Genomic DNA, 72,089 nt, shown 5'->3' with positions numbered 1-72,089 from the left:
TAGCAAGACTGATTTTGACTTCTTGGTTTCTGGTTCTTAGGTTGGTTATTCAAACCAAGATTCTGCTGTGGGCTCCTCTTGGTTCACACCAGAGTTCTGCATCTAAATGGCTTCAGGGAACGTGATCAGAGTTTGAGTGATGGAACGCGTCTCATGGAGTGATAATTGAGAAGAGAATTTATCAACTTCCCTGTTCATTATTTAGCTTCCCTCTGTGCTCAGTAAATCTTACTGAGATGTCTGTGAACAGTGAGTGTTTAGTTCATTTCAAAATTATGTTAGTTTCAAGTCCTGGAAGGTCTGGGGCTACACAGACTTAAGAATAAATGCAGCCAGGTGAGCCAAATGAGGCTCAGGTCCGCTTGCTCCTGGGGCTCCTCTCGAGAACAGCTGTCTTCCTCAACAAATTATCTTGCCTCAGCTGATTTGTGGTACCTGATGATTGCATATTCTTACCTGCTGTTTGTAATTCAGGACTTTGCACTCAATCTTCCTTGGAGTGCTACAACACTGGCTACTGACCTTGGCGTACATTTGATTGGTACAAGAAGCTCAGGGAGCTGCTCTGTCAGATACAAATTCTACCTGAACACTAGAAAAAGTGATTAAACACTGAACTCTTTGTTGCCTGTAGATAATGTGTTTCACACTCGATACTCTTTTAATTTCATCCTGATTAATTAGGAGTTTTGTCCTTATTATTTATTTGTTCCTGAAGATGGTGTGGGTTTTTTGTGTCTGGTGGAAAATGAGGACATAACATTCATTTAACTTCACTGTAAAATTCTAATTGGAGGAAAAACTTGATCTTTTTTAATACATACTATTTCTCCTCTTTGAATAGTGGTGTGAATTGTTTAATTTTCCATGTTATTGGTCTATCAATAAAGGGTTGTGGTTTTGTCCAGTAAAGAGAATCTCTGTCAACAGAGGATGTAGGGGTTTAGTATAAGCAATGGCTTCTGATTTTTGCCTTTTAAGTCTTAAAACTCACTTTTGGTCAGGATGACAACCACTCAGTCCTAAGCTGTACAGAAAGTACTAGTTTTATTTTCTTTTACTTCTCAGCCCCTAGTGGCTTCTACCTATTTTTGTTTTTCTTCAACTTTTACAAGAAGTTATCAAGATTCCCTTCCTAAGTCCTTGCAGGAAGGACACGCTGATGGAGAATTTGATAAATTACTTCTTGTGACATGATTTAACTTTCCGAGTATTCTTCATTCCTCCAGTGTTTTTCTCCTCACTTGCTCCATATGTTCACTTTCTGTCACCAACAGCTGTAAGAAATGTTTTTGGCTCTTGACTCCAAGATATGTCCAGTTAGTGCCACTGTCTTCTAGGTTGAACACTTTTTAAAATACAGCCTTGATTTTTGCTTTTCCTTTGCCAGTCATGCTGTTCATTTACCTGTGTGACTTGGAAGTTGAATGTTGCTGAAATAAATTCTGTGTATAGAGGAATATTTTTCTCTGGGAAAATTATAAGGAAATGGAATAATGGCACACAATAGAAAGAGGCTGCCTGTGAGAATGAGCAAAAAGGGACTGAAAATTTTAAGGAAAAAATAAAACAAAGCTATTTGAGAAGTGATGGACTAAATAAAAACGGTGGTCATAATGAGAAGAAAAATTGTTTTTAATTTTTAGATGTCCATGGGAAAAAAAGTCAACTCTCCAGTGAAACTTTTTGATTTCTGAAGACTTACAGCAGTTACTTGCTGTTCCACCTTGGTTTTGTTGTTATTGGGTTCTTAGTTAATCTTGAAACCAAATGTCTCTATGTTTGTTTCTTTTTTTCCCCTGATACTCTGTAAATCCTCCCTCTGAAGTGCTTATGAGAGAATTTTTTGGGTTTTTGCTCCAGTGAAACGTTTTGATTTCTGAAGACATACAGCAGTTACTTGGTGTTCCACCTTGGTTTTGTTGTATTGGATTCTTAGTTAATCTTAAAACCAAATGTCTCTATGTTTGTTTCTTTTTTTCCCCTGATACTCTGTAAATCCTCCCTCTGAAGTGCTTATGGGAGAATTTTTTGTTTGTTTTTTTTTTTTTTTTGCCAAATTAAAAAAAGCTAAATAAGAGAATTTTTTGGGTTTTTGTTTTGGTATTTTTTTTTTGGTGGGTTTTGGTTTTTTTTTTTTTTTTTTTTTTTTTGCCAAATTAAAAAAAGCTAAATATTTGGTTTGTCATAGTACTGCCAGGGGTGAGTGATTAGGCACTGACTCTCCAGCCTTTCTTGCCTAAAGTGAATTTATGGGGATTTTCTAAATCCTAGTCTAAAGATTCTTAGCTCTCTTACTGCTGAAAAAAGCTAAATGTTTGGTTTGTTATAGTACTGCCAGGAGTGAGTGATTAGGCACTGGCTCTTCAGTCTCTCTTGTCTAAGGTGAATTATGGGGATTTTCTAAATCCTAGTCTAAAGATTCTTAGCTCTCTTACTGCTGTATAGTTCCCATCAGTTTAAATGCTATTAGCTGGTGTATGCTCTGGTTGTGAGCACAATTCTGAGCAAGAAAATTGGAGTGTATGATTGTATGATTTAATTATTATACCTGTGTTTTTATACATGCTGTCCAGCTGATTTGGTTCATACAAACACGACACAAAAAACCATATCACATCTTTGGAAATCAAATAAATTTGTAAATCAGCAGTACTGTGTTGGAGTAATTGTATGATTCAAGTGTTTTACCTGTGTTTTATATATGCTGTCCAGCTAATTTGATTCATACAAACAAGACACAAAAAAAAAAAACAACCATATCACATCTTTGGAAATCAAATAAATTTGTAAATCAGCAGTACTGTGTCTTCAAAGTGCAGAGGAAGTGTTCTCTACTCGACAGCTATTCTGTAGTGGCTGCCACACACTTGGCTATGGACACTGATCTGTAGGTGTTTATGTGTCTACATTAAAAAGTTGAAAATCTTCCAGTCAATTGCATTTTTTTTCAAAAAGCTGGGGAGCTGGAATAGACTTAAGATGAAGGAAAAGAGAGATATTAAGTATTGGAATAAAGAGCTGGTTTGAAATGCAGATATTTGCTCAGACTGAAGAGTCTTCTGCAGCTGATTTGGACCAGAGACTATATATTCAATTCTGAAAATTCAATGAGCATCCTTATCACTAAGCTGCTGAGTGCTCTGAAATATAGGCCATAAAAAGAGCAAGTGTAAATGCTCTTCAGACAGCACCAGATAAATAGCCAAATAGGATGCCTTTCTTCTTGTTTGGACAAGAAATCTCACTCTCAAATACTCCCCATCTCTGCTATTAAGGGTTTTCTGTGCATGCCATGAAAGATTTGCTGGTGTTCCAGTGGTTACAGGGCTGTCTGGCTCAAGCCTCTGCACTCTATGAGGCTGAAATTGGGCATTCATCTCAGCCCAAAGTTGGTCCCCCACTTTGTGGTAAACGCTTTAAGTGCCTGCTCTGAAATAGGCATTTATTTCAACCTTAGAAGACCTTAAATTTCTCTCTCTGCAGTCTATGAAAATGTTCACAGCCCAGGAAAATAATTTATCACCCTACTAGGCAGCTGAACAATCTGCCTCTGCATTCTGACCCAAAAAACTTGATCTGAAGAGATGCTGTGGGTTGGAGTTTCCAAGGAGAGTGAGCAAGGTTAATCCAAATGCCTTAACCTTTCAGTTTAGGAATTTACTGCTCTTCATCTGGCAGGAGTCCAGTTAATCCTGCCCCATTAGAAAATACAATGTTAATAGAATTAATTCAGCTGTGCACCATCAGTGCCACAGGTGCTGCCATGTTTACCCTAACTGAACCTAGAACAGAAAGATTCAAAGGAGTGAGCTCTTGTGCCAGAAAGGGCAATTCATTTACTCTTGAATTCATATCTTTTATAAGAGAAGTTTTCCTGAAGTGGGGTTGAAACAGGAAGATTGTAAGGTTGGCAAGAAGCAGACAATAAAACAGCAAGTCAATTCTTTTAGTCACTACTGCAGAGTTTAATTTTCTTCTGCAGTACTGAAAATGTCAAGTGGCAGGCTTTCTCCAGCTTCCATTAGCTGGTTTTAAATGGTGTTATTAGCTGAAGAGGAGGTCAGGGGGAAAAAAACACAAGTGGAAGCTATCTTAGCTCAAAACTCCAGGTAAAAGCATGTTACAGGTGAGAAACTATATATAGTGTCCCAGATTTCTGAGCAAAGAAGTGAGCCAGGACAGAAGGAAGGATCCTCACTGTTCCATTCAGTCAATTTCTGTTTCAGTAACCAAATCTTTCTCCATCTCTGTGTAGGATGGCTGAGTTTACTCTCACCGTAAAATGTCAAAAGGTTGATAACCCAGTTTTTTTTGAGGACAAGTGAATCTCTTAATTCTGTATAGAATTCTGACACTCCTTTAATTAAAGCAAAATGGCAAAGACTAGGGGAAGAAAAAATTGTTGTTTTTCAAGGAACTTTTAAAGCTGTGTAGCATTTTCTGCCCATGACTCATGTTGTTAAACAGCCCGTGGTAGCAGATAGCTGGAACTCTCCAAAGAGGTGTGGCAGGTCTGATGGAAGCTTCCCTAGATGACCTCATCATACTGGAACAACCCATTTTGCAGTTGTGGTGGTGGCACTCACAGATTCAGCTGCAAATTTGTCAAGAGTTAAGTGCAGGGATGGATAAATTCCAAACTAAATGAATGAATCAGAGGGACATGGAGCCCACAACATTTATGTAAATACAGCCCTATATGAAAATATTTTAAGGTATAGGAATATTTTAAGAACCTGATTAAGTCTTCAGACCATTAGATGATGTATGTTTAAATAAATATTTAAAGAAATTTATTTCTTCAAGCACATACTCAAATATTGTGTAATAGCCAAATTCAAATTGTTAAAGGCATAATGAAACTTCCTTGTGCCAAAAGTAATAGTAACTAAGTTGAAAAAGTAAGTTTTGCTAAAAAATTTCTTTCAATTTTACACATGGGAAATGAGTCAGAGATTAAATCCCAAAAATTATGCAAGAATAGCATTGGTGTTTGTTGAACTGAAATGTGAAAGCACCAACTCTGAAGGAGGATCATCCTTAGCTCAGTATTTTCCTAAATTAGAATGTGGTAAGAGACAGTGCTCCCATTCCATGCTTCTGTGTTCACTCTATTTTGTAGAGAGGAAAAAATCCACGTTTCACACATCTGCATGGAAGCAGATTGAAAAAAATTTTTCACGTGAATGTTTCCTATAAAGTTTTGAAAAGCATTCAGTGTTGATCTCAATTTCTTATATTTATTTCAAAACAAAACATAGAACAAACTGAAGATACTTTCTTTGCATCCCTCTTTGAAAATAACCAAAATGGAAAAGATTCTGAATATTTGAATCTTCTCAGTCTGTTTTTTAAATTAAATACACAACACTGACACCAAATAATTTCAATTCTGTTGAGAAATATTTTTGGGAATGGCCAGGGAAAGAAGAATAATTTATCAAGCTGCTGGCATGGATGTCCTAATCAAACAATTTGTAATAATAAACCTTAGTTTGAGAGAACTTCAGGTTTTACCCATCATGTGTAGTCAACCTACGTGTTGTATCTTTCTCAGTTTTATATACAATGAGGAAAATCAAATACCTTCTATTTCAGGAGTAAGGGTGAAAGATGCTCAGCATGATGCTTTTAATGTGTTGATAGGTCTTGAGATACAAAATTCAAGAATTTCTTAAGCACTAAAAATCAGAAACAATTGTGTAGTAAATATATATTTAAGAAACCTGAAATACTTATTTCTTCTTCAGGGCTACTGGAATTCTTTCCAGTGAGAGGCATCCAGGTGGCAACCTAAAGAAAAACCAATTTAGATTGCAGAACTTTACTTCAAGATGCCAGAATTTAATATATAAAATGTAGAGTAGGAGCTCAAAGGGTTAATTTATGAATGCACTTTGTAAACATCTCCATCAAAATGGTTGTCAGGAATTCTGGGAAGGAAGTAAGAGCTAGCCATATTCCAGTTAAAGTAATTCAGTGAGTGAGTTATTTTCTTACAAAAGCAGAAAGAATGAGAGAAAAGAAAAAAAAAAGTTTGGAAACTGCCTTATTGATGGGATGGATTAGAATCTGAAAGTACCAGTCTTCATAGGATAGAACAAATATAGCCTAAAGCCAACAGGGACCTACATTAAAAGTGCTTTCAAACTTGTCATGTTATTCAGTTGAAATCCAGCAAAATCAGGCTCTTAATGATAGGATAAGAAATAAATATTATTGTATGTTTTCCAGATCAAAACATTTTAAAGCAGAAGATCAGTAGACAAGTAAGTCAAAGCTGCTTTTTAAATCGATCTAAGTCCAATTAAGTTTGCCTGGATTAGTCAGGGAAAAGGGAGGGAAAAAAGAAATCCCTATTGATGTACTGCTAAGTAAATGCAAATATGGTACTTTCTAGATCAGTGTTTTTAAATCCTTAAAGGTTTTCTCAGATAATCACTTAATGTTCTTGTGTGTTCCAGAGCTGTTGGTTTGCATTCTCCATTAGATTATTAGTGGTGGTTTGTCAGTTGTGTGTATGGATGTGCTGCATGTGTGCCCAGATTCCTTCTCCTTGACCATCATTCCTGAATTGATTTGCTTATTTCTGCCTGTGGTGGGAGAGTGGGAATAAAAAAATAATTTAAAAAATAGTTTACTTGGATTTTTTTGTTTTTTCGTAAATGAGTAAATAGTGGGGATCACTCAAGATCTCTATTACAGTACCTGAGCCTTTTTCCCTGTGTATTAGTACAGATCCTGCACTGGGGAGGGAAGGCGAGTGAGGAAGATTTGGGTAGAGATGTGGTGATTATCAACAGCAAACAGAATTTCTGTCAGCTCTTTCACAAGGATAATTCACTAGGGACTCATTCACAGACAAAGGAAGAAAGCTTTACCATGGTCACAGCTTGTGAAACTTTCTTCTGTGGTGACATGAGGTGGAAGTGCTGTACCCTCAGTATGTGGGGGTTTGGTTCAAGGGGTACTAGGGGGCTACAATACACCTTAAAATATTTTCCTGTTGCTAATTTGAGACTCACCTTCCACCTTAAATCATGCTGGGCAGTGATTAATCATGTATTTTCCCAATGATGTTCATGTGTGTCATTGCAGCATAGTTGTACATATGGCATAAATTCTAATTCTTAATGAGCAATAATAGGGCGATGACCTAGAAAGGAAGGAGGAAGAGAAGGATTTTCTCTTTTTAGAGAAAATGTTCAGTTTATCCTTACTATTTTAATTCCTGCTTATGTAAATATGAAATTATTAAGATATTTAGTCTATTAAGATTGGAAAAACAAGAATTTGAGGTTGTGATAAATAATACAACTAGAAGGTCTGCTGATATAGGTCGGCCTGTGGCTTTCTTGCTGTGCATGCAAAGCTGTGCCATCTGATGTTTATTTTGAAGTCCTATCTATAATAATCTGTTCCACTACAGTTATCACAAAAAAAGGCAAAAAATTTTCCCCAATTCCACAGAAAATCAAGTAAATGTCTCTTTATCTATTGCTTTGCACTGGAGAAAATTTATGGAAGGGTTTGTCGTTGGAAATTTATGGAAGATTTTGTTGGAGGAGTGATTAAAAGAGCAAGAATTTCTTTTTTGGGTGTGAGGAGACACAAAAAAGCAAATAGGATATTTTAATTATTCTCATCATAAACATCTTCCTGTAAAAGCAAGAGGCTATTGGATAGAAAATTTGTCTTTGCAATGGATTTTATCAGTGCTGGGAATTTTCTCATTGTGTTGGTCCAACTTGAGATGTAAAGCTTTTGAAAATGTTCAAGGCATGAAAATAAAACTGTATTTATTAGTTCTGGGTGTTTCAGTTTTATTGGGACAAGAACAGGCAATTTGTAGCAAGATGAAGTTATGCAGAAACTATTTTCTCATTGACACAAACATCTATATAATACAGTAATGAAAAAAAAACCTATTAAATAATAAATTTAAAAAAACATTCCCTAGCGAAATTTTCACTCTAGCACACTGAATGTAGTACTAGGTATTTTTATGAAAGAAGCATAAAGTCTCTCTGTTTCACTTTTGGCCAGTTACCCAGCATTGAAAATAAAACTTGCTTTGTACTGCAGCTAATTAATGTGGAGTGTGGGTTGCTTTTATATACCTATGAGCTTCCTTTGCATTAATCACTTCTAGATTCTCCTTATTTCAACCAAATTTAGTAAAGGAGTTCAAGAAAAGATGTTCCTTATGGGCTTTAAGTAACTAGGCAACTATGTGGCAGAGATCTCAGACCATATTCATGGCATTCATTTCACTGCAAGAACTGGTATAAAGTTATTTAAAAACTTTCTCAGAAATTAGAAAATACAGTAGTGAGAAAGAAACTACTGTCCTAATAATGAGAAAAGTTTAAATTAGAGTTTACAGACTACTAATCATATGAAAATCTAATGCTGGAATACAAAATCAGGAAAACAAGCTTCACAAATGCACCTGGATATGAATATGTTTGGAAGAATGGGAAAAATAGCACCAACTTTAGTGGCTTAAAAAGGAGGTTGTCACATGCAGCCAAGAAGTGAAATGAAGGAGATTAAATGTTATAAAGTAGGTGCTGAAGAAGACTGTGTGTTTAGAGGAAAAAATATCTTGAAATTCATGTGAGATTTGGATACCTACCTCAGCATCACGTTTCGGCCAAAAATTGGTATTTTAGATGAAGCAGAGGAATTAAGCTGTCATATTTAGTGCTCTCTGCTTGCAGCCATATTTTAAGTCTAATTCTTCCAGAGAACACAATGGTTTCTCTGTTGCAATCCTCACCAAACTTTTTGTTCAAAACCTTGTACAATCCCTGCTGGAGTCTTTGTAAGCTTCCAGCATCTACATTCTTCTTTGGAAGGGATTCCCCAGCTCAGGTGAAAGCACAAAAAGCAGCTTTCTGTCTTGTTTTTCCTGCTTTGCCATTTACCTGGATTGGTCTATCTATGGTCAGTAGCTCTTCTGTGGAAAGAGCCAAAATCAGTTTTTCCCTACTCATCTTCTCCTTCACTCATGTTTTTCTGCTTTTTTATCATTTCATGCCTCATTTATCTTGTTCCAGTATGAGATGGTATAAGAATGCCACCACACCTCTGACACATCCTCACTGTGATTCTTTGTCCTTATTTTGAAACTCTGTGGGGCAGGAAGGGACAGGAGACATTTTTGTCCTCCAAGGATACATTTACTACCAATGTGGTAATTATGGCTTAAAAACACCTAAAAAAACCCCCAAAACTAATTGGTCTGATGCTGTCAAAATACTTTGCTTAAGCATCTAATATTACATTAAATGGCTAAGTTGTATCTCATTCTGTAGCAGAAAGCTGGGAATAGAATACAAATGTATTTAAACAGTAAGATCTGAAAATTAGTTCTTCCAGCCTGAGGAATCAAAGGAAAAATACAATTAACTTCTCTTTTTAATCTGAAAGAGCCTAAACTTGGGTTTATTGTGTTGTTTAGGGGATTTTGTTTTTAAATTGGCAAATCAGCTTCTGTCCAGCTAAACAATTTTACTCTGTGGAAGTGGGCATGAAGAAATCTAACAAATACACCAGTGTATTGCATGTGTACATGCACAGTCACTTTGAGAAGTGACAGGAGAAAGCATAAAAATAACCAGTGAGAAAAGGCAAAGCACAAAAGGAGACATAGTCACTGAGGGACACTGAGAATTACAAGTAGTAGAATTACAAATTACAAATACTGAAAATTAGTAGTAATAAAAATGTTGGTAATGTATCCAGCTGATATTCAGAAGACAGCCACAAATAGGATGTGCTGGTGTGGCTAAAGCATTTTCACCTTTTTTCCTAAATTTAGTGGCAAAAAACCACAAACCATAATTGGGCTGTTATACAGAGGGAGCCACTGAAAAACACACAAGCCTTCAGCACAGAATACATTAACATTTTCTAATTATAATTTAGAGGCTTTTAAACATCTGTACCCAGTAAACTTCATTCTGGGTAGTTAAGAGGTGCCAATGATCTCTAAAAGCAGTTTGGGGAATAAATGAGTAACCAGAGGATTGCCAAAGGGAGAATTTGCTTTTGATCTTTGAAAAGAGCTGGGGAGGGGGGAAATCTTGGGAGTTGTGGGTTGATTTGCCTCATGTTATTTCTAAAAAAAAAAAAAAAAAAGGTTGAAAAATAAGTTATCATTACCAGAAAACAAGGAGGTTAATAATTGTTATGGATTTAGGTCAATTGATCCAGTTTCCCTCTACAACACACTCACAAGTGCTGTAGACAATGGAGAGTGTCAAAACTGCAATTCTGTTTGCATGAATTTTTGCCCTTTAGTAAGTAATGATAACAATTTTAGTAAATCTTCTTACCTGACATTCTCATAAAGCACCCAGGGATCCATAGTCTAAATATAATTTGAAATATGCCAAGATGGATACAAAACTGTCTTGAAAAACATATGGAGAGTAGTTCCCGGAGATTTATTATCAAAACAGAAGAATGTATTAAGAGAAGTTTCTTGGAGTTCCTGGATTTCAGACCAATCAATACTGCAGTCAGTTTTTAGCTGATAGATCATAGCTTGTGGTCATTTGATTTCAGGGCTGCAGGTACACTGGGAGAGACAGCAAAAGTTCAAATTAACTTTGCCAATTTAAAAAAAAAAGTCTGAAAGCATTTAAAGGAGGTTAATAAGTACAGAAAAATGCAAGGTTTTACATTACTGAAACACAAATAATGTATCAAAAATGAGCCAGCAGCCCTGCACCACTTAATCCTGTGTGCCAGCATTATGGTTTGGGATGTAGCATCTCAAGAAGGACAGAAAACACTTGAGACTGGGGAAGAATAATGGTCTAGATACCACTAATTATGACGAGTGACAGAATGACCTCAGGCTGTTGTAATTAAAATGTGATAGAGAATATGAAATCTTCAGTGGTACAAAAAAGGTGATTATGGGATGTTTATTCAACTTTTTTTTTTTTTTTTTTTTTTTTTTTTGAGACTGGGGAAGAATAATGGTCTAGAAACCACTAATTATGAGGAGTGACAGAATGACCTCAGGCTGCTGTAATTAAAATGTGATAAAGAATATGAAATCTTCAGTGGTACAGAAAAGTTGATTATGGGATGTTTATTTAACTTTTTTTTTTTTTTTTTTTTTTTTTTTTTGTGCCATGAGTAACTGAGCTGCAGACCTTCCAAAGGATGTTTTGCAAACCAAAAACATTATCAGATTGGAAAAATGTAAAAATCTTGAAATTAATGTCAGGAATCTCTGGGCTGCCATTGCTGAAATTTTGAAGACTTCTGCAAGGGAGGTCTCTCTTCCCATACAAGTTTTTCCATGATTTTTCTAACACATTTGTCACTGCCTGCTATTGGAAAGAGAAATAGTGTGGTAGTTGGCTGTTTGGTCTGACAGTGTGGTCTTTGGGTGTTTCTCTGCTCTGAAAACAGAGTTAGTGGGGTGGGGTGCAGTAAGTACAGCACCTTCTGTATGTGGACATGTAAAAGAAGAATGTTTTCTCTACTCATCAGGTGTTGCTTGCAAAGCAGTGACTTCAGTTGGTGGCTAGGAAAACTCATATTAGGCAATTGCAAGGGGATGAACCACTAAAATGAAAGGCTTGTATAATGACCTGCTAGAAAATATGTAGCCTGGCTGACAACTTTTGAGAACAGGTTAGAAAAATACCTGTCCTGAAGAATTGCAAGTATAGCTGGTGCTGCTTTGGAGGGGGATAAACAGCAAGATCTTGAGTGCCTTCAGTCCTCTGTCTGTGATGAATTTCTGCCTCAGTCTCAGTGAGAGTAGCTCACTGACAGTGTAATCAAAACCTCAAAATTTTGGGGATTTTCAGTGAGCTGGTAGCTGAATGATGACTTGTCAAACCTGTCTCTGACCAGTCCCAGTTGGCAGCAGTACTGGCAAAGAGCTCAGTTCCCCTTCTAACACCAAAGTGGATATCTGCATTATTCCAAAGTGTGGAGTTGTTTGAGGCAAAGCTGTGTTCAGTGATCTTAGTCTGAGGATGAGAAGTGTTTGGGGCTGAGCAGTTCTACACTCATATGTGAAGCCGATGTACACATTTTTGTATTCTCCTTGAACTGCAAAAAGAATCAGGAGTTCTGCACTATCCATATAATGAAGTGGTAAAGTTAGTAAGACTCTGCTCATAAACTCCCATTTTCTCCCAAAATGTGTATCACACATAGATTAAATATGTAAAAAGGATTCCAATTATATTTCCTTCCCTTTTTCTGAGGATTTCTTTTCTACCTATACTTACTTTTCATGGGAGCCAAAGACAGATAATAACTAAGGTTGAAGATGGATGTCAATGGCTCACGCCTATGTTAACAATTAGAGTACAAAAATACACTTTAGTTCATTATGGAATCTCATGGCATAGGAGTGTCAGCAGGAGAATACTTCAGATTAGTTCTGTAGATTCTTAACTGTGCAAATGTGAATTTGTTGTTTGCTTTGAATTTTAATACTCTCAAAAGATTAAATAATATGTCTTCCTTTTGGAAAGCAGAGAATTTATTATAAAACCTGAAGAGGAAATAATCATAGAAATACTCACCTAGGGCCTGCTTTAATTCACATGAAAGCTGAGACAAAAGCTTGTGTTGTCTCTGCTAGAAGTTGGCTCATTGCACACAGTTTAGTAATTTTCTAAGTCAGTTAATGTGGGACTACTGTGATCCTTTGTGGAGCTTACCATAAAGATGCAGTTCAGGAGAATGTCTTGTTCTTGGATTTCCACTTGCTCTGCTGAGTTTGGCTGTGTGGAACAGCTACTGATGTAGCTTCATGTCAGGTTTTACATCTGCCCTAAGTCATGTTTTATCATTTTTTTGGGTTTATTTCAATTTTTGTGAATACGAATCTTGCTTACTGCTGGTAACACCATCATAGACTGGAAGGGTATCAGGATTGCTCAGTTTATTGCAAGATATCTACAGCTAGGTCTGTGATCTTAAAAAAAATAAAAAATAAACAAAACCAAAACAAACAACAACAAAACTACCTAGTACCAACCAAAAAACCCCCCAAGCAAGCAAACTACAAAACTCCACAAAGCCAAACACCTCTACACATACACACATAAAACAGTAAAACCCCATTGTTGTGTGCATCATTCTGTAACATTTTCAAATATTTAGATTTCTCACACTCAATCCATTTATATATATAAAATTTTGGACTAAATGTGCTCACGTAACAAATCCAGCACATCTTTCTCTTTTTACCACTACATATCAGGGGAGTCTTGAGTAAAAAATTGAAATTTTTGAGGAAAATTTTGCAGTGGGACAAATTCTGTATGTACTAGATAATTCATTTGATATTTGAAGGCTGTGGTCAATTCATTATTATAATGTATTACCAGAAATTCGTATTTATTTATTATTTATACATATTTATCACACAGGTTGCTCGACAGCAGCTCATAGTAACAGCTCAGCTAATAATTGCACACATGGTCACTGTGTGATCAGCTTTATGTTCCATCAGACTGTGCTTCATAGCCTGTTTCATTTAGGATTCAGCCTGTCAATCACATCTCAGCTGCACAGGAATGATCACCAGATACAGTTCTTATTGATGGCCAAAATAATTAGGAGTGACCACTTCAGTGTGAACACTGCAAAAAAGTAATGTCTCCAAGGAAGTACATCAGAGCACAGAAAACTCAGGGGAAGGTACCCTGATGCTGAATTTAAAATACAGATGTAATCTGTAAAATTATATGACAGGAAAAATATTGGAGTACAAAATGTTGTAACACTTGAGAGAGCAAATGTCTGGCCTATCTCTGGGTAGAATATTTCATCAGTTCCTGAATTTCTCATGCCTTCAAACAGCTAGGCTAAGCTATTCCTCTGCTAAAATGAGCTTTCTGTACAATACTGAAAATACTTGGGAAAAGTTTAGCAAAAGCAGAGACTGGCTTTAAAAAACACCAGCAGTTCCTATATTTCCTCAAAGATTTGAATTCTGCAGACTCCAAATTTTCTTGTCTCATCTGAGAGGGACAAACATGTTTGGGCCACTAATGTGAGCATTTGAAGGTATAGATAGTTTTCCTCTAGTAAATTAACCTGGATTAATACAATGAATGCACACAGGTGCTCTGGTCCTTTATCTGACCCTTGAAAAAGTCAGTTCTTAATCAGCTAAGGAAAGAGGCCAGGTAGTTTTACATTTAAACAAAACTAATGACAAATTAGTGTTTTACCTAATGTTCATCTAGCTGACTGCACCTGACCATGCATTTGTATTATGGAGTTCCTGTGGCTTGTGCTGGAGGTTTATATGTCATCATCATATTTTCTGGAAAAATCTCTTTGCCCAGGATTCTTCTCCTAGGAAACTAAGAAACCTCAGAAAAAAATGAAAACAATATTTTTCTTCTCCTGTGTTTTGCTGCTTTGGAATGTGTTTGGACATTGTTTACCAACAGGTGATTGTTTCATTGGTTTCATGTGAATTGTTTGTACTCATTGACCACTGATGGCCAAGCTGTGTCAAGGCTCTAGAAAGAGTCACGAGTTTTCATTATTATCTTTCTAGCTTTCTGTCTGTATCCTTTCTGTATTCTTTAGTATAGTTTAGTATAGTATTCTTAATATATTCTAGTATCATAAAATAATAAATTAGCCTTCTAAGAACATGGAATCAGATTAATCTTTCCTTTCTTCATCTGAGAACCCTGCAAATACAAGAGTTTATAAACTAAATGAGAAAGGATACTCTATTAAAAATCAGTCACCAATGCTCTTTGTGAATAGGTTCTCATAAGAATAAAAGGTATATAGTCTATGTTTGCTTATGTTCCCACTATTCTTTGTTGAACACCTTGGAGTTCTTTTTTTATTTGTCCCTGCAATATCCTTCACCTAAGGGAAAAAAAAATCATTTTACAAACTAGTATGTCAGACACAGAGCATGTCCACATGAGTAGGATATACCTGAGCCTGTTGACATGTTACAAGCAGAAGAATTCATCAGCAAGGAGCTCTAATCTGTCACTTCTCAGCTGTGATACAGGGTTTGAACCATCCATGTAAGGCAATGGGCTCATATTTGAGCCAGTTCACAGTTTTGCAAACTGCTGCAGAGGGTCATGGTGGCATTCACCATGTGACTTGCCAGAACCTTTAGTAAAGGAGAAATTCAAATGCAGATCCCTCCTGCTCACCTTTTTTCACTAGACATTAATAAGCAGTCATTTGGGGTGCAAGCACTTTTTCTTCTCTGAAGATTTCTGTGAAAGAACAAGCTTTCTGAAGGGAATGACTAATGATGGCAATTTGGAGACAGTTATGTAATTGCTTTTTTTGAAATATTTTTCACATTGGTTTTTTGTGAGCATGGAATTACTATTGGCATATTTTCTGCTTAATAAGTAATTTTTCAAGACATTGCCTAAGCAATTAGACAATCAATTATGCATCTCTTGAGGACAATAGTAGTATAACTAATGGAAACCTCCAGGTATGATGCTGAAAATGGACTGCTAACTATTCCTTAATGCTCCTTCAAAATTGCTCGGGGTGGTGGATGCCTTTTTGCTTGCTAACAGAAGGACAAAATTATTTGATTTTTCATTTTTTTTCCCCCTACCCATTGCTAGTAAACATTCTTCTGCAGGAACCTAATGGTTTAAAGTCATTATTGTAGTATGTAACTGTGTGCTTGTCTGCCTGTTTCATGCAGCACTAACAAATTCTTCCCTGTTTTCATACAAAATTTTAATATTTTTAAGTTTCCATATAAAGCAAAAAGGAAATTGGATATAGCATTTCCTTCCACAATATAAATTAAAGACAGAAAGTTTGCCTAGTGATGTTAGAATTTTAACATTAAATATTCATGAAAATATATACCTGCTTGCCTAGTTTCAGGCCATGCTCCTATATGTGGGGATGAAAGGTCATAGAATTTATCATTGTCTAGGGCAGTTAAAAGGAACATTTCCTACAATACCCCAGAATCTGGAGAAGATTAATCTGTGCAAAGGCTAAATCAGTGGTTTACACCCACTGGCAGTAATTACTGCAGATGCTAAAACACCACTTTGCCAGAAGAATTACTGCTGGCTGGAGGGGCTGGGAACCCCAAATTCATGGTGTTATAAAGGGGTTCTGCTAGTCTCTTGGAACTGTTTGTTGTGAATTCTCACCTCCTCAACCCTCTCTAACTCCTCACTGCCTCATTTGAATGAGGAGTTGGACCAGATGCCCTCCAGAGATCTCTTCCAGCCCACACTTCTTTAAGCTTTTATGATTTGTAAGTGCATGCCTATGCTTAAAGTACTTGGAGACTTTACAAGTGTAAATGGATTTCTGGGCTGAGTGAGTTTACAGGAGGAAATGACATCTCCAGTATCTTATGTGAGATGCTGCAGAGGGGTTTACTGGTGAGGAACAAGTTCAGCAGTGGTTTCTGTCAGAAAGGCACTTGAGAAGATAATTATGGGTGAGGAGCAGGAAAATGCTTGGAGGAGAGGAGGATATGATTTGACAATGCACAAGGCAACTTTCTATTCTAAGGACAGAAGAAATCTCACCACGTGTTACAGTAGCTATCTAAAGGTGAAATTAATTATGATAGTTTTCTAGACTCCCTCTTTAATGAATAGATAGATAATATTTTAGAGCACAACTTGTGCTGTGTTAAAACAGGGGTAAGTAGGGATTGTCACTAATTTTAAGATCTGTTAGCATCCCAGTAATATTTTCAATTACAATTTTTTTTTCCTTAACGGTGATATTCATGCCAAGTGTTGCATTTAATTTAAAATATTTTATAAAATTAACCCGATTTCAATTTAATTGCATTTAAATATCCCACTAATCTAAGTTGTAGAAACAAATTACTCAATAACAGATTTGAAGTTGGAAATCATTGGAAGAATTCTACTCAATGAACAAATCTCACATTTCTTTTTCTGTTGCTCAGGTAGTATTTGGAAGAGATGCTAAATTCATTTCTAGTAGTATATCATCCCTTTTCAGCCTCCCCTCAGCTATTTAGAGATAGGGATAAGATCACCCTGAGCCTTTTGGCCTGATCCTGAGTGCACAGAGTTTCCAGTGCCTTCATAATGTATTTGTGGGGTGCCCCGATGAAAGAAGGAGTGATGAATCTGACTCCATGTTCTCAGAAGGCTTATTTATTATTTTATTATACTATATTATATTAAAAGAATACTATACTAAACTATACTAAAGAATACAGAAAGGATACTTACAGAATGTTAAAAAGATAATAATGAGAACTCGTGACTCTCTCCAGAGTCCCAGCACAGCTTGGCCCTGATTGGCCAAAGAGTGAAAACAACTCACAGCAGAATCCAATGAAACAATCACCTGTGGGTAAACAATCTCCAAACACATTCCACATGAGCACAACACAGGAGAAGCAAATGAGGTAAGCATTGTTTTCCTTTTCTCTGAGGCTTCTCAGCTTCCCAGGAGAAAAATCCTGGGCAAAGGGATTTTTCAGAAAAAAATGAATGTGACACCTTCATCCTCTTTGTCACTCCTCACTGGACTCTCTCCAGTGTGTCCATGTCTCTGTTCTACTGGGGAGCCCAGAACTAAACACCATCCTTTCCTCATGGCATCACCAGTGTTGAGAAGAAGGAGAGGGATGATGTCCCTCAACCTACTGATGAATGTGTTAAAGAAAATGGTACTATTGTAATATTTTAGTATTTTAGATAATATTTTCAGATTTTATTTATTGGTTACTTCAAATATGTAATTTGGTTTTATTCAAGGTTGGATCATTTTGACTTGCGCATCTTTTACTGAAACACATCTGATGATTATCTTGCAGCTAAAAAGACTAATAATGGACAAATGATTAAATCCACAAAGTAATGAGTGCTGAGAGTTAAAACAGGTGTATTATGGATACTACCATATGTTTTGGACAGCATTTCTGTCAGAATTCCTATAAATTTCTTCTGGTATTGAAAAAGTAAACTGTCTCTCATCTGTAACAATATGACATGCTCAGATAACAGATGGCTTAGAAGCCCTTACAGGGTCTTCTCCCCTCTATAAAGAAGAGCTAAAAATGAAGTGTATCATCTATTATTTTTCTGTGCCCTTTTTTATCACTTTCTGACTAAACAGAAAAGTGATGTATTACAGGGCAGTTGCCCACACTGTGGCATTTCAGATGTGATTATCAAACATGCAACACACTGAGGGTTGAGGTTTCTCAAAGGAATGTGACAGGAGTCAGCATTTCACAAGTGCACGCTCCATAATCTCAGCACTCAGTAACTCCTGGGTCCTTTGTGTGACACAGTGGAGTTCCTGTAACTCCATGGCACAAGTTTTTAATTTCTTAATCTGTATAAACCTACAGATTTATAAACCTGCTCTGGGGGACTTTCTCAAATTATTCTTAGGAAGTGTATTTTAAAGGCAGCAAAGTTGGCAGACTGAAGCTTTTGTCTAAGCTGAAGTTCACTCAGCTCCTTGTATGCTGCCCCTCAGCTGCTGCTCTCATCCTTAAGCACAGCATCTTTAAACTCTGCAAACTTTTATCCAAATTTGGATGACTTTTGGAAGCCTTTATTTGCATATTGGTCAGGCAACAAGGCAGAAGGAATTGTGTTGTCTATCAAGAGATGCTAACTATCAAGGGAAGAGCCTTGGGAGACCAGAAAGCAATAGGATCACCAAAAATCACTCAGGCTGGTACACCAGAAAGTAGAAAAAGCCACTCACTTGGAGTGCTGTTCAGAAGAAACTTCTGTTACTGTTACCTCCCATCTCTTCTTGAGGGAAGTTAAACTATGGGGGGAGAAAATTCCTTGCTTTTTGGATTATTCCTCTGCCTGAGGAAAAGTTTGCATGACCTCCAGGTTATACAGATCTAATGCATCATCAGGTGAAAATAAAAGGAGTATTTTGTGTGCTTATTCAAGTGAGCTCCTTACAGGCTGGCTGTGCACATTGCTGCACAGCAGCAGTGGGGATCCTGTGCTGACCTCCTTGCAGAGACCTGGGTCTCCTACTGATGTAACTCTCCCTGAGTTTCTTTGCTTATTCTTGTTTCTCAAACTGTCTGCTGCTTGGCATTCCCAAATAATTTCCAGCTGTTTAATGGAGTGTAGGAGGTAGAGCGCACAGGGGATGAAAGTACAAAAAACTCACCAAGATCAGCTGTGACTTTATGTTAAAGTCACCTGTGGGCTACTTTAATCTTTCATTTGTCTCCATTTGTTTCTTACAGGATGAAGGTTTTTGCACTGAACTAACAGTGATATTATTTTAATTGTTTTTGTCAGCAGGGTAGGTCATTCTAAGAAGAGTCAGACACAAGTTGGTGCCAATTTCTTATGTCAAACTGAGTAGCTTTTATCTTTCAAGCTTTGATTAAAATATAAAAGCACAAAAGTAATTTCCCCATTTTAAGCTAGGACTGAGTCAAGTTATATTTAAAGATTATCTATCGCTTCCAAGTGTCCAGTATTATTCCATGGTAAAAGATGATTTCACAGATCTTCTGCTGTCTGGGCTGTTTGCTTCTAGGAATAAAACAAACTCTGGCAGCCAAAGAAGTCAGGAAAACACATTTTGTTATTATTAAATAAACTTTAGCATCCATAATGCTATAGATTTATATTCAAATGGCAATATCTTTAATGCATTAAAAGACCACGATAAAACTGTTTGAGTAACATGAAAATGTGTTGTAAAACCCAGAGGAGGAGAAAGCAGTGAGGGGAACTCTGTGAATAATCAGCTGTATCATAAGTAACAGACAGGTTTCTGTTAGGGCTACAACCCAACACCAGTTTTATGGGGACACTGAGATTTCTGATAATGGTTTGGACAAACTGATCTGTGGCATTGAGGAAATCCTGACTACAACAAAAAAAAAAGAAGCTTTTGAGGATGATGTTGACCTACTAAAAGCATAAAATAGAAGTAAGAGTAGAAAAATGGTTCATGTGTCCTCTCTTACCTCAGGAATAACTGGGCACTTAATTAATTTTCTGTATTTTAACAGCCTGAGGAAACACAGTCTTTAACCTTCTGTTTTATTCCTCACGCTCCGTGTACTCTACAGCTACTTTGACAATAAAATTATAGTTCTGCTTAGATGATGAAATCTTACAGAAAGAGCAATTTTTTCAACTCTTAAACATAAAGGTTACCTCTGGAAGTAGAATTATGGAGGGTGTATATACTGTTGAAAGACTTTAAAGGAACTGAGATTTTCACTGGGAGAGAGAGAAAGAGACAGGTATTAAAGGATCTTTCCTGCCCCTTTTCACCTATCATAATTCTTTCAATTAAGTATATCCCCAACTGCTATGAATTGCCTTTTCCTAAACCAGTGCTTTGAAATGAACGTGTGAGGTTGGGTATTTCCTGACATTTTTTGTTTGTTTTCAGAGGGATTTTTTTGGCAAGATTTTTGGGTTTTTGGTTTTGTGGGTTTTTTGGGGAGGGGAACTTGAAGAAAAAGTGTTGTGTTTAAGAATTCAAAATTTTGCAGCAATAGGAGAATTCTTTAACAACCCTAGTTTTTAGATATAATGGAACAATATATTGTCTACTAAAACCTTTTAAGGTGCTGCAGTGCATACATAAAAATCCAAATTTTGATATCTCTGATTTTTCACATGGACGCATCATAATCTGTTTGATTTTACAGTTCAGCAAACTGAGAGCATCCATTCTACCCCACTGTGAGAAAGGCATTAGCAGCTGGGGAACCCAGATTCCAAACATCAGTGTTGTAAATTATTAAAGGAGGGTTGTGTGTGCATTGTGATGGGCTGGCACGGTGTGCTTGAACCCATAAATCAATAAATTCTGTCAGAATGGCAGAATTATTCATGAACACAAGGCCAATTTCTGCCTGGAATCCTTATTTCATCTGGAATCCTATGGCAAGCAAAATGATTTCCGCTATTAGGACATCATTAAACTGGGGATTTTAGGCTGCATCATGTTTTCTCTGTGCGTGTACGGCTGAAAAAAAAAAAAAAAGAAAAAATCTTCGCACGTTATAACAGTTTTGCTTCAAAGTGGAGAATGGATAATCACGAATTTCATGTTTGCTCATGAGGATTTTCGTACCTCCTGTGTTGATTCCCATTTTGGTTTGGATGCTGGCTATGTGCATGCCAGCTGAGAACTGAGCTCCTGTTCTTATGTTATTATTCAGGTGGGTGTTTTGCTATTTCCACCATCAGGCTCTGCATTTGTCGTGTCTCCCTGTAGGCACCAGTAGTATCTCAGTAACTGAACACACTGATAGGTGTTTTGGCCACTTTATTTTTTAAAATGTACTATATTTCAGCAATGAAAGAGGCATGGTTTTATTGCAGTTTTTAATTTTTTTTGTCCTTTTATTAAACCTCTATTTCAGAAGCATCTTTTTGCAAAATCTTTACTGTTGCATAAAAGGGAAAAAAAAAAGCCTGAAAGTGCACAGATTTCTCGTTTCTAGTACACTTCAGAAGCAAATACAATGACCACAATCACAACTGGTCTTGTTGGTGTTCACTGCATTGCAACAAGGTAAAGGCACCAGGTGATGTTCATACATGTGCAGTAGATGAATGGGAACTGAGACAGGGATCAGAATTCCCTTTGCAGGTTGGCATTATAGCCAGCAAAATCCCAGTCAGTGATGCCAATAAATACAGTTCAGAGAGGACAAACCCTGGAGATAAATCAGCTCCCAGGTGATTGAGTAGCCCACTGTGGGAGCCCTGCTTCTCCCAGGGTCTGATGATAATGGCAGCTTTGGCACTGCAGTGTAGATTACTGAATTTCAGGGAATTTTTTCCATGGTCTACAACAAGGAGAATAAGGCCTTGCTCTGCATTCACCTGAGAGCTGGTGCCTCCAGTTATGCCACCTTTTTTTCTCGGATTTTGGCAGATGGGAAAGGGTGAGGAGTTAAAAGGGAATACCTGTGCCAAAGGGGGGAGCCAGGCTGAAGTACCATGTGGCAAAGTGAATAAACAAAACCCTTTAAAAGGTTAAAATTATCCAGTAACCTCATGGCATTTTACTTCATCTGGTCCAAAATTTAAATCCTAGGGGGCAAGCTGCAGTGCAGAATTTAGAAAAATTACACTAAATGTTTGGGAGGTGAGGCAGAATTTGCACTAGTATAAATGGTAGTGTTCTTTATAAAAGTTTTGTTTATCTGTCCTTATTCTCTTGTGATGTGACATTCCCTCCCTGTAATTCTTACCCATCATCCACTGAAATGATCCTTTACAGTGGGAACTGAAAAATGCACATTAGCGAGGTGAACGTGCAGCAGGTTACTTTATGAAATTAATTATTCAAGGGAATGTGAGGCACAAAGCCAGCCTAGTAGAACAATCAGGTAGATGAGCAATTTATTTGGGAGAAGGTTTAAAGTTTGGCTCTAAGAAAGTGAGCTCTTCTCACAACATCAAAAAGTAAGAAATTTTATGCTTTCTGCTACTAACTCTGAATATAAGAGCAGAAGTTAATGCATGGGAGCTAGTGTACATCACAGAGTGGTTTATTATATGCTTCTTTATTGCTGTAAATGAAAATATAAATGGGACAGGAACTGAAGTGTAGATGTAGACCTGTCATTTTCATCTCTGGAAGAAGAGGAATTTCTTCTGTAATGCTTTCACCCTCATTAGGAAATAGTTTTAAGTGCATATGTTAATGTATATGTGTATGATTTTCTGTTGTGGAAGTGTTTGTAAATTACTGACTCCATGCTCTGTGGGAGGAGAACCACAAACATTGGCAACAGAGAATACAAATTCCCTCTGATGGAATTGCTCCCTCCACACCGAGGGCCTGCTCCCTGCAGAGGAGCTGTCAGGGCTTTGCTGTCAATGCTCTTGATTCCTCTCAACATGCAGACACTCAGGCCCATTGTCAGCACAGCTTCTGCAGAGGATCAGCGGCCAAAATTACCCCCTTCCTTTTGTTTTTGATAGACAGCTGAACATAGGTTGAGCTTCCTCTGTACTTGTGGAGTTCAGCATTTTCCTATGAATGTTATCCTTCCCTGGCAAAGGCTATGAAAAATCCTTTAAGTGGGGGATTACAGGGTTTGCCTGCCTTTGCTGCAAAAAGAGCTGGCAGGATTCAGGCCCAATGGACAGGCAGTGTATAAATGTCATGCATTAAGACGAAAGAAGGAAAAAAGCTCTGGATGACACTGAGAGGGAAACTGGTCTCTTCACATTAATGCTGGCCTGGATCAGGAGGTTTGATGTTCTGAAGCACTTGTCTCAGGTTAACAGTACACTGTTTGGAAGGATTGACACTTAGTCCTGCTGCTCACAAACCTAAGCTCTGCTGCTGCTGAGACTCTTGTTTCAGAGCTGTCACTTTGGAGGCAACAAGCAGCACAAAAGTCCCACTAATCCAAACCCTAAGCAGGTAAAATGTTTTTCCTCTACTTTTCCAGTTGTGTAAGTGTTTGGGATCACTAAACTGGCCCTGATCAGCAGTGTGAAGTCCAGCTTAATATTAAGTGACCCTTTCTGTTCACTATCAGTGTGGTATCAGGGAATCAGCCTTGTGATCACAGCCACCTAGCCCAGATCCCTACACAGGGCAGTGACAGTCTCAGGTCTGGTAGGACACCAGAATGAAAAGTGCTGGAGCAAATCCTGTCAGATCCTGTTAGGTCACATTGTGACAGAGGTTTTGTAGGGCTGTGTCATGTTCTGTTTGACAAAATGCCATTAGCAGGACTGTTAACTCCATTATTTTGTGAGCTGTCCTGTTCAGCCTGTGTGCTGAGCAGTACAAACAGCAGTGGCACAGGTTGTTACTCCCAGTTAGGTTGTTGGTTACCTGGATGAACTCAGAAAAAAAGTTGCATTTTTAATTTTGTTCTGAAGGAACCTGGATTCTTTTTATACATTTGTATCTTATGTGAGGTTTAGCAATCATTTTCTAACTGGAAGGCTGGACTTGCTGAGATTCCAATATCATATCCTCTTCCCATCTTAGAAGAGTGCCAAATGTGTGAATACATAGACTGTCTTTTATTCCTTGCTATTTTTTTTGACAAAATAAATTTTAAAGGACAAAATTCAACGAAATTCCTAACCTTGTCTTCAATTGTATTTACTAGCACCACTTTCTGTCTTCCAAACTTAAAATAATAGTTTCAAACTGATGTCTTGTTGTCCAGACCCATCTAACACATGACATTGGGAACAAGAAAAAATAAACAGCTTTGGTAACCAGAGGCTGCCCTTGGGCGTGTGAAAAATACTCTCTTGCACATGGGATGATTTAAAATAAAAAGTGTGTTCTGGGGCAGCATTTTCTGGGAGGTTCACACTCTGAACCAGCACTAGGATGGTTCAGCTGCAGAAGGGATCCTCCTCAAAGGGGGAACCTTTAAACGTCAGTATCTGATCACATTACTTTACAAAGGTCTTTCAACCATGATGTAATAGAATATGAAGATTTTCATGTAAAAAAGTAGAAAAATTGTGACATCATAGTTGGAGCGTTCCAAAGTTGCATGAAAGGACAGACAAATAGGGGTAAGCTCCTGGGAGCAGTCTCTGCTCGAAAAATACGAGTAGTTTTGTATTTCAAAGGAACTGAAAAAATGGGGAGGGAGATGAAAGTTAAATTTGTTCCTTCTCACTGGGATCACGTAAGTGGAAATTTGTAGCAATAGTGCCTTTATATTGCTTCCACCTTTTTAGTTGTAATGCTGGAGCAGCACTGATTAGCTCCTCACTGTTTAAGAGCTGACCTGACACCTAGCCAGCAGTTGCCACGGAATATTTTGTCACTTCCCCTGTTGAGAACATTTTAATAAAAGTCAGTTGAATCCCACATAAAAGCCACAATTTGAAGAAGAAAATGATAAAATAGTGTTTGAAGACTTGTTCTCCTGTGTCATATTAGTTTCCATGAGCCTTAATGGTGTAATCTCATGACTCTCCCCTGACACAACTTCAGGCCATTCCCTTGGGTCCTGTCACTGTCACCACAGAGAAGAGATCAGTGCCTGCCCCTCCTCTTCCATCAGGAGGCAGCTGTAAATGCAGACAGAGCTTCCCTCAGTCTCCTCCAGGCTGAACAGGCCCAGTGACCTCAGCTGCTCCTCACACAACTTCCCCTCAAGGCCTTATATAGACATGTATCCTTATAGAAATATATACCCTTAGATATAGACTCAGTGTATTTATTTCCCAGCTACAGGAATTCCTCCTTTGACTTGATAGGTGGGCACCTGCCAGAGAGTTTGGATTTGGTGTTCATTGGCACTGTCTGAAGTGCCTGGAAATCTGATAATAATACTACCTTTGTCTAAGCTTTTGTTTGTAAGGTGACGATTCTTTCTTGCATGCAAACCCTCTTTTTTTGCCTTCCCCCTCTGCCTTCCACCCCCAACTAAAAAATAAAACTTGACCATCCATGGCTAACATAAAATTAAGAGAGTGACTGCCAATTAATGATTCTATGAATACCTGTCTACGAGTGTAATAAATAATTATCACTGTTGTTTTTTAGTGAAATTCATTACATATGTCAGTTTAAACCAGTGCACTTCCATAGCTACAGGCTGAGAAGCAGTGATGGTTAAAAGGGCAGGGATACCACATCATTTTCCTATGACTTACTGATGGAATTAGTACAATTTAAATTGTACTCACCTCTTCTTTCCTGGAATAGCTCTCCACTTAAAAACATGCTTCACAACATTTAGAGGCACTGAATATGAAAAACTCAATGCTGAAAATGTTGGCACCTAACTTTCTAGTGGAGAAAACCCATAAAATTTGACCAAGTGCTCTGGGAATAATGGGTGATTTAGATTCCTTCAAGCTTGTGACATAATCACACCGAAAGATGTGGCACTGCCAGTGTTTCAGGCATTTAATATCAAATACTCATAAACCTGTTAAAACTGAAATTACATCCCTAATTACCAAATACATCTCATCAGTTTCTGTCACTCCCAGCACAAATGTGGGAAGTTGGCAGAGTTACTGCTCTGTTTGCTGATAGGCAGTCTTTATGAATTTACCTCTGGAGAGTAAAAGACTTCTGACATTCCCAGTGCTTCATCAGCTTCTACCTTCTACTGCATACAAATACCTTTCCTGATGCCTTATTGTGAGGTGAAATGCTTTAGAAGTCAACATCACTTTCATATGGGTAACAGTGCTGAATGATTAAATCCTATTGTCTGCACTTTCTATAAAAAAATAACTAAAGTGGAAAAGAGCTACCTCCAAGTTGAAATTCTGTCTTCAAGGTCAATGCCATTTTATCTCTTCTGCCTTGTTGGACACATGCTGGTGGATACTCTAATGGTAGAAAAATATATCCAATTTTCAATTAAAAAAACAAAGCAATACAATCTCTGTCAAGTCAGAAAATGGGAAAATATCCATCAGCACTTTGCTTTCACAGCCTTTAACTTTTGTGTCAATGACCCATAAAACTATTCTCGAAGATCAGTCTGATTCTGTATCCTTCACCTGAATAATCCCAAAACCAGAATGTGAGATGCAGGGAGGCATAGGTTACTTTAAGCTCTAGTTGTTCACCTGTTGCTTATTCTCATTACTGATCCTGAGTGCTGATTATAGTGATACCAGCGAGATTTTAATAGTTTTTGATGGATAATACCTGATTCAGCACTTAAATGGAAATGATCCTGTGTATTAACTGGCATGCACCAGCAACTGATTTTGTCCAGTATTAAATATGGATTTATTAATGTAAAGAAAAATAAAAAAATAAAAGGAGCTCACCAGCTCCGTTTGTGCAGAAAAATTGCTGGTGCATGTTCAGTGGAACTGGTCTGTCTAAGGTGAGAAATACCCTTTGTCAGTCTGGCAGTGTAATCAGTCAAGACTTGAAGTGTCCTGTGCAGATGCTCCACACCACAGCCCCGGCTGAATGTAATTAGAGAAACCATATACCCAGTTTGTTTGTACCTAAAGGAACAGCCTGAGGGAACTCACTCTCACAAGGCCCTTATAATCTTTTTCTATGTCTTAAAATCTAAGAATTAGCAGAAGGAGAAGCTGAACTATCCAAATGATAATACTAAATGAATTTAAAAAAACAACCAAGGCCATCTTTAAATTTATCCCAAGGCTTAGCTTGTATATATGCACACATTCAAATGAAGTAAAATTCTATATGCTTGCTATAGTCACTGTTTTCTGCAAAGGAAAATTCTGACCTCTGGTATCTCAACAGGTATAAAAGAAAGCATAACCCTTGGAGTGAATTACAGCTGTTGCAAAAGCTAAGTAATTGATGAATAGCAAATGGTTACAGAGCACATTGAAGATGTACTTCAGATCTCTAAAAACTTGAGAAAATAAAACACAGAATTATTGCTGATGTGACTCTCCTGCCCTAGCATGACTCTTGATTTTTCAAATAACTGTCTCCAGGTGTTTAGACTCTTCCTGTAAACAACAAAATGTTCTTACCTGCATGATTACATGCTTAAAAAATAATCCACAAAATGGTGCAAAGCTTGCTAAAACATTAGTGGTAGGAGTCCTTTCAAACATGCAGTTTGATCTACCTTTTCTCCATCCAAGTTCTTGGGAATTTTGCCATGATTTCAACAGCAAATGCCTTGTACTTTCTGTCAAAAGGAGGGAGAATCAGACCAGGACTGGTAGCTCAGAAATACTCCAGTTGTGAATGCATACACATTCCTCACAACTGAGTTTCTAATCAACAAAAGGAATTCATGGCTCATATTGGCCAGTGAATGGAGCTCATGGCCAAAGAGAGATTGGTGCATCCTTTGCCAAATTCCACTTCACCTTTCTGAGCAGCCTTGGGCATGATCAGGTCATGAACTCGGGAACAGGTGAGTTTGTCCTTTAATCCAGTCCTTTCTGCCTCACATATCATGGCTACAGTAAGGAAATATATGTTTTCTCATACTCAAAAAGTCTCTAAGATCTACTTCAATCAATATAGGTTATCTCTCACTATCAGTTGTGAGTTTAATCATCTGGAATGGACTTAGTGTTGTGAGGAATGTTTGAATTTAAATCACTCCACAGACATCTCTACAAGTAGTATGACAGCAGCAAAGATAATTTCACCTCCGGCTGTGTTGGTTCCCCTAATCTGACCAAAAACCCAATAATGCTGATGTGCCCCACAGAGATACTCTTTGGCTTGCAAGAATAAATTTTTAGAATATTTACTGTGTACAGATGAGAAAGTAACTGGACTGGTAGTTGAGTGGTATATTATTTCTTCTTGTTGAATTTCAATCCCACATAGCACAAGTATGTGAGAAAATGGAACCTGGCTTTATAATAACACAATTATAATACGGTTTCTTAAGCTTCAGCATTTGATTCAGACTAAAGTGATCATTTCCAATGGGCTACATTTCTATGTGGGTTTGTCTGGGTGTTTTTTTTTGTAGTTGTTTGTTGGTGTTTTTTTGGTTTTTTTTTGTTTGGGTTTTTTTTTTTTCTGAGTAATTTTTTAATTTCTCTTGTAAGTGGGATTCAACATTTGTTTGTTGGAATGGGGAGATTGTTGGGTTGATTTTCATACTTGGATTTCTTCTGTAAGGCATGTTACTTTTGATATTGTATGAAAAAATGGTGAACAACAAATCTGCTGCAATGACTTTCAAGTATTCAAAATGCAGCAAGGACTTTAAAAAACAATTTTAACCACCTGGTTATTTAAAATGCCATTTCACATTCAGCTACCACAGTTAAAACAGAGATGAACAGGGTTATTTCTGGAGTGGTTGAGAGCAGCTGAGATCACACCTGGCCCAATCTGCAGAGGAGTCTAAATATTCCCAGACATCAACCAGCTGTGTCTTCTTTCTGGCATTATGGCTTTTTACAGATCTGCTGCTCATAGCAGGACCTGTTTCTGCTTAAATCAAGGCCTGACTGACCTGTTGGCAGTATTGAATTGGAACCATTGTGATCTTCATAAAATGTTTGAGTTCTTTGAACTCTGTGCACATGGAAGGATTTTCTCCTTCCTTTTTTTTTTTTTTTCCCAGACGAGTATATTGGTACTTGTTTATTGTCAGATTTATCTTTGGATTTTTACAGTCTCCCTTCCCAACTGCATACTTTTATCACCTCTTTATGCTAATGCTCTCCCTGGCTGCCTGTACTATCACCTCTCCATTTATCTTCTTAGCCTGTGTGATCTACGGTGCTCATTAGCTTCCTGTTCTCAGATCCCTTTTTGCCTCCTCAGCATGCCAGATGACCCTTTTATCACCCAGCTATGTTTCACTATCAGCCCAGACAACGTTTCCACACTTTTTCTTAGTTTTTTTTTTTTTTTTTTTTTTTTTTTTTTTTTGTTGCTGCTTACTACCTCTTGCCATTCGTTTCTCCCCAACAAGGTTTGTATTAATGCACAGCCAATTACACCAGGTTTTCTGCTTAGTACTGTACCAGTTCTCTTCATTGCCTGGGTAGTACTTCATTGATTTCTGTGGTTCAATATATCAGAGTATATAATTCCTAGCAAATTTCTTTCTCCATCAAGTTTATTTAATCCACCCTCTTCCCAGTCTCCCCTTCAGACCAGACTTCATATTCATGAGGCCAACAGTACATGAATTCCTTCACTCATTGATTCTTGCACCTTACAAAGTGCTTCATCCATAACCTTACACATTCTGCCTGAATTCAACCAACTTGTAATCCTACTCTGGATATGGCTACTTAGAGCATTTCTTTAATGTATATTTTAGACAATTTATATGCCTCAAATGACACCTTTGCAGCCACCACATAAAATGTTCTCAGCTTATTTGCTCCAAGGTACTTAAATTTGTATTTCCCAAAGCTCCCAAAGCAGGTTTTATGATTGCTCATGTTAAATAATGAATTTTAAGACAAGAGGAGGGTTGTTGTTGGTTCTGTTGTTTTATCCCAAAGATCTTTTCATTAAAAACATGACTTTGAGGAGGTGGGACACTTGTAGACTTTCATACATTAATCATTTTCAAGAAGAAGCCTTCCTTGGTCCTATGTAAAAACCCCCTTCAGTCTCATGGGAGTTTTGATAAGGTAACAGATATCTGTAAATTTAATCTTTCATATAAAGTTCCAAATGTCAAGTGCAAAAAATTGTATATTGCACAAAAAAAATGTAATCTATATAATACAATGACAGAATAAATGGAAAAGAAGGTAAATTAAATACATTTTTGGATAAGCAGATCAATTATTGTCTGTGAAGTTTACATACTTCATGGGGTATAGAACTACAAAGAACAATCCCAGGAGCAGATAGTGTGGCTTTAGTTTTTTTATTGTTTTAAAATATTTCCAAAGCCGTTGAAGTTTTCCCTGTTCTGGACAATGTAGAAATGTGGTAATGGCCACAGACTCTTGTTAGGGGCTTATAATTTTATAGTTACCCTAAAATATACTTGAAATCCTTTTGTTTTAAGAATTTTTCTATGTTTGAGCAACCTCCTGGGTTTGGCAACTACTGTGATGATAGAAAAGACATGGTTGAGCCAATTCATAATTGTAGTGAAGAAATAAATAAGTTCTGCGTCAAAAGAGATTCCAGCAGTGGGAAAAAGTGCTGACTAAATGCCTCCAAATTGAAGATAATTCTTTTCAATTTCAAACTTTTGACTCTGTGCACACACAAAACAGTCCAGTCACAAATCAATTTCAGTGTGTCTCATTCCTCTCACAAAGCACAATCAGAATAGATGGAAAATTTTTGCTACAAACTATATATGAGGATAAATCCTGCACAGTTAGGGCTGGACTATGTGTTTGTAGATATTTTTATGGTGTTCTATATTCTCTATTGTACTTTATCCAGAGGCAGACTAACAGGGGTCAAGAGGGTGTAAAAGAGGTTTAATAGTCATTTGTTCATCTTCCCTTCCTGTCAGACAGGCGACACATGAAGTTTTCTGGCAATCTTTATCATTAGTCACCCAGAATACATTGCAGACTTTCTAATACAGAAGCATTTGATTCTGTGATTGTGATGATTAGGAGGAGAGGTTTAAAAATCTTAGTTTATCAAAGGGGATAAATATTTTGAGGCCCTTGTTTTGATGTCAGCAATGAAGCACATCTATGATGACTGCAGAGAGCTGTTGTAATCCAGAGGTGTTTCACCACTGGGGAAGAAAGAATCAGAATATTTCAAAATTCTATAAATATTGTACTGACTCTATGCTTAGAAACAGTCTTGGCACTCTTACAGGATGTGTTTACAGGTTGCCCTCCATGGTAAAAACCAGCCTAACCTTGAGGCTATTTTAGTTCCAAGTTAGACTCTTATCCTGGAGACTTCTGTTTAAGGGTAACATGGAGGTAAATTAAACCTGGTTTAGAAACTGGCAGTATTTTTATAATCCAGGGAGGCAACTCTCTACATCTGAAGGAAACAGCTAAATCATCTTTTATCATTACACTTATTACTTCCATGAGATGATCTTCTAGCCATTGTAGATGACCTCATGAGCACTGCTGTCCAAAGGAAGGATGAAAGCAAACCTCATGTTTTTAAAAGTAAACCTCATTTTTTGCAGAGAAAATAGAAGAGAGGACATCTGCTGTTGTAAACCTGTGTTTCTCCCATCAGCTACAGTCTTTCTGAAATTAAAGGTGAAAGTTGCAGAAGGGAGGTGCTTTGCATAAATTGTTGGGGTTTTTTTGCCCTTGAAATAAATGCAGGTCATGGTTAATGAAGTGCATATTTGTATATGGCTGAAAATCACTGCAAATTCCCATTTCACTCATATGTATTATTTGATTTCTCACATTAGCTATGGATTAGTAAGTACTTGTGGGACTGCTCTTGTAGACAAAGGTTCATAAATCAAAACAGAAATTCAAATGTGTTTTGATTTCTTTAGTTTCTCCCAGTTCATACATATATTTCCTTCAGAAGTGTCACATGTACAACAGCATTAAAAAATTTCAGTTAATGTTACATATTTGAGCATCAAATGTGTGTATAACAGGTCTAGTTCTTATCACGATGTAAAATATATAAAGGATCAAATGTAAATAAATGGATTTTTATCTTGACAGAAACTTTTTTAATACAGCCACTTGTAATAAAGACTGGAAGGGATCTGTAGGATAATTCACAGGCTAATATACAGGTCATGCAGTATTAGAATCTGCTCCAAAGCTTTGCTCTCATACTCTTATTGAATATTCAATATTGTTGAATATTGTTATTCATAGATGCTGAGATTCACAGCTCAGTTAGAGGACATGCAGCTGTATTATAGACCTATGGAGCTCTGACAACATAGGTCAAGAGAGTGAGGGAAAACCCAGCTTATTCATGTGCCATTCAGCCTTTAACTTAATTTGAACTTTCCAACTTAGAGATCAGCATTTTGTACCTGTTGCCATGCTGGTCTTACTGATAGGAATCAATCCTCTGGGTGTGGAGGGATGCTGGAGCTCACTGTCTCACCTGTAGGCAGTGTTCTCAGACCTGGGGGTAAATGAACACCAGTGTTGTGCACCAACACCACTGTCAAAAGCAGAGAAAATAAAGTTGTTTGTTTCCAAGCACACTGGCATGCAGATGAATTGCCACTCTGCCAAAGGTGTCTCAAAATGTTGTGACTCCATTTGAACCTTTTCTCTGTCTTTTTGTTCTGCTGACTTTTCTAAACCTCTTCTTTCCCCCAAGTTATATCACTGGTGACCCCATTGTACATGGAGGTTGTATAATTCATGTTGTACACAAGATAAATCCATTTGGTATGTGACAAAGATATTGTAGAACAACACCCAAATGGAGTGGGATTTTTCCAGTGTGCTCTTCTGCATTTTAACTCTGCTCCCATGGAAGCACAGGGAACATTTGCCTTCAGCATTAAGAGAGGTTATAATAGATAAAACAAGTGAGTTGCTTTAATAATTATGCAGCTGATTTTTCCCAGTCTTCTAAATTCAGTTTAGACTGCTATGTGGAGGAAAAGAAAATATATGAATAACCATAAACCTTAAGGAAGGGTACCCATTAAAAAAATCAAATGCTAAGCATGGATGAATACATCCTACAAGCCAAGATTTTAGAGTAACATTGTGTAATGGTGCAACACATGTGCATAAAATTATACTACTTCATCATGCCCACAATTTTTAAATTAAATAAATCAGTGCTGTATTTGAAAAGTCTATAGCACAACTAAACACATGTAAATTATGTTCCTGTATTCCAAATAGTACCTCTTATAGGGACCTGTGCACAAGAGGTGAAAACATCCCAGGGGTGTACAGAAATATTTTCATCCCTTTTCTACAGAAAACTGCCTGAGTTGGAAAAACTCCTGGTTGGAAAAACTAGGAGCCAGCTCTGGAGCACTGTAACAAAAAGTCCAAACATGCAGACTGGGTATGTTTAACTTCAAACATGTTTTCTATTTCCTAGACCTGAAAATTCAGTTAACTGATAAAGGTTTTGTGTTTGTTTCCAAAACTGCCTGTCCTGAGAAGTTAGTTGTTAAATCTCACTAGATTTCTAGGTGAGATGGCACCTCAGCTCTATGAGGTATTGGCACAGCTTCACACAGCATCACAGCAAACTCTTTATAAAAAAGAAAACTGTTCTGGCAGCCATCTCTGAAACAGAAAACCAAAAAAGGCTCCCATTGTGCTTAATATTTCTTGTTGGTTATTTCTAGATGATTTTTGTAACTGCTAGAATATTTTTTTATTCTTATTTCTAAGAGGACTGATTTTGATTTTTCTCATACAATATTTAGAGAGTCAAGGCCCTGCAACCTGCTTTTTTAATTACCTCTTTCACCTGAAACCAAACTACTGAAATGTAGTATTAATACACTTGACAGCTAGAAAATTAATCCAACCCCATGAGGCACAAGCAATCTGTGGCAAAGGAGAAAGGTGATCTTTAGTCATTTCTCCGTGCCTGTCCTCTTTCTTCTCTTCCCCATGCTAGGGAGGCTTCTGAACACATTTCATCCAGGTAAGCAGGAGCTGTCTTCAATGCCTGATACCAAATTGACATTTTTCAACTTACAGGCAGATCAGTGCAGCAGAGCCATGCAGTGTGCAATCAGATTTAGAAATAGAAATGTGGCCGTGTTTCACAAAAGTGCAGCAGGTGCAAGTATGTTTTCCATCCTTTACATTTTCCAAGTATGCTGAAGCTCTGCAAAGTTGATCACATATAAGTCTTTAAAATAAACCTCCTTGCTCTTCCTCTGACAAGCTTGATTTGTGTTTCAAAAAGAGGATTTACCCATTGCTATTTATTCCCTCTCCATCAGTGGGATTGTTTGCAATACAATCAGCAGGGATTAATACCTGTTCAGGCCCAGGTACACACACAGAACAGAAGGAATTCAGGAGTGAGCTCATACACAAAAGGAAATAACCAGGAACTTGTTGACACTGCTCACTTATTTGACCCTTTAAGCTAATAGGCATTTAGTTTCACTGGGACTTGAAAATAGACACTGAATGGGATTCCCAGTGAGTTTTGCATTCCTTGGCAGGTAACCAGATGATATGCTCATTCTGTGTCTGGTAAACCCATTTCCACACCACATTAGGAATTTATCAAAGCAAGTCAAATCACTTCTCTATGAAAATGAAGGAACTTGTGAGAATTTTGTGTCTGGTCCTTTAGTAGTTCTTCTGTCTCTCGTTAGGATTTATAATTTGGCAGGGTATTTCCTTGAACTGATATTAAATTCATGATGTGACTTTGTCCATCACAAAAAAATACATATAGTTGTTTTTTTTTTTCTTAGAAACAATAACTACAGAATCACTGTACTATGGAGCTCAAGTAAATTGAAGCACTAAATTGCCATATATGTAATTCACAGCTATATGTCACATCTCTGCAAACTAATCTCCAAATACCCTCGGATAATTGTCAGAAAGAGAACTTTATAACTTCACATTTTCTTCTGAAACCAGCTCTATTCTGTATTACAGAAAATGGTGACTAAGATATATTATTCATATCTTACTAGATTTTCAGCTATTTCAAAATCTTGTAAATTACATTATTTTAATATAGTATTAGGAATTTATCAAAGCAAGTCAAATCACTTCTCTATGAAAATGAAGGAACTTGTGAGAATTTTGTGTCTGGTCCTTTAGTAGTTCTTCTGTCTCTCGTTAGGATTTATAATTTGGCAGGGTATTTCCTTGAACTGATATTAAATTCATGATCTGACTTTGTCCATCATAAAAAAATACATATAGTTATTTTTTTTTCTTAGAAACAATAACTACAGAATCACTGTACTATGGAGCTCAAGTAAATTGAAGCACTAAATTGCCATATATGTAATTCACAGCTATATGTCACATCTCTGCAAACTAATCTCCAAATACCCTCAGATAATTGTCAGAAACAGAACTTTATAACTTCACATTTTCTTCTGAAACCAGCTCTATTCTGTATTACAGAAAATGGTGACTAAGATATATTATTCATATCTTACTAGATTTTCAGCTATTTCAAAATCTTGTAAATTACATTATTTTAATATAGTAATTTGAGAAAGAGCAGAAAGGTAACCTAGACATGGGTTAGAGAATGAGCTGCTTTTAAAGCAGTGTTTGCCAGCATTAATTGCAGTTTTAAATACTTGGCTGTTTCCATAGTATTTTGCTGACTAGAAAATTCCCACGTTCATTTTAAGTATATCTGTAAATCTTGCTTAGAAAAGGTGTTTTTGGCTTACCATTTCTTAGTTTTCAGGATTTTCTAGAGAATGAGCAAATATTTCAAGAAGTGTTTGGTTGTTTTGTTTTTATCTGTGTGTGTGAAAGCACATTTGTGTGTGAAGCTGTGTGTTTTATTTTATTTTGTTTTGAGGAAAACAAGTTTGACAGAAAGGAAGGAATTTCATCTTTGAGTCACTCACAGTGACTGACAAGAGAGCAGGTATAGAATAGAAATTCTTCCCTGTGAGTGTGCTGAGACCCTGGTGCCCAGAGAAGCTGTGGCTGCCCCTGGATCCCTGGAAGTGCCCAAGGCCAAGCTGGACAGGGCTTGGAGCCACCTGGGATGGTGAAAGGTGTCCCTGCACATGACAGGGCATTGGAGCAAGATGGACTTCAAGGTCCCTTCCAACCCAACCCATTCTGTGATTCCTTGAACAGTAAAATTATCAAAACCAATGCATGCATCCTCCAGATCTCCAGCAGAGCAGCCTTGTTTTCTCATTTCTGTGGGGAAGGAAGAAGGGTATTGAAAGGACAGATGGAAGATTGGGAAGGAAAAAGAGCACAGCTTTACAAGATAAGGCTTGTAGATCCCAGCACTGCAATGAATCCTTCAGATTTTGAATTGCCTCACCCCATCCTGCCCTGCCCCAGTAGTGGCTTCCATTCCGCACATTCAATTTTTCTTAGTGTTTTGGATTGTTTTTTTTAAGGATCTGAAATTGCTGCACAAGAAATGCTGTGTTTGCATTGTTGTCCTAAGGAAATGCTTGTTTTATCTAAAGCTTGATAATATTTTATAAGGAGTTTCCAAACAGTTAATCCATAATGAATAGATTAGAGAAGTTTGCTAAATGAATTACTGCCATCTCAGCAGGTCTCATGCAGTCTGGATTCTGCTCCACAGCAATTAAGGGTTTTTATATATTAGAGAAGGCTATTTTCTGGTTGAACCTATATCAATTACCTGAAATTATCAACTAGTGTGAATATATGAAAAGGTTTCTGTGACAGAAGTACAGGGTGCTAACAGAAGCACTTTGTGGCAAGGAGCTGATCAGCACTGCTTTGAAATGCTCTGAAATGTAGGGCCTTAATTCCTCCATCTTTCCCTTCCTTTTCTCCCCCTGCTTTGACAATCTGCCTCTGCTTCAGACAAAGAACAGGTTTATGGAAGAGGTAAATGCTGTATTAGGAACCACTGCAAGGTTTGCCTTTTCTGTCTTAAAATCTATTTGTATTCTATCAAATCAGGCTCTTTTGGCTTTTCTAAATCCTTGCAGTACTTCAGCTTTAAGCCATGTTTTCTTCTTTTGAGCTGTATCTCTTTTTTATCTTCTTTCTTCTTATTTGGGGGGGGATTTTTTTTATCGTTAACTTTTAATTTTTTTTTAATTCTCTACCTTGTCTTCTTGCCTTGATGGCTTTTTTGGTGGCTTAAACCTTCTCAGTGACGTTCCTTCATAACTGAGCTTTTTCTAAAAAGGCTGATTTATTATTGGTAGAATGAAAACGTGCTCAGTTCTCAATGTTAAAACAGCAAATCTCAGAAGACAATCGTGATTTTGAATTGGTAATGCTGACAAGTACCTCCCCTATGCACTATTACTCAGTTGGCAAGCATTATACAGCTAAAAGGGATTGAGAAGTAAAAATTACATTGTACAGCCAATTTCTCATTGTTTCTTTCAACATTGTTTGTATGAGATCTTGAAAACTATGGAAGCTGCCAAACCTTCTATTGCAGAGGAATCTGCCTGCCCTCGGTGATCATCTTGAAGGAGGGAGACTCCACAGCCTCCACCATGTACTTGGATATCTTCATCCTTACCTAGTGTCTACTATATGTGAGGTCTTTAAATATGTCTACAGATTAGAAAATAAAAAAAATCATTTTATTAAATGTTACAGATTTCATACAGTTCTACAATATTTTCTTTCTAGTACCTTATAAAGGAATCTTTCAGATCAATGTGTTTCAAGCCCAGCATTCATTATTGTAAGCACATTTTTCAGACCTGAATTTAGTTCTGATTTATCCTGTCTGCTGTTTGTTTTCTTTGTTGCCCAGGATATTGCCTGTACAACTAAATGTGTCACTGTACTTCCTTGCAGAAAGTCTGTGATGAGATGCTAAAAATGTCCTTTCCAGACTGAGTGTTAGACACAATAAGTTTTGCATATATTGCGACTTATTTTTCCACAGTTAATGAGCAGGCTATCCTTCCTTTTGTATGTAATGTAGATAACAGGGTACTTCTTATTAAACTTCTCTTTTCCTGTGGAGAAGTATCTATTTGTGCTTTGAATTTGGAAAAGATCCTGCCTTTCATAAGCTGCTGAACCTTTTTAGATGGCAGAAAAACTGGCCTCAATTTTAAACCTCTTCTGTGCAAAATAGGTTAAGATTTTCTTTACACCCAAATGCTCCATTCCTGGAGGAGAGCAGGCATTGTTGTGTATTACCTCGGCCAGTTAGCTAACATCAACTCTGTCACCTTTCCTCATCTCCTTGCTTTAAATTCAGCAGGGTTAAGAGACATGTTTTACCTCCTTTAAGGATTTACCTCTGAGAAGACATCTCAGTGTAGGCACACATTTTGTAGAAAAGAGTTCATTGTCAAGCACGGGCTGAGTTTCTTAGGTTTTCTTATTTATTATCTTTTCCTGTTTTTTATACACTATTTCAGCTTGAAGTTTTTATATTCAGTCTCTTCCAGTAAACATTAAGCTATCTCTCTCTGTCTTTACATAACATTCTTCCATCTCATAATTCTTACTTACTACTCTCAAAAAACTGCATCCTGTATTGGAGATTCAGTGTTTGAGATGAGGAAAATAAAGCCTTATTTAATAGAAAATAAGTCAGGGGTTTTTTTTGTTTGGTTGGTTGGGGTTTTTTTTTCCTGATTTAAATCCATCTGGTCCGTACAGACTGAAAATTAAACTCCAGCTTTAATGCTGGATTTCTGCTCTGTACAGCAGAACTATAAATAATGGAACAAATGAGACAGAAGGAGAGAAAAAAAAAAAACTTCCCAGCGTTTTTGTAGATACATCACTATTAATTTTTTTTTATAAATGAAAAATTATAATTAATACAATAGTAACAAAAAGAAATCTAAGAGAAATCAAGAACTCATTGAGTTCTGTGCCAGGGGGAAAAGAAGGTAAGGAAAGGAAAAAGAGAGAAAACAAAGAGCACATACCCTCATGTCACTCAGTCCATTTAACCCGTACTAGAAAACCTCCAGGTTTTCCAGGGGGCTTGAACTCTTCAGGTTTGGCTTCAGTCACTGTGTCCTGAGGCAGAGATCAGCCTGTGCTGCTGTTCTCCAGCCTGTGGCTCCTTCTCTGGGCTGATACAGCAACAGAGAGGTCCAGACGGAAATAATTTACAGAGTATTTCCTTCAAGGACTCTCCATCATAAAGAAGCAGTTTTGTAGTGTTATCAAGTGTTTGAAAGCCAAATATAAAAGGGGATGACTGCCTTACAAATTCCAGCTTACTCCAAGGGAGTTTAGAGTCACTCCTAAAGCACTTCATGCACACATGAATCTCTCTTAACAGAGTGTTTATGCTGTTAACAGTTTCAACTAATTGCAGAAAAACATCACCTTTCAGCACCATCATCTTAAGAGATCATTTCAATTTAGGTTAAAAAAAAAATCAATATTTAAAAAAAAAAATTTAGGACAATTGAAACTAAGAATTGAGCCCACAAGAGCAACTTTCCTCTACTTTTTACAGCCCTGCTTAAGCATTTGGGATTCCAAGCAAAAAAATGCAGGCAAAGATGAAATTTCTTAATTTGGACTTACCTTTTTGCATGCCAATAATGTTGTCCCTATACTCTGTGCTAGTAAAATGTGAGTACATATAACCCAAAGAACAATCTCTCATTACAAAATTGATTTTTTTAATAAAATGTTTGGTCACGATTTATTTCTAGAAAAAGCAGTGTTTTCATACAGTATTTTTTCTAATTTACCAGCCAGGGTATGTTCCAGTCAGAGTGTTTGGAGGAATTTTGTTGGCTATTAGCTCACTTGCTCTCTCTTCTGTACTGAGGAGAAGCTGTGTGAACAATTTGTCAGGTGAAATTAAACACCGGTTGGAAAGTCTTGTCTGTAGATGCATTCAAATGAAAGGTGAACAGCTGTCATTTAATTCTGTATTTTGTAGTCCATTTCACTTGAATTGGTGTCCATCTCTTTTGGGACTGCTGCCTTCAGCATCTCAGAAGGCATTGTCATGATTCTCCACTTATTTTAGACCCCAAAACTATCAGTGAGCTTAGCAAAACATTAATGACATAAGTGATCTATCTGAAAGCAGCATGATGGTTTGCACAGACCCATCCTAAAGCACTTTTGTTTCTGTCCACTGAGGCATGTGAAGTTCAGATGGAGCTGGATTGAACTGTAACATCTGTTCTGAAACCACCCATTCTTGCCACTACCCTCACACTGTCCTCTCTGAGAACATAAAAACATATTGCACCATCCTAGACTAGTCTGCATTACTTACAATTTTCCAGAATGTGTTTATTTGTGTTTTGTTTTGTTTGGTTTTTTTTCTTTCTTCCTGCATTGTTTCTCTCAATACAAATTTTAAATGTCCAATTCTGTATTATGAGACTTAAGGGCTTTATTTTGTAATCCCAAAAAGAACTTAAATTTATCATCTGTTTAAAAGGACTGATAAAGAGACAATAGAGAGCAACATTTTATTCTCTCCTTTTCTGCAGAGTTGCTCCCTGGTCATGGCCTTCTCATTTGCTTTGCTCATAACTATCTGAAACTGGTCATCCGAATATGAGTCAGTTTTCAATGCTTTTTGTCTCTCCTACTAGAAAGGCAATAAAGAGATATGAAGCAGGCTAAAAAGTACTGGGTATTGACTATTTTAAATATGAATGTCCACAGAAGACTGTATTTATTTAATAGCACTATTGCTGCTGTGGCAGTAATAAAGGCTATTTAAGACTTTTCTAGGTGGTGATTTTGTTTGTTCATCCCTTCTCTTTGCATCAGAATGACTGTTTCTTCTCTTCGACCCATTTTGCAAGAGCTATTAAATAGCTTCAAGCATATTCCAGCAGAATCACTGAGGCTTTGATTCTTATATCCTTGATTTATTCTTTAGAATTCCCTGAGACCACTGGGATGTGACAAACAATTTGTAATTTTGTTTTCAGCCCCGTTAATGAGTTTGTGTTATTCAGTTAAACTAATGGTAAATTTTTGCCTTTTATCATCTTCTTCTATCAAGTCTACCTGCTGAATGTGATGCCATGTTATGAGTTTAATCATGTGAGAAGAGAAACAAAGAGAAATATATGTGTGCATAAATAAATAAATAAATATGAATGAACTAAACAGACTCGACTGATTCTGTTCCTGCAAGTCTGGATTCAGGTTGGGAGTGACACTTTTGCTGTCTAGATCCAAAAACAGGGATCCTCATTACTCTGGATTCATGATACTTTCAAAATCCAGATCTCAGTTGTCTGGTTTGGACTTAGCAATTTCTTAGTTCATATTTCAGCCTTTTCACTTTCTTTGAAGACACAAGTTGAAGTAAATCCTAGGCTTTGAAGATGGAGTAAAACCTGTAATGCTGTTACACTATTTCTCATATATAGATGCTGCCCAATTGCTTGCCAGTACTTACATTTATTTGGATTTCCTGTGATGAAATTTATTTTTAATTTAAGGTCATTTTCTTCTACTGGAAGGGCGAAAAGGGGCACTGTGTGTTACTCCATGATGTCTTACACCTCTGTGCATCATTTTTACAGATGCAAAATGAAGGTAGAAAACTTTTGTTCTGAGCTTTTGTGGTTTCACTCCCCCTGTAAAGATGTAGAATCACCTTCAGAGTAGAAGTCAGCTGGCAACTCAGACCCCTGCTGAGTCAACCATAATATGGATACCAGTCCTTGGAAACTCAGAAGTTTGTGTTTGGCTTCTTGAGGACAGGTTTTATCAAAACAAAAGCCATGCTGGTATAGCTTGAGATGAATATTCTATTAACAATAATACATTCTGTCTTTCTAAGCTCCCTGCATAATAAATGGAGATGCACTTACCCTGTTCAACATCATTTGTGTTTGCAAGAAGTTCAAATATTCATCTTGCTTTGGGTTGCTAGAACTGGTGATATGAATAGTCAGCATCCAAATTGACAGTGAGCTCTTTTACCCCTTTTTCCTACCCCTTTAACTGCCACTGCAGATGGGACTGAAATGTTTGATACTCAATAATAAAATTTCTGCCCTTGTTTGTATCTTGGATTAAATCAACCCCAACAAGTAATGCTGAGATCTGACTAAAAGTGTTGCTCAAGTGCACAGGAAATAGCTTTCTGCTAGAATTATTTACCTGACTTAGGGTGAAAATAAGGCAGCAGAGCAGGTCTGGAGTGACTGGAACACCTGGAAGAGGAACAGAGATGGACATAAAGAATTCCTTACTCTTGTTCTGGCCCCCACTGCATAGATGGATGCCACTGCTGTGTGACACCTGCATGAACAGGTACACAGCCATTCTTTCTCAGGTAGTTTTTATCCCTCTTAATTTTCACCAGTTCTGTCTTACTGTAGTTTAGAAGATTGCAGGCAGGAAGGAGGAAAAAGTGGGATTTTTTTCTCCAAGAGAAATGAGACAGTTGTTTAAGAAGTCTTAGAGGAATGAAGTAAAACTTTAAGATAAAGTCCATTGAACAGGTGTCAGGAACTTGAATGTTTATTCTAATTTTTTTACACCCGTGCATAGATTTTAAATTACAATAACAATTCACCTAATCTCTTTTTTTCTTTTCATGGAAGGCACCATATCCATGTAAAATTAGAGAGAATTAACTTTTTAGTTCAGTGAATGCTGGAGTAGTGTCATAAGTCTAAGTGGTTTTGATGTTTGACTTACACAGAGACTCAAATTCCTTTTGGGCTGGACTTTATCTTTCTTCTCCTACTTCTGTGTGAACCAGCTGCCCTTAAACTGCACTTGCACTGATCAAGGCCCTTGGTCTGTCCCATAGGGAAGGAGGTGGCAGATGGGGATGAATACAATGTATGGTTTCCTGTTTATGTTTATGTTTCTTGTTCTCAGGCATGTAGGCCCAAAGCTGCAAACCAGTGAATAAATCAGGGAATTCTTTAAACAGGGTTTAAAAGCTGCATGAAAAGAGGGAAACTGCTCTGAGTACTGTCATTGTTCCTGCCTCCATTTGCAATCTAATACCTAGTACTTAAATCTGTCTTAATTAAAGATGTTTCCATCGAGATAGAGAATGGCTTCATCTGTATTTCCGTTAATCACAGCATCATTAACTATTATAAAGATGTTTGCCTCAAACATATTAGCGGGGTGGGTTTTTTTGTTCTGGAGGGGATTGTTTCCCCCACCCATAGTGAGCAAACCACTAAATGTGGAAGAATTAACATCTGGAAAAGTTATTTGGGATCAACTGTTACCTCTTTTAAAAACTTTTAAGCCTTTTACATGCTGTCAAGGGACCAAGAATCAGGAAGAAGTTTGATAAACAAACACGGCCAGTGGAAAAAGCAAACAAACTAAAATAAATAAACAAAATGGATAGATTTTTAATTAGAGCTATTATGACATGCTGCATAAAGTAGGCCATAGGGCTTCTCCTGAAATAACTCCTTTCTCTTGGTAATTAGCTAAAACTGATTTATTTGGCAATTGTATATTTCTGTATTCAGTCTTATTTTAGCAATTGTTTGAATTAATAGAGAATCAACCATATAATTTATCACAATTTTTTCATTCTTACCTTATCTATTAAAAATACAGATTTTATCCATCATCTACATGAAATTAGCTACAACTTTCATTCATTAAGCCTTGTCATTAAGGAAATGTCTTAAAAAGGATTGCAAGAGGCTTTCTGCTCCATCCTTCCTCTTCTTGGCAGAAGCAAACCCCAGAAGTTTTCCTTGCCTCAGGGCAGGATTGACTCTATCTAAAGCATTCTTAACTAGAGTTTGTCTAAACTCTTCTTGAAAGACAAAAATTATTCTGTGATGTATAATCTCCCCAGTAAATCTATGCCAGTACTTTACTTATCTACAGAAAGCTTTTTCCTGAGGCCCAACTGAAGCTCTCTTTCAGGAGTATAAGCTTCTTACTGCTTGTCCTATCCACAATGAAGAAGGAAAACAGATTAGTTCCTTTTTTCTCTTCCAGGTGTCTCTTGCAGTTAAAGACCATGTGCCTGCTCTTCCCTCCACAGTGATCACATCTCATGTGCTAGAGTCAGATTTCCTGTACTGCAAATATTTACCACGTTCTTAATTCCGTAATCATGATTATGGTCTTCTTGGGAATCTTTCCATATTTCCAATATATAGCAAACCAGCAGAGTTGATTCTATTATGCATAAAATAATATGAATCCATTTTTATTGTTTTATATATTTATATATATATACATTATATATATGCACACATATATTTATTGATAATTAGCCTTTTGAATTACAATAAGATACTTAAATTGACTACATTAGCCAAAGAGACCAAGTTCCCTTTTCTATACAGAAGGTTTGTCTTCACTGGGTGTAAGTAAAATCTAGTATTCAGAGAACTGGATTCAAAAATTCCTTCAGAAGAGGGATGTAGTCTTCTATTTTGTCTCAGGACAATCATGAAAAGAAACAGGATCCAAGTTCTTATGAATTATTTCTTTGATGATGTTGCAGGTCTGAAATATGTTTCTTCCCACACAGTGTAAAAAAAGCTTACACCAAGTTGCCATCAAGTTTTGAGAAGTGAAGGCTACGTTTTTCTCTAAAAGCACCGTGCAGGTGGGTTTACAGTGGCTCAGAAATTCCATAAATATCTGCCATGCTTATTAAACAGGCCCAGCCTCCAGCCCTTAATGTTTTTGTCATTCAACTTTAGTCATACCAAGATGTGCTACATTTTCGCTTTATGGTCCTACATGAGCTGGCAGAGGACTGACACATCTTTGGGAAGAGCTATTTCTAAGGTGAGATAAACCTTATCTGATACTTTAAATAGTACTGTAAGAGGTGAAGGAGGGAGAGAGGAGGCTTTGGAAGTTCCTTCTTTAGACTGCTCTCCATTTGTGAAGGTAAGTGCAGAAGTTCTTGCAAGATTGTGGTCACGATCAAGGATTAGATTGAAGTCAGGGTCACAGAAGGAGCAGGAAGAGCAGAAAAAGAAGGTGTTTGAAACTATTTGAATAAAGTAGGAGTATTTTTGAGGAAGAATTCACGTAAAGAAAGATGTGAAGCATAGAAAGGAAAATGAAGTGTCTGTTCTGAATCAAGAACAAGGATAGATGTGATATTTGGAAGTTGCTATGGAAAAGAGCACTTGGATCATCCACAGAAATTGGTATCTCTGTAACACCTCCAGAAAGAGCTATAAACATATTTCTTCTAACTTCCCCATGATACCTCAAAGAGATCAGCTTACCTCAGGCCATCAAATATTTTCCCTCCCTGTATAACCCATGACCAATTTCAAACCAGCAGCTCAGTGTACTAACGTGTCGGAAGCTTAAAAGCTGCCTGAGAGGAGATCATGAGAAATCAATGGCAGCTCAAGTTCCTGAAGTAGCAGGAGATTTTTTTAGATGAAAACTCACAAGTGAAACGTATCTTTTGCTGTGAACATCCCATTTCAGGGTCAGATCCTGACTGTCACATTTTCTGCTCACTGTTTCATCTCTTCCTACAGCTGAACCTTTCATCTAAACTTCCCTCTTAGGGACAGGCCTTATCTCCCAGCCTGCGTAGTTTGAAATGGACTAATTTCCTCCTTTTATGTCTATCTTCACCTTGACAATATTTATAGACTAACACCATGTTGCTCCCCAGTTTTTACTCTTCCAGGTTCCATAAATTTATCTCTCTCACCTTTATGTCTTATGATTTTTTAGTTTTTACTTTGGTTTTGTTTCCCGATTGTGTATTTCCCTACATTTCTTCTGTTAGTTCTGAGCATCTGCTTTTTCATTCTTTAACCCAATTTGTTACAAGTAATGAATATTATATAGTTCTCAGTTATGAAGTTTCCTGAAATCTCTGTGCTGAGAGCTTCTTACAGCTCCTTTACAGTTCATGTGTCCATATTCGTGCCATGAAGTTTTACAAAAAGGTATATAAATACAAGTTATTAGGATCTTTGCAAAGGAAGCCATCAAATATTTCATCTGTATTACACAGAAAACTGCAACCATTATCTAATAGTCTCTTCCAGCTTTAAAGTCAGTGAAAGGTATCAAATCCCTTGTATGAAAACTCCCATAGTGAATTTAACAGTTTAGATATAATTTTTAAGCTTCAAAGGTTGTGACAGGAAAGATTGGTCTTCCTCTTGCTTGTTTAATGATGTGTGAGAAGTTGATGAATTCTGGTAGTGAACCAGTTGATGATGCCACTTTAAGGTCTTAAACATTTAGCTCAAAAAGTAATATTCCATTTTTATAATGTTGTTTACCCCTGACTGAAATCTGACTGTCAGACGGAGAAAAATTGCTTTGATACAAGAATTGAGAGGTTTTTCCAAACGAGTAAAGAAAACTTTAATAAGAAGAAATTTAATATTGAGCAAGTATGTAATTAGCATTACATCTAAAAGTTTTAATTTAAAAAATATTCTTCACAAACTTAATAAATTTGAAACAGGAAGCCTCTAAACTCTTATTTATGAGATACATTTTAATCTCAACCTGAGATTGAAACTATGTGAGTTAGACTACAATTTTATGTTTCTTTTGTTTTCTGTGACACCTGACTGGCTGTGAACAACCTGAGTGTTTACATTAAAAGATTGTCTCTCTGCTAATAAAGATGATTGCTTAATGATAAATGCTGAGATCTGAAATACATGAAGCACCACCTCACAAGGGCAATGCAAAAATGCCATCAGAAATGTCCTGTCCTATGTGAGGAACAGTCCAGCAGGTCCCACACAAAAAATCAATTATAATACCCATAAAACCAATTTCTAGATTTTGTGTGTACATCAACAGATTCAAATGAATTTTATAGTATAATGCAGAGACTATAGTGGAGATGTGAAAAAGCAGTGTATGGCAGACTTGGGTTCTCCTGTCATACTTCATGTCAGGAATCTTTGAGAGATGTCTGTGTCCTTTTACCTGTGACCTTTACAGTACTGGGAGTTAATTTATTAGAGCCAGGAAGTGCTGCTACCACTATTTGTTCATCTAGATCCAAGAATATTTAACTAGAACAAATAATAGTCAAGAAATTAAAATCGTAGAATAATAGAGTCATGGAGAGGTTTGGGCTGGAAGAGACCTTAAAGATCTTCTCATTCCAATCCTCTGCCATGGTCAGGGACACTTTTCATTGGACCAGGTTGCTCCAAGCCCTGTCCAACCTGGCCTTGGGCACTTCCAGGGATCCAGGGGCAGCCACAGCTTCTCTGAGCACCCTGTGCCAGGGACTCACCATCCTCACAGAGAAGAATTTATCTTAAGAACTTCATTTACAGTCTTTCAAGAAGTGCTTCAAGTGTGCTATGCAGAAAAATCAGCTCAGGTCATTGCCCAAGAACTCAATAACATATTTTGTGGTTTATCTGGGGCCCCTTTGTCTGTGTAAGGAATTCCCAATATTAGTATTGATGAGAGCAGCACAGCACTGTGGAGTATAAGGCAAACACTGAGGGTCTGGTTGAATACAAATAACAAATAACCATGATTATTTGATTAAACCAGTCCTTTGTTTATGGGATTTAGTTTTATTTGTGTGGTAAATTCTGATAGATGGCCTGTCAGCTTGTTAAGGTTACTTTTGTAACTTTATTTTAGCCATAATGTATTCTGTTCTAGGAGTTTAGAATATGATTGAGAACTTCAAAGTGTAAAACCCTTGGAAGACAGTGAAGGGTGAAAGCACATGGAAAGGTGAAAATTGGTTCATGGATGAAGCCATGGACTCAGGAGACCTGGTGCCTTTCTAGTTCTGGCACACTTCATTGTGACTTTCAGGATGACACTTGTCTGTGCATCAGTGCCCACCTGCAAATGGAAATAATAATCCTCACATCAGTCAAATCCTTCTTCCTTTCCCTTCCACATTACAAAAATCATTAGAGAAGGACAATATTTGAAGATGTGTTTGTACCTTACTCATCACAGAGAGTCCTTCAAACGCTTTTGTAATGTGAGTGCAAATGGATAAATACATCCACCTCATCTTTCTGGGAGGGATCTTAATTACAACCTTTTTCAGAAACCTCTCTGTTTTTCATTGGTGTGAGTACAATCAGGCTTTAAGGACAGGAAAAGAGAAAGAAAATAAGGGCACTTTAGAAACAGCCATTGAAAACCATAAGTGGTGTTAGAGGAAGGGAGCTTTACTTAGGAAACTTAAGTGAAAAGAAGCTTTCTGACAAGAAAAGGACTTTAACAGGATACTTTGGTTCTTTTTTCTCTTTTTGGTAGCACTTTTTCTTAAGAGTTTAATTACCAGGTTGATTAGAAGGAAGGAATTTGTGTTCATAAATGGCACTTATAAAAATAATCTTTTTCATCTTGGTCTCTGAATGAAAGATGGTCTCTGATGCCAGCTTAACTATAAGCAATTGAATAAAAGAGCAAAATATACTACCTGGTAATGGAATCATTATGGTCTACAGAACACACATATAAAATCAGCTGAAATGTATTTCTTCTGCTCAACAAAACCAAAGTTTTTATTACTTTGCATCTACAGAGGAATATTTTTATTAATTATGAAAATGGCATATTAATACTCTGTAGAGCATTGTTATAACCAATGTTCAGGAGTCAGCAATTATGTGTAGCTGTTCTTTTGCAATGTGCATTCTCCTGCAAGGGACTCTGTAAGAGTTTCAGTCTTTAAAGGAGCTTTCAGTATTCAAATTGAGAAAGTCCTCTCTGCATCAGATGGGATGCACTTACTGCTGAGAATTACACACCATTCTTTTGCACTAAACAGAAGCAGCAGGTTAGGAAGCAGCAGAGCAGCTGATGGGAGGAACACTGGTGCCTCTTACCCTGAACACGTACAGTACCTCCAGCAGTCTTGGAACCAACTCTGATTTTGTGAGGTAACATTGACACAACTAGAGCAGCCAGGATCATTGCAAATCCATGAAAGTTGGAGAAAACAGAATCATATAGGTATTTCTGTATCCGTACATTGTTATATTTATACTCAGCTTAAGGCAGAGAAAAACACATTCCTTTTTCTCTCTGCTGTGCAACTCATACCTACTGTTTCTTTAAATGACTGTGTGACATAGTGACATCTATGAAAATCACCAAATCAGAGTCCAAAACCTAGTTTGGATTGATAAACTGACTTACATTTTTCCTTATGTTCGATGCTTTCTCATTGCCTTGCTGTTTTCTTTCACTAAGTGGGTTTTGTGAGTAAGTGTTTTCCCCTGTTGGGAGCAATGTGATATTGTTAGAGCCCTTGATCTGTTTTGTCTTCAGCCTCACATTTCTCTGCTTTCTGATTGCCTGGTTTTGTGTGCACTGCTGGGTCTTCTCTCATCATTGCCTGTCTTGGATATTGTCTTATTCTCCAGATTTCTTCATCTTCCTCATCCCCCTTCTCATATTCAAACAGTGTCTGTAATGTTATTCAGTTAATATCCTGTTCCCCACTGTGCCTGAATTTCCACCTCTTAGGAAAACTATGGCTCCCTTCTGCAGGCAACCACTGGTTTCATGTCCACAAAAGCTAAATTCAGCTTTCAGCAGAATACAGATCCTTTCTGCTGCTGCTGTGGGGCAGCTGCTGTAATATCACCTTACATATCAGAACCTACCTGAATCTGTCCAGTGGTGGGCATGCAACAGACATTTTTATTTCATTCTTTGGAAGTGTCCCCAGGCAATTCTACCAGCTGGAGCAGGACAAGAATAAGAATATGGACTTTCCAGAGAGTGTCCTTCTTCTCCTTTCACTTATGAGTCTCTGCTGCCTCTCTTGCACAGCTGTTTCCCAGCCAGTGGGTTGCTGAGATGAAGAATCACAGTGGTGGCTCATGAGGAGTAGCAGTTTAGAGAACATATGGGTGGGAGAGACAGTATTGTGATTCAGAATGTGAAAAAAACACAGAAATTAAATGTCTTTTTTTTGCTTAGCTCTTAGAAATGCCTATTCCAAGATACCTCTGCATACCAACAGGATTTGGAAAAGAGGCAGCAGCAGTGTGAGATTAAGGGCCAACAAGGGAAGCTGAACATGCACAAGACAGTGGGGTGCTGCAAGAGTTGGCCTGTGTGGAAGCTCTCCCTCCTCCATGAAGAAAACAGCAGTCAGAGGAGAAAATATCAATGTTGCACCCGCTTCACTCAAACCGTGAAGAAAGAAATGTGAACATGAAGAAGGTGATTGAAAAGAGTAAATACCATTTCCAAGGACAGCTCAGGCTTGTTTATCCTGATCTCCTTGTGTGACTGGAAATATGAACAAAGATTTCCATGCCATGTTTGTATGCATATGTTTTATCACTGTATTTGTAATCCTGTACAGCTCAGATGATTGTGAAGTCACATGTTGGAAAATCAATTGTGAAAGATGAATTAAGGTTGCCTTTGAAGGCTTGTTTCCTTTGGTGAATTTATTTTGCTTTTTGTTGCCTTAGACCTGGCTGGATTTTGGACCTGTATGTTTAGCCTTTGCTAAAAAGTTTGTCAAAGTGTACCTGATGGAAACAGTGACCAACAGCTGAATGGGATAAGATATTAATGAAGCAGGAGGAACGGGAGAGGGAGAGAATAAAACAAATGTCTTTATGGGATATCAGGTGTTTCTGCGACCATGGAATACACCTTTGTGGACGTCCCAGAAAAATTACAGATGTAACACTGCTACAGAATTGTACTGATCAATGAATGTAGGAGAAGTCAGAGGCGTCATATATTCAGTTTTGTGCCGAGGGGTGTCAGCCTCTGTAGAGACGAGTGAGTGACTTTCCATCTGTCCAAGCATGCACTGGCTCACTTTCCTGTGGGCTCCCTGTGGTGCCCCATAGACACAAAGGTGCCATGAGAAAATTTAATTCAAAGTGCCCAAGGTAATACAGAATGTGTGTTGCAGTTGAGCAGCCAAGTTTTCTTCTGTGTGACAGCAGAGCTGCTGTGGAGCTTGACAGCATGGGGTCGTTCTAGGCATGAAGGTGGCTGAGTGGATTTTGGACACAACGTAAGATGTTACAGTCAATATCCATAATCTTCTTGGGATAGAATGTGTAGAAAACCGTTTTGTCTGCTGTTTCTGGGTTTAATTTTGAAGAAAACTAGCTGGTTTTCCAAGGAAATTAGCATGTACCCAGCCAGGTACATCAGGATCAGGAGACCAGAACTCAAGAATAAAATGCAAAGTTCCCCACTCACAGCTGATGCACAGCTCTGAGCATACCTTTTGGAGGAAAACAGATTTGAACTTTGCTCATTTTTTCTATTACATGTAGAAAACACTGCTAATAAAAATTATTTGTCTCAAATTTATTTCCTGAGATCAGCAAATCACCAGAACTCTTCAGTTATTACAGGATGAGTTCAGATTTTTTTTTTTATTTGGGCAAAAAGCACAATGAAATTCTCTTTAATTTTTTACAAAAAAGTATTCATAGAATCAAAGAATGATTTGTGTTGGAAGGGAGTAGAATATCATTTACCTGCAGGACCCCTTATTACAGCACAACCAGGTATTCTCAGTTTTGCCACAGAAGTCGTGCCCTTGTCAAGTCCTCTAAAAGCAGAATGCCATATGTTGTCATGGCAATATCCAGAAGCGTGGCTGAATGAAGGAATACAAATCTGGATGTTCATGCAAGACTGAGTTACACATTGTTGCTGAGTTAAATCAGTTGCTAATTTAGCAAGGGAAGTGCAATAGGTGGGATCCTGCTCTGCGTGTTGTGAATTATGGATTGACACTTCCCAGAGTTTCACCCCTGCCCATGTTTGTGTTTAATTGGAATTCCCCACAGGTGTGACTGCAGTCAGTGTAGCCTGTGGGACCATGCTGAAGTGCCAAATTTAATTATGGCTTAATGTGACCGTGTTATAAGTTTCTACATCTGTCAGACAACTTGCTTCCTTCCTTACTGCTTCTGCTGTTCTTAAAGCTTTTTAAATTGTCTTTGCTTTGCCGCAGAATATGTTCAGAATTTTTATATCCCTAACAGAGAAAAGAGGTAGCATTTCATTAAAATCAGCAGTGCAATGGCCTATATTGAGTCAGTAGCACTTACTATTTAGATAATAATTTAAGAGACTTTGCTGTAGTTTATGAAGGAAATATTTATCAGAATCCTTAATTAATGACTGATGAAAATGATGTGCCCAAGGCTCATAACACTTGTTCATAATATGAAAAAAAGAAGCCTCATTTAATTTTGCTTCAACCAGAGTCGCTGGTCCCTGGGATGTACTGCATGTAATCTAATTATTTTAAACCTTGCTTTATAGTGCAGTGCACTTTACTAAAAACTACAGCCATATTCATTAATGAATACCAGGTTTTCTTATTCTCTCTTTGTCAGAGTATCATCCCCAATTCATTACAAATGTACTTACAAGAGTTTTCCTTGTACAGTTTGTTACTATTGTATTGACACCCTGTAGTATCACCACATTACAGTAAAACAGTATCAAATATCATCTGGTGATAAGGATTCTTCCATTTCTTTGTTCATCACAGTCCTGTCCAACAGATGTCATATAATCATTCACTTTATACAAGTTTTCCATGTGCAAGTCAGGTTCCAAACTCATAAAAAAGCAATCTGGGCTCTTTTTATAATGTTGCCAGAGATGGGATTATTTGGATTGATAGGGTGGATTTATTCCATTCTAAAATAAATATATGAAGTATGTAGCTCTATAATTTCATGGCTGAAGCTTGATCCAAATAATTCTATGTGTTCACTTTGATATTTTAATCACGTATCTGTGGATGTGTTAATAGCATTAACAGCATAGCAAACTAAGAGAGTGCAACAGGCCATTAAGAGGAATCTCATGCTGATATCAAACTGGGTGAACTTCTCTCAGGAAAAGCATATATTTTTCCCTGAAATATAGAAAGAGACTGAAAATACAGCTAAAAGAAAATATTTCAGGTGGTCAGAGGGGAACACTACTGTGAGTGTCTAGAATGAAAAGGGAGACTCTGGAGTAAGGAAATAATATGAAATATTTTCTCACTGTTTTTACATGATTTATTGCATCCTAAGGGTCTTATATAAAACTTTATGCACAGATGTCATTTCACTTTCACTCCTATTTAAAATTTCTACAGATATTTTTTTTTTTCTCCCCACAATTTTGTCCAAGGCAGAATTACTGGATTTGTACATTTTCTGGGATTTCTGGACGTCCTTCCCATCAGACACTGTGATCGGAGTGAGGGAAATCTGGAAATTGTTGATTTAGTTGCTACAAATGCAGCCCAAAAGAAAGAGATCATCTCCAAACATTCCCTGTCAAAGTTTAGCTAAAGTGGAAGTACTGCAGGATTTTGAACTAACCTTGGTGCTTCCCAGGTGGGAACTGGAAAAAGCAGATCTGTTCTAGGTCCAGGCTGACATGTCCTCCCTTTTTTGTGCTCCTGCAGGAGGCAAGATGAATTTGTGTCAGAGTAAACTCCTTTCATCTGTCCATTAGAGATCACCTCCCCAGGCCCCTCCTCCAGCATAAAAAAATGTTCTTCATACAATCTTATTAATGGAGAGATTAATAATACCCTGGGAACTCCTGGAAACTGTCTGCCCCAACCCTCCCACTATAGGTCTCTCAGAATCCTCTGCCATGAGAAAATCCTTGGATATCTGATCAGATGTGCAATGTCTCTGTCCACCTTAAAATTTCACCAATACCTCCTTTCTTTTTTTCTCTGTATTTTTGTTTGTTTGTTTTATTTTATTTTGTTTTGTTCTTGGTGGAGATATCTGTTTGTTTCTTTTGGGGCTTGGGGTTTTGTTTCTCTGGGGGTTTTTTTGGTTTCTGCCCCTTTGTTTTTTATTAGAACTATTGGGTTTGATTATATCTTCTATAACTAAACAGAAACAGTAATAATAACACTACTGCTAATAATAATAATAATTGTAATAATAATAATACCACTGGTATCCCTCAGGGTTTAATCTGTTAATTCCTTAAAGTTTGCATTCTCAGAGCCCTTTTCACCCTTAGTTTCTGAGTCATGAGTGTTTCTGTGTGTTGGGACTTTTGGGTCACAGTGACAGCACAGCAGTTGCCTTCACAGTCAGTGAAAATATTCCTGGCCAAAATATTTGAGGCAATCACTTTACTCACATGCAGATGATGCATCACAGGCAAACAGTCCCATTTTTGTTGGCTTTACCTCCTGTGGGCTGTTCACAGAGATAAAATATAAAGAAGTATGGACATGCAGAGACAAAAATAAATATCTTCCTCTGTTGGGTTTTGTCTGGTAGTAGTTACAGTAGGTGTAGTTTAGCTGAGGTTGGCCCAAGGCTGTGTAAGGTCTGTCTGGTTAAGCCTGAATATTTGCCTTTCTCTTAGAAGACGCTTTAGAATTGTAGAATATTTCTCTTTCTACTCACAGGCTGTGGAATTTAGCCAAGAATGGGCTTTTTTTTTTTAGCTCCTAAAACTAGCTCCTTCCTGAAAGATTATCACAGCTACACTGAGGAAGCTTACTTTGTACAAAGGGAGCAGAGACATTCAAATCCCTAGTCCTGTGCTAACCCAAGACCAGGTGGCAGGGACAACATGGATGTGCTGAACTGCTCTGAAATCTCTGTATTTGCAGCTTTCACCAGATTAAGCAAAGGGATTTAGTGCCAGAGCCAGCGAGTTGTTAATGTAGCTCACAGATGTCAGGCCTAACTTGCCTGTTGCAGCCACGCACTTGGTGAAATTGTCTGTTTGAGCATTGGGAAGCTGGGGTATTTCTCTGTCAGAAATGTATTCTTTGATACTTTGCATTTCACCTGACAACAGTGTGTGTTCTGCATGCGTGAGGGCTCCTTTGGAAACTTCCTTCTTGCATGATATGTGATATTCTGCTGGGAGTGTAGGGCAAGCTTTTTTTGCCAGAAAAATGTTCTGATCCTGTTGGTTTCTCTGGGTCGGGATTGAAGGCACTTCAGACAGCAGTTCATGGTTGGACTCAGGTGTTTATTATTTCTTATCAGTAAAACAGCCTCACAACCATGAGTTTGGCAGCTTTTCCTTAGCAAGGCACAAAATTGTTCACTATTTCTTGTTACAATGTCTTTTAAGACTAAACTATCCAATTAAGAACTGTCACCTAGATTATTTCCCCTTTTAACCCAATAACTGATCCCAAAGAGCCCCAATGTGGAATTTTCTGCTCAATTACAAAATGCCACCCAAACCCATGAAGAAGAAGGAAGAAGAAGCATGAAGAAGAAAGCCAGGATGACACCCTGTGCCCTCCCTCTTGCTTCCATCCACAACACACTAAAAATCCCAAAACCTAAATTTGTCACCAAGTGATACAGCTACACCACTCTCTATAATCTGTTTCACACTTTTGTGGATTCTGGTCTATCTTGATATCTAGGAAACTTTCTCCATGAATGAGGGTCAAAGTCAGTGCTCCCCTGGGGTCAGGACACCACAGAGCAGACAGAGAAATATCTCCAGTGCCCTGGGTTCCCACATGATCCAAGTGGTACTTCTGATTTATATCACAGGTCCAAACTTCTCCTGCTTAGAGTGTGTTGGATGAAGGAATTAATGTGCATTTTCACTTCCCTGCCCAAAATGTCTTGGCTGGTATATAGAAGGCATTTCCACCCCATTCCAGCTCCACTCCCATTTTAAATGCAACAGTAGTGCACACAGTAGCAGTGTAGCTACTTTTTCAGAAATCTTAATGGTTCTGCAGATCCACTAGAGTCCCCAAGTAACAAGTGAACACCAATAGAGCAAAAGTAGGTGGGAGTACCTTGGACTACATTTGAAATTAAGATTAATTTTTCAAGACATATCCTGTTGATGATAGTTCCTACTGTGAAAAATGCTGTTCTATTGGTAAATTGACTTTGCTTGTTAATACTTTTGGTATATTAATCACCTTTGTTATTAAAAACATTGTTTTCTCTCATTGTACCTTTTAGTTAAAATGAGAATTTAAATGGGAACTATATTCAAATTAAAAGTAAAAATGTTTAATCCTTGGACAAAGTGCCAAGGTAAAGGCAGATCCTCTATATCCTGATAGTATTTATGTCCAGGATACCTAGATATAAAAACCATTAAATATATATATATAATGAATCAGGACACCAGGTTTCATTGTGTTCAGGAATATATTTTAGACACACAAGTGTTTTCTCATTGAGTTCAAAAGTGACACAAGGGTGAAACACAAGTGTTGGTAACATATAAGTCATCAAAGTAAATTTTAAAACTATTTCTTATGGCCTGTATATCCCAAGAACTACCATGGCACAAGAACTACTGACAGTATTTGTATACCCATTCCAAAAACATTCATACAGAATTATGTGGTTATAAATTCTAAATAAAAGATTCTGGTCTCTAGTTGGATTTTTTGTTTGGTTTTTTTTTTTCATAACTCAACTTCATGATCTGATTCTTCATCACTCCCCACAGAGCTTCCTTTTGTAACAAAGTGTTAAAAAATAATTATGATATATATTTAAAATGTGTTTTAATATTTATCTGATCACATACTGTTGTTAGTACTCATCACACATAATGACATATTTCCACAGTTCAGCATCCTACTCAAGAATGTGTTGATTTTGAAACACTTCCAGTATCCCAAAACAGATGAGAATGAAGTTGGATTTCATGCAGAATCAGGATCATAATCATGTTTACATTAAATGAAGTTATGCTTTCACCTCTTCTGCTGCACAGGCATTAATCGTCCATGAAATCTTTCCCTTTCCCTCAGAATGTGATTTTGTGTAAGTGCCTTGCATCAATTCATGCTCTCGCTGCTTCCTCATAAATTCAGGGTAATTTCTTTGATCAGTAATAGCTTCTTCACACAGCTCCTGCCTTCTGTTTAACTAAGATCCATTACCTTTGCAAAGGGGCTGCTTGGTTGACCAATTTATTTTCATTTTCTTTACAGTCTTTTCATGTTTTTAGATTTGAGTCCATCCTTATCACTCATCTGCATTTAAACATTTTCACCTCATGTGTGCTATATCATTTCTGGCTGGAAAATGTTGCAGCACGTGCAGCTTGTATGTATAAAACAGAGATACTTGTGAATATTTTAATTTTTCCCACATATCTGATAGCTGAAAGATTATAACTTGCTTTGTAAAAACTTCTCTAGTGTAAAATGTTGGGGTTTTGGTGGTTCCCATGAGTAGCAGTTTGTTTTGATTGCTTTACTTTACATTTACGTAGTATTTGAGAAATCAGAATTAAAATTGAGAACGACTAGCTGATGTCACCAGATTAACCACCTGCAATGTGGAAATGCTCTTGATGGCAGCGCACATGTGAACATGACCTTTGATGCTTGCTGTAATATATAGATATTTATTTGAAAGCAGCAAGAATTAGAACTATGGTCCTCATTTGTGGAAGCAGTTGAACAGTCCTTCTCTGGACATCTGTCTCTCAAGTATTAATTCCTGCACATCATCAAGAGAAGCCATTGAGACAAAAGCATAAATTGGATGGAATATTCCTTTTCCATAAGTGCCATAACTCCAAGTGCCTCCTTGATGGAGTTATTTATAGAGAGCTCCCCACCACTTCTACTTTTGCGTGAACAGAAGAAAAAATAGAAATTAGTAATCACCCTCTTCAGGATGGGGTTAAGAGTTTGCCCAGAGAAAATTATTTCTAACAAAATCTGTGTGAGTGCAAGTCAGAAGGAATAGAATTTGATGTTACTGCAGAAAAATTACTACAAGCCTTGCTGCTTTCTTTTTCTCTTCAAAGATGTCCTAATTAATGTCACTGTCAGTAAGATACATGGCATACAAATCGCAGCTTTATATTTATATGAAATATTTATATGCAGAATGTTTTCCTTCCATTTTAATTAGATGTAATTAGCTAATCATCAATATACCTATGCCTGTGTGTAGCACAGTGCCCCTCCCAGCCCCAGGTGGGTGGAGGTTTGATATTGAAAGGATGGCTCCAGTGCTGTTCCAGTAGTTATGATCAGCCAGAGCACCAGAGTGATTGTAAAGACCTCAGGACATCCTTCCTACTGCCTGAGAATTCACTTCTTCACCTCCCACTTCCCTCCTGAGGCAGCTCCTAAGAAGGTCATTGTAAAATATTCAGTCTGAGCAATACAGGATTTACTCTGGCCACAATGCAAAGACACAGAAATCACTCAGCCAGCCTCAGACCAATTAATTTGACCTGGCTTTCATCTTTCTGCATAACTAAGATTTAAAAGAAAGAATTAATACATAGGAATGTTAAAGTTAGCTACTGATTATGTGGTAACAGAAAACACCCAGAACTATGAAAATGAAAAATAGCTATCTTCATTATAAATTAAAAGAGCAAAAATTATTGTGTAAGGTTTCATCCAAGAAATAGGAAAATATGAGAATAGTAATGAGGAACCAGCCAACCAAACAAAAAGAATGGCCCAAAAATGACAGTCACATATTGTCCTGAGTTGACTATATGATGCTTTTATCCCCAATCATCTTGTTCTGTCACCAGATAAAGCCAGTAAGAACTACAGCACATTCTGGGGGGGAAAAGTCTCAGTCTGGAGGGACACCATATACATATCTGCAGTATGAAGTTACAGGGTGTTTAAAATCAAGTTTATTGTAACTCTTAATATCTTCTTGTCTGGTGTCTGTTTTATAAACAATTAACTATGTGTTAATTTTGATGGTCTAACTACACTCTTTCCTGTAATTGGTGTATTGAATCCACTCCACACATTGAGTATAATCTTTATTTGCATTTCATCTTTCATTTGGAAAGAGTTTGACTGACATTAATTGTTTTCAGAGACCCATATATTCCTGTTTCTTTTGAAAAACATATGCTCTAGAGAGACACTTTGAGAGAGATACTTTTGAGTTGAAACAGTGACAGGCACAAAAAGGAGCAGAAGGTGGGATTTCAGCTGTTAAAATGAGTGATTTTTTGCAGGAAATCAAGTTCTTTATTTGTCAGAGGCAGCACTGGTTCAAGTAGAGGTGCATGAGTTCTTCCTTCAGCTCATGCTCTTCATACAGGTGCCTGGATGTCACCGTGATATTTTATGAAAATCCCTTTGCTAGGATCTTCTCCTGAGGAGCTGAGAAGCCTCAGAAAAGAAATGTGCACAATAATTATCTGATGGCACTGGAAATGGACTCCAAACCTTCACAGCTTACAGGTTTGGGATTTAAACTTGGGTATTTCTTGTCTAACTTTGGATAACCGGTTCCTCTTTGGTGTAGAAGTATTGTTGCAACTGCATTTTAAATATTCTCATTCTAATTCATGAAAATCTTGTCTCACAATCTTTACAGTGATCCAGTTCTTCCCTGGACACAGCACTGCACAGAGGATAGAAGGAATCACAAAATCAGGTTTACAGCCTCCTGCGCCAAAATGCTGCTCCATGTAGCAAAGACTAAACATGAATGCCCAAACTAAGGCAAACAAGCTCTGTGGAAAGTGCAAATATGACATTTTTCTCATTCCAGTTTGAAAAGATGGGCTACATTTTAACATCTGTGAGAAATGGATTTGTAAGGAATTCTAAAACCTGACTGAAAGCTCATACAGTCTTTTACATGTGTATGCAAACACTGAGATAAGGTGTGCTGACTTAGGAAGGCCATGGAATGGAGATGACATGGTTGAGAGATTGAACTAGAAATAAATTTCAATATATGGCCTTGCAAAAAGACCAGATGTTTTAGAGAATTAGAACTGTGAAAGATGCATTGTAGCAGGGCCACATGGGATAAAAATATAGGTGATTTATGTTAGAAGTGTTAACAGCATTGTGTAGCAAAAGCTAATAGGCTGAAAGACATTTACAAGGTATTGCAACCAGGAAATAGGTTGGCTTCTGATAGAATGGCACACAGTTTTGCATCTCTTATGTCTCCCCCTTCATCGAGACTGATAATGGAATAAAATCTTTTAAAATACCTCTCAGTTGCCCTGTCTCTAAAAAGCTGGGAGAACCAACAAACACGTACTTATATTTCAAAAAGTGGAGTAAAACAAACTTGGTTTAAGAGTGTGGATGTGATGGAGGACCCTAAAAAATCCTATTTGTTTGATATCATATAAGAATTTTGGTTAGCCAAAATTGGTACCTAAGTGATGCTTTAGTTCAACTTTTAATTTAGCTAAATTTTATCAGCAGATTGAAAAATTATTCCCCATCCACACTCTCAAATCTGATGTCTTCACCATGCAAGGACTGACTGTAGAGTTCATCACTGACATGTTTTGTCTCTGTGCTGGAACATCACCTGGTGGTGGCTCTTCCAGGTTTGCATGTCACAGGCATGTAAAAACTTGGCTCACATTCGAGCACCTGAACAGGCAGCTTGGGCTAATCAATAGTGAAACATTTCAAATACTTGTTTCTGCTCACTGTAATAGCCATGGTAGTTGTAGGAAGAAAGTCAGTTCTGACCTTTTTAATTGATTATTCACTGTAGCAGAAGGAACAGGACAGCTTCAAAATGGGTGACCATAGATTTCACATTTGCACAATTTCACTAAAATGTATGTATTCACTAACTGAAGGGGAAAATGTGGGGATTTAATAGCAATAACATATATTTAAAGAACTTTCCAGTGTCATCTAAATCCTGGCCGAATTACATTGAAATTCTAGATTTTAATAGTAAAAATTTCATATGCTGCTGCCCAAATTCAAAATGCAACAAGATAAAAATTAAGTGAACTCATAAAAGACTATAATACTAATTAATGTGCACACTAGTATTTAAATCTCTAAGTCTCCATGACTTCATACTATTTGTGCTGGAGATGGTTTGATATTCTCATAGCAGGAATAAAACAGTATAAAATACAAGCATTTTGAATATGATTGCTAACAAGGCAATAACAAAACTTCAGGTGAAATATAACATCTGGGAAAATACATAGAAAGATGTACATATAAATCCAAGTTTCAGTATAATATTCCTCTGTATCATGGAGAAAATCATGCTGATAAAACTGGAGATAGTGGATGATGTGGGAGAATTACTCCAGGATGAGACACTAAACAAATTTGAACAACGTATTTAAGCAGAAATATTCTAATTGCTTACTGCAGTTTTATGTTATTGGAAAGTGTCTGGTCATTTCAGCACCAGACTTAGCACATAAAATTTTATTGGAGGTTTTTATACAGCTGGTGTTAAAAAGGAAGAGAATTTATTGAAACCAATGAAGTATGCTCCTCTGGATAGCTTTTTTCCCCCTCATATACACCAGTTTTACATCATTGTAATTCCTCAGGTGTCAGCAGGGTTACTCTTGATTTCCACTGGGATAAAAGAAGGAAGACTCATGACCCTCCTTTCCTGTGTTTTTATACAGCTGCAGAATTCTTGCTGTTTAAAAGCCATGATGGAAAAGAACAGTGAAGGGCTTTTGGTTTATTACTTTATTCTCACATTAAAACATTTTCACATTTTATGGACTTCTCTGGGTTTTTTTTGTTAAGAGTGTTGAGTATCTAAACCAGCTGATCTCATTCTTTGACTTTGAGCAGAGTCCATCTCAGAGTTAGGAAAAAAATGTAATGTGCATGTTTTAGCACCATGTTGAAAATGCAGAACAGGTCTTTCAAGCTGTGGATAGCTTAGTTGCTTGGGAAAAATTGTTATATATTTAACTGAATTAATTTGTTTGTGCCTTAGTATCAAGCTGTGATATGAATGTAATATTTAACAACAAGCATTCAGAAACCTTGTTGGATGCTGTCATGGATGGAGTGACGCACTTCACTCCCAAGAGAGAAGTAGCAACATGTTTATTGATAGAAAACAGTTATTTAGCAAAGTTTGATAATAAATGAGACAGTGTTTTAGCAAGGTGTAATTGCAAGGTACACTAGATTATTCACTGCATAGGGGACAGGGTGAAACAATACAGTCAGGGAGACCCAGCCATTGAGTCATGAGGTTCAGAAAGGATGTTATTGCATTCTAAACACCTTCTTAGTAAGGAGTTTAGGTTTAGCTGGATCCAGACTTAGTCCCAGACTTGTCCACTTATTTATGTCTAAGGAATTATATGTCCACAATCAATCCTATATATTACATAGCTAAGATTTCAAAGTTAACCATGAACAAATAATCTGTTACAGCAAGGAATCTCTCAGCCTCAAGGAGTAACCTTGAGAGGTGTCTCAAATCAAGGGTTGATCCTGCCGTGCAGGAGAGATCTCTGAGCCCTGTCCATTGTTTGTGGAGTTAAATTATTCCCTTGCAGTCATATTTGCATACCAGCCATGTTTCAATCACTGCTTGCTCAACCAGCCCTCAACTTTTCAGCAGCTTTTATGGCCCTTAGCTACAGACTCTTCCCAGAGTCCAGTTTAAGCCTGATGCAGCCACCACCATTGCTGGCTGTTGCTTAGGCAGAAAAAGACAGGGGGAAAACATCTCAAAAGCATCAGAGGACGGGGGTTCCACTCCCTTTTAACTCTGTCAGACCAGTGCTTCATTCTGGTGACCAGTGGATTAAAAGTAAGCAAGTACAACAGCTTGCTTTTTCCTCATGACTAATATAGTTCTTTTTATCTTTTCAGTTCTCTGCATACTTCTTATATTTGAAAATCAGTACTATGCATCCTGAAAGTCTTTTCTTCTGGGGCTCAGTAAAAACTTTCCTAAGTCATGTTTTCTAGTTCTTCAGATACTCTTGTTGAGGCCCTCTGAATTCTCCATAATTCTGGAAGTACAGTCAGCAGAACTGAGTGTTTCATTCTGAGTTTAGTGGTTCTTGAAAGCCAGAATGGATATTCCCTTCTCATGCAAATGCTCATGATTGTAAAACATAAGACCATCCCCAGGAGTCACAAGAGGCACTTTCCTTGCTGAACTCATGGCTGGTGATTGTCCAGCCCTCTCCTTTGCTGAGGTCTCTCTGCAGGGCATCCCTGCCTTCAAGGGAGTCAGCAGCTCCTCCCAGTTCTGTATCATCTGTGAACTTGCTCAGTGTCCCATCCAGGTCATTTATGAAGATTTTGAAGAACATAGGGCCAAGGATGGAGTCCTGCAGAACCCTATTAGTGAGAGGTGGCCAGTCTAATGTCACCCTGCTCACTATAACTATCTCTTTGTGCCCAATCCATGAGCCAGTTGCTCACCCATTCCATGATCCATTTATCCAGCAGAATTTTGGATATTCTGTCCAGAGAAATTCTGTGAGAGAAAGAATTCAAATACTGGATTCTCAGTACCCAGGAAAAGACCACCCTCTGCTCACACAATATAATGAAAAAGAATAGTGGTATCAGTTGGCATTTATATACACTCCCACAATTCCAGATTATCATATTAATCAGATTAATAATCTATATGTATAGATTTATCAAGGAAACAATCAGCAGTGGGGAAGCCCAAACCTCACCATACTGAGGGCTGCATTAGCAGTTTGCCAAGAGCCCGAGGCCTGCACAGAATGTACATATTATGTGTACACTATATGTTTAATCAAACAAATATATTTTCTTCTGCTGCTGCTTTCCTGAGAGCTGCATGTTAACTATTAGGGTTTCCCAGCTTTTTTCCTTCCCTTCCGTGCTTTGCATGTACAAGCTCTCAAAACCAAAGGTACAGTTTGGAGGATGGAAGGAGGCAAATGCTGATGTTCTGAGCACTGTCTGAAATGGAAAACTCAGATCCTATTGCTCAGTGTATGCTTCACTTGGTGACTTTGACAATTCAGCCTGTAAGAATGTGAAAGGTATTTGTTTCCTGTGGCTATCTTGAGCCAAACAAACCCAACAATGTGTGTAGTCTTAAAATTGTATGTATTGATTAAAATGGCAAATTGTGGTGAGCTTGCTAATCCTGGGTTGTGTGTCTCCTCATGCTGTCAAATTCATATCTGCCTTTGATTTTCCTGCTATCCTCAATGAATTTGCCACCCTTTAAGATGCAATGTGACACTAAAATTCAGCCTCAAGTAACAGAACATTTGAAAGGACGAAAAGTGGAATCCAAGAGCAGTTCATCTAATCTGCCCTGGACACACACTCAGAGTGGATAAATCATTCTGGGGAGGTGTCTGGCTTTCTCTACCACAGTTACAAAGCTGGGTTACAATACTAGATTGGACAGGTGGATTGGATGTGTGGAAACCAATTCTGACTTGGAAAGTCTCTGGGCTACAAGCAGTTGGCACCTGACAACACACTGCTGTATTTCCTTTCAGTGATTCCTTTTAGGAATCCATTTTTGGCCATTGAGAAGAGACAAGTTCCTGCACTAAGCAAAACATCTTTAGTTCTTATTAACTTCTAGATAGCAGAATTTGCAGATACAATCTGGACATTTAGCTGGGAATACTAAAGAAGACAACTGAAGTTTTAGTCAAACTAGAACTACCAGGAACCAATTCTTTATCTTGACTAACATTTCACTGGAATGCCTTGGATGAGAAGAGAAAAATAAAATTGAAGACTTGTGTGCCAAAAGACTTGTACTTGCTAAGTTCAAATCTACTTGAAAGTGATTTGCATCTCCTAGAATTTTTCTGCACCATGTGAAGGAGATGTACTAAGTGTGCTATGTATAACAGCTCTCATGTGACTTTGTTTGTACTGCACATTGAAACAGCAATCCCTGAACTACTATTCCACAAAGTTTCCATCTTTTCCAGGGAAAATTCCATCCTTAACCAGTTTGTTGTGTTTTTTTTACTCAAGAGACATTCCTTAATCTAACATTTAAATAACCAGCAACTATCTAATTATGTGTAAACATCAGCCATCTACAATGACACAATTCACAAATCAGCATCACTGCACAGCATTGTGGTGCTGCTCATTCTGATGTTGTAGTGAACTCTGCAAATGTACCCACACATCTGTCCTCTGTGAAGAGAAAAAATATTTCATGAGCTGTGCTCCTGAGCATGTTTCCTGATCAAATTTAATCACAGCCATGACCCTGTGCTCCTGTTCCTGTCTCCTATTAGCACTCCCTCATTTCAGTCTGCCAGAACATATTCTTAGTAATGATCTTCCTTGAAAGGTGTATGGTATGCAGCATCATTACTTCCCTAATAATATAATGTTTTGCTGTAACGTGTCTGTCTGAGTGCAAGCCTTTGCCCATTTATTTCTCTTCCTGACTGGATTCGCTGCTAGCAGCAACCTTACTTCTTCCATGCAGCAAGTGCTTCCCTCTGCCCTCCATTACATGGTATTAATCCCTGACGGTCTGGCAATGATTGCTTGAAATTTAACTTATAAATGCTGTGTGTGTAAATGTATTCAGACCCCCTATTGCTCTGCCTACAAGACATCAGCTTCCCCTCCTTCCTCCCAGTGTGTCCTGCAGTCCTGCAGTCAAGAGCATCCAACAGAACAAAAATGCAAATGTGGCTTCTGCAGTGCATTTGCATTTTTTGCACTTTGCTCTGGTCAGCAGAGCTGGGGGCTGGCAGAGAAATCTGGCTGGGTCTGAACAAAACAGCAGTCATCAATACCCATGGATATTGATGGACAAGTTACTTTTGCTAATCAAGGACATTTTCAGAGGAGTTTGTGTGGAAAAAGAAGAGCTTAGCACAATGGGTAAAATCAGAAGTGCAGTACTTAGTCACCATTAAATGTGCTGAGGCCTGAGGAACAAGTTACTTTTGCTAGTCAAGGGCATTTTTAGAGGAGTTTGTGTGGAAAAAGGTAAAATCAGAAGTGCAGACTTAGTCACCATTAAATGTGCTGAGGCCTGAGGAGCTCAGCAATAATAGCAGGAAGGAGGCCAGAGAACAATCCTGGTTTTCACCCCTCACATGCAGATTGGCTTAAATGAGATAGATCTGGGAAAATCCATCTACTCAAATCATGTCATCTGTGTCAGGCACAGCACTAGCAGGGGTGGGAGAGAGGGCAAATCAAGAGTGACCACAGCCCAGCCCAGGTACACCTGGTAGCCCAGGTACCCAGGTACAGCAGGGCAGGGTTCTGATAAGGTCTCCTGGAAGTCTCAGAAAGGCAGGTTGAGGATCCCAGCTGCAGGTAAATTTGGGAACTCCCCTGCTCAGGAGCAGTGGGAGATGGGCCAAAGGCAGAACTGGAGGATAGGCTGCAGTTTGGTGCAACTGGTTCATCCAGGAGGAGTACCACAGATGTGACTGGAGGTGTGTGCTCTTCAGATACAGCCAGGGTCCATCCAGGAGACAGAAACAGGACTGCTTAAACCAACAGTGCAGTTCAGACAAGAGCCAGGATGGGGATTAAACAGATCTGCAGAGCCCATGGACAAAGGCTGGGGCTCCCAGATCAGGCTGGCCAGGAAAATGAAGATCCACAGCCACATTTATGGTACTGACACTGTTACTGCAAACTCCCTGGAGCACAGAAATGCAACAAATAGACCTCAACCAATTTGCTTTTCATCATTTTTGCACTTTTCTGGCCTTAGGACATTTCACTCTACTCTTTAGTTTTTGTACTTTGCATGATGTAGCTAATCTGGACACTTAGATTGCTCCCACCACAGTAACACTCCATTAGCATAATCCTGTTGTCTTCAGGTTTATGATTCTTCAGAAGAGCATGATAAGGATCCCAGTGCATGTGACACTGTTCCCTTGTTCACTTCAATGTGTGTTACATAAGCAGATTGCTTTTGGCAGCAGGTTAGCCTGCTTTCTCGTGCAAAACAAAAACCAGCTTTTTACATAAATCTGGGGAAACTTTCCTTTCACTGAGCCGTATTTAGGATTTTCTGTCAGAGTCATTCTCTATTCTAAAAAAACTGGTGATGCATGTAGTTATTAAATGGTTCTCTCTCTTTTTTTGCCTCTTGCCTTGAACTGTCAACGTGCAGGAGATGAGTATAAACCTTTCACTTCAACCATTGGTACATTTGTTTTAGAGCAAAGCATTTGTGTAGACAAGGAAAACCACATTCTGTCTCAATGGAACTTGCTCTTGCTTAGAACTAAGGCTAGGTCCATCAGCCTGAATCATCTCAAAGGCTTACTGAGCTGCAAACACACTGGCAGCTGAATGCAGATGGGCTCAAAGCACACACTGCCCTGAGATCTGTGTCCATTATCAGTTGCCATTTTGTCATCTTAATGTTAGTGAGGTGTATTGGATATTTTATCTTGCTGCTTTCTTTATTTACCAGCAGAGACCAGTGCACTGCATCCTTCCCTTGTGGTCCCTGAGGTCGTGCCCTGTCTGTTCTGGTCCTGTGCTAAGGTGAAACCACATTATCCACCACTTTACCAGGCAACTTAGTTTATTATGGAAGGAATTCAGTTATTCAGTCAAGAAGTGAATTTCCATGTTGCCCCTGTGTGGACTGTCACGGCACTAGATCTTATAATTCCCAAAAAAACTCAACACCAAAATACAAACTTCATCTTTTCCTTCTCAAAGTGAGGGGAAGAATGCTATTGCAGTTTGTTGGTGTATTTTTCCGAATTTTACATGCATGATGCTTTATTTGTTCAAAGGTACAGAAAAGCCTGTTCTGCATAAGGTTTGGGGGAAAAGTAAAATTTCATGCAGAGAAATGTAGAAACTGTAACTGTTTATTTAAAAAGCCAAATATATGTTTACAAAACTGCTTTTTCAGAAAATAAGCATCCTTGTGGCTGAGGTCAGGAGGTCCTGACCATTGTCTTTTGGCACCAGATAAAGTTTAATTTTCTTCTACCTTTTTCCAGAGTTCTCACTGATGAACGTCTCCTGCAAAGTTCCTTGCAACACACAGCATAATTATTTACATTTTATTTCCTTACTTCTAAGGGAAACCTAGTTGTTCATAGGACCATAAACCAGTTACCAATGCATTTAATTCATTGTTGAATCATAATTCATAGATCATTTTGCAGTAACTGAGGATGAAGTTCTTGTGAATTCACCTTCTGTCTCTCTATCAGCATTTAACAATTCTACAAGCCAAGTAAATATTTATAGCCTGAGGGAGAAATATTCCAAGAGAAATATTTGTATTTACTTCACCCTTTAGAATAATGTGTTACAGTGAAGTTGAAATGTCAGTGACTTGTTTGTGGACAAAAATAAAAGATACTGCATGTTTAAAGGGATAAACTTACTATTGAGAAGGCAGCTGTGATCAGTATATCTCCCTGAATATCAAGCCTGGCACATCAGCCTAATCTGAATTTTATGTCTAACTCAGTATTAGAAACAGAGCAACTTTGTGAAAAATTGTAAAGTTGGAAAGAAAAAAATATATTCTTCTGTATTGTTTATAAAAAGTTAGATTTGTCATTGCTTTGTGTCTTTGGCAGTGTTTTTCACATATAGAAAACAAATTAAGCTGCAGTAGTTTGTAATACTTGTGAGAATAACAAAAAGATACAACACAATAGACAGTCAAATTCCAAATGCATATTGCAGAAACCTGGTGATGGATCTCTGCCATCCTTCAGGAATATTAGAGTTTAAGAGGTTTATTGCTTGAAATAGTCACTAGTTTCTGACATTAGGCCCTCTGGATTTTCTTTTTCTCACTTTTCTAAGCTGTCTCCTCACTTCTCTCCCCTATCTCCCTCTTCCACACAGAACTCCTGTAAGGCCTTTTAGCTTTGCCCACGGCCAGCCCTGGAGCTCTGTTGAAGCCGGGCCAGGTTATACCAGTTGGGAATTTGCACTAATGGTCCTTCTGGACACTTTTGGGACCATTAAGTTTCAGCCAATTTGACTGGGAGACAACTGCTTAACCTTCCCTGAGTGTTGGGCATTTTCTCCCCTTCAAATTCCAGATCCCCCAGCATTCCCTGATGGTGCCAGGGAACAATGCAGTGTATCCAGAGAGGATAACAAGCCAACAGTAAAATGCTGTAACCAGATGGGGAGCCACAATTCCAACAGATAAAATGCAAAATGGGCAATGGTCTGTTTTTCTCGGAGGCAAACACCAAGGAAATCAAGAACCTGTGTTGTTAGAAGATGGAGTCTCAGTAAGTAGCAAACACATGGTTCTGCTGCTACCCCCAGCAGAGCAGAATAAATTCACTTATCTAGTACTAGGCAGGAGCCAGTGGAAACTCAAATAATCCACACGACAAAATCTCAGGGAACAGGAATTTTAAAGGAAGCCAAAACAGCAACAACAACAACAATTTTTGCGAAGTTCTAAATATCAATGGTTCTTAGGGTAGATACTTGAAGTGCACTCAATTATAACACATCCTTGAATTGGCAGTGGAAAAATCCAACTCCAGCAGCAGAGATGAGTTGCAGCTGCAGCTGATAGTGAGCGATGTGAATACAGAGAGCACTTAGGTGATGAAGGCAAGGCCGGCAATCAGCTGTGTGCTTCAAAGCCATAAAGCACAATCAGTGTGACAACAGGGCCCCATTGTTGGCTCTGGCTTTCTGCTGAAAGGACTTGCACAGGGGAAGGGCCCTGCAGCAGAGCAGTCTTGTCCCCAAGCCATTAATTTCTTCTGTGTTCTTCTCTGTGTTCCTTTCTTTCCCTTTGTCTTTTTTCCCCTTTGGTTGTAGCTGAGATTTCCTCATTATGGGGGCGATTCTTCAGCTGGTTAAAATGCTCAAAGTTACCTTACCTTGCTCATATTTTGTTTTGCCCTCCTGCCAGTAGTTCAGGTGACAGAAGTGTCTCAGTGCAGGGGTGGCTGGCAGCCAGTAGAGCAGATGCAGCTCTCCAGCCTGCAGTGGTGTTGTGCTCCTTGGCTGCACTGTGCAGTGGCCACATGAGCTTGCAGCAAGGCGGAAGCACTAGTGCATTTTTATAGGTCTTGGTATGCATGGGTTGAAAAATGCAGAGATCACTGTTCAGTTCTATTAAGAAAGTGGGGTTTATTTCCTTCCTCAGTCTTCAGTTTTTCTACCAAAACTCTCTCTTCACCACCCCGACATTCCTCTACTGTGAAGAAATGGATATTCCTGGGAGTCCTACCTCTTCTCAGCTCATATAGTTTTTCAGAATAGTACAATTCTGTCCCTAATAAAATTGCATAATTTTAATTTCTCAGACCTTTGAAATGTGTCTTTCCTTTTTCTAAAAGACCCATCATTTAGAAGTTCCTTAGAATGTCACACTTTTTAATGTTTTCTGTCCCAAGCAACCCAACTACCTGACTGGTACAAACCTTAAAGTTTTGACAAGTTTATATTATTCCTGATTTCGTTTTTGCAGCACATAGAGAGATCCCAAACATTTACAGAAAAATAACTCTTTGTTAGCTCCTAAACTGAGCATCTCACTGAACAATTTAAACATGGGTAGCAATACAAAGAAAGACTTGACAGGGAAAGAAAGAGCACATCACAACCAGGCAAACAGTTTCAAGAAATTGAAATCATTAATATGATAGCATAGTCCTTAATATATGACCTGTGCAGTAACCTAAATTGTGGTTCTGCTCTCACTGAATTCAATGGCAAAACTCCAGTCTTTAATTACAGCAGGGTGTAATGGGAAGGGGGGAAAGAATATAAAAAAGACAGGCATTACTAATAGAATTGTAGGATATCCTGAGTTGGAAGGCACCCCCAAGGATCTTTGGGTCCAACTCCTGCCCTGCACAGCACCATCCCCAGGAGTCACACCCTGTGCCCCAGAGCATTGTCCAAACACTCCTGAGCTCTGCCAGGCTGTGCTGTGAGCACTGCCCTGGGGAGCCTGCTCAGTGCCCAGCCACCCTCTGGTGGTTAGACATAAACCCAGCTCCCTGACATTCTCCTAAGTGGATATTGCCCTAATATCCAACCAAACCCTCCCCTGACAGCTCCAGCCATTTCCTTGAATTCTGTCACTGTCACTGAGAGCAGAGTTGCCCTTGGAGGATGGTGAAGACCTTGATGAGGTCTTGCCTCAGCCTCCTTCAGGCTTGGCCACTCCTCATACATCTTCCCCTGCAGACCCTTCACCATCTGCTATTCCAATCTGATGATCTTTTTAATCTGATTTAAATTCAGTGCTCTTGCAGTGGCAGTGGTTGCTACCCTGAATGCAAAGTAAATGAGAATTAGCTATTACTGTTACATCAAGAACCTGACAATGTTTGCCTGCACTGTCTGGACATGAGAAAGAGGGATTCTGTTCTTTGCATTTCAGAGAGCCCTGAAGATTCTAAGAGCCTTCATGCATTTGCCATGAAAAAAAAAGTCCTTTAATAAGCAAGTAAAGAAAAGTGAGGTACAGCCAGTTGCAGAGGTATCCTGTGTTGTCAAATGCCCCACGAGCTCTGAAGGAGGAAGCTGAGGCAGTTTGCTCTGTTTGATGAATTGTGGTAATCAGGCAGCTTACTTTCCAACCTTCAGGGCTCTTGTCCCATATGAAAAGGAAATTAAAAGCAATATAAATCCATGTGAGGAGATGGTTTCGCTGAAATGTGTGTGTCATGGTTCAGAAATACAAGAAGCCATGCAGGCCCAGAGGGAAGGATGGATCAAAAATGGCAATGTCCATACCCATCTATGTAGATATATCTAAGTGTATCCCAAAATTCATCCAACTGCCCACGAAGATCTGTCCCACATGAATGCAACAGATGAATGACAGTCTCTCCTTAAAATGGTAATCAAATTGTACAAAATGCAAAGCAAAGTTATTAGATCTTATTATTACATCCTTAGATTAAAAGCAGCATCTGTGAGGATACTCAAGATCTCTGTTTGTGTGTCCTATGTTGCTCCCCGGTCTCTGGACATCAGCAGTTTATCACTGCATATGTAGGCATTAGTTTTGACCTGGTTCACCCATCCTCACCCTTTCCTTTGGATTTGTATCATATCTGTTTAATCATGACTGGAAATTAGTAATTTCAGTTAAAATAATTTCAATCATCCTACTCTGTGTGCCATTACAAGGACCAGACTTCATGAATTCTTATTTATTGGCTGAAAATGCAAGGACTTTGTTGCATTCATATTGAACAAAATCATTGCTTTCAGCATTAAAAAAAAAAGGGGGGGAAGTATTTTCACACAGAAAATAGTTTCAACTTTAATCTGTATATTAATATTTCCTGGTTTTGTCTTGCAAACCGTATCTAATTAATTTTTTCACTTCCAATTATTTTTTTAGACTGTCAGGGAAAACTTGAATTTCTTTTGTTCAACTATGCTGGATTATGCTAAGCAAAACCATGAAATCCTCAAAGTGAATAACACATGCCAGTAGCATCTTGCATACATTATTTGCACAACTGGGCAGT

The sequence above is a fragment of the Passer montanus genome, unplaced genomic scaffold (assembly GCF_014805655.1).
Source record: "Passer montanus isolate IOZ18808 unplaced genomic scaffold, ASM1480565v1 scaffold51, whole genome shotgun sequence".
Classification (NCBI taxonomy): Eukaryota; Metazoa; Chordata; class Aves; order Passeriformes; family Passeridae; genus Passer; species Passer montanus.
This window is presented reverse-complemented; position numbering follows the sequence as displayed.